Source organism: Salvelinus namaycush, chromosome 20, assembly GCF_016432855.1.
Source record: "Salvelinus namaycush isolate Seneca chromosome 20, SaNama_1.0, whole genome shotgun sequence".
Classification (NCBI taxonomy): domain Eukaryota; kingdom Metazoa; phylum Chordata; class Actinopteri; order Salmoniformes; family Salmonidae; genus Salvelinus; species Salvelinus namaycush.
Genome location: NC_052326.1, coordinates 6,107,252 through 6,179,340, shown reverse-complemented (window position 1 = coordinate 6,179,340; position 72,089 = coordinate 6,107,252). Strand labels below are relative to the sequence as shown.

The following is a 72,089-nucleotide window of genomic DNA, read 5'->3' as shown; positions in this document are numbered from 1 at the left end:
AAGGCTTGTTATGTAAACATACAAGTGTTCTTAAGTTTCTTTTGCACGGATGCCAAATGCTGTTCTTCACAGACCATCACAAACTCTGCTCTGAGCATCATGGCCAGCAGCTGCAATTTGGTTAATGTGAAATTGACCTAAATCCATTCCAGAACCGGCAGTAAATTTAAAAGCCCAATTAAGTTGCCTTTGACTTTTTTTCTCTCGAGGCTTTCAAAATCAAAATAAATCTGTGCATGCCTTTGTCCTGGCGAATGTGTGCATGTTTCTGTGTGCTCTCGTGTGTGTGTGTGTGTGTGTGTGTGTGTGTTTCAGGGAAATAATATATGCAGTAGTTAAAAGAAAAGACGATTTGAACATTAAAGACCTTACTAATAGGTTTACTCCAGGGGCATATTTTGTTAGCTCTCAAGAGTCAACCTGCTCTGCCTTTTCTATTAAATCTGCAATATGTAACTTTTTGGGCAACCTAACCAAATTCACATAGAAGTGTGACTTATCAATCTTTCATTCTCATTGAACGCTATTCAAGGAGGCATTAGATACGTTCTATGTGCTTCCTGTTCTAAAATTTAGTTTTTGCATTTTTTACTTTCAGTTTTGTACACCACCTTCAAACAGCTGAAAATACAATATTTTTGGTTATGGAAAATATATTTCACAGAGGTTTAGATGGTACAATGATTCTCTACACTATACTCCCTTGTTTTGTCACATCATCTGAATTTACGAACTATTAGAATTTTAGCAATCTGGAGCAATTTCTGCATAGTGCATCTTTAAGGATAGCTTATATGCAATTGTTTGAGCTCGAAGACCATTGCTCTCTGGGCTGGATTATTTTCTTCCACAAAAAATGTGCTTCTTGGAAAGCTAATGATTCATTTAGAAGAATGACAATTAGCTCTACTATAGCCTGGAAATATAGACAATCGCAAAACATAATCCTTGATAATTGTCAGATTAATTGAGGGGATCAAATGAAGAAATAGTTTTGAAATATGTTCCATCAATTCCCTGCTGGTTTCTCTGTTTTTGAACAATCAATGTAGGATGGAGTGTTGATTTCATGTTGTTTGTTTCTTGGCGTGTTTATGTAGGCCTTGTAGGCCTAACTTGTGAGCTATGGAAAGAATTTACTCTTGAAGGACCAATCAACATAACCAATCAATCCCCAGGTTGTTGCTGTAAATGAGAACGTGTTCTCAGTCAACTTACCTGGTAAAATAAAGGTTAAAAATAACAACAACAACAAAAAACAATCAACAAATCAGTTAATAAAGACATGTAATGAAAGTTAGAGCTGCATAGAACTGTCTTTATCTACCATTAACCCAACTATTGCCCAACTCTTGCAGTATAAATTCCATCATTTATAACTTAAATATGAGATGGTTCCTTACTCTGAAAGTAGTCTATTCGCCAGGAGAAACCGTAAACCATGGTTTAGATTTCTTTAAACAAATACTACAAACTTCACCTAACTTTAGCTACTGCTAGCTAAAAAGCAATGGGGGTAACTGTGCAGATTTGAACATGTCAAATCAACTGAAATCAAGTCTACAACTGGCTTTGACATTACCTACAGTATAGGAACGTGATTTGGTCAAACAGTTTGAACATTGCACATTTGCACCATCAGTCCCATTGATTTGTAGTTAACATTGGCTAAAGCTGAATTTTGTATCTTAGTGGCCGTTTAACAAACCATGGATTAAAGTTTATCCTGGCTCATAGATTACTTTCAGGGTAAGAAACCATCTATCTGCAAAATACCAAACTTACCCTTTAAGTCTTGCATTTACAGAATTTCATTGAAACGTAGACACATATTGCATAAAGTGTGTATTATTTCAGTGAGCCTTTTCTTAATTTATCAAATATAAGCTCCATATATTATTCAGTTGTCTAATGGTACTGTTAACATCTTAACATTGATGGTGTCATTAATGACATGGTGGTGTTGACACACTATAATTCACTATATGGCAGTCCGCAGTGACAATCAGTCGTCTAACAAACTAAAGGTCGTCTCACAGTCAAATGATTTCCTCATGACACTTCCACCTCTGTGCTTTGATGATGATCCTCAGATAAGATAGAAATATTGCCATGTGACAGCAAAGCTGGTTCCAGTTTTCTATATAATGATCCACAGCTTAAAGAAATTCTATAGAGCACATGGAACTTTATATATGTGTTTTTTGAAAGACACCACCACATTTTGCCAGATAGTTCACTTGTCCGAACGCATACTAGCAGTTCAGGTTGAAATATAAATGTGTTCTCTCAAGGGATTGCAAATATCTGCTGCCTTAAATTAACTGACATAAAACTTTCATACAACATGTTGCATATGTTTCCATTTTAAGGAAATAGGTGATGGCCATTATGCAGTTTTGTAGATAAAGGGAGGAAAAATGCAGTCCAAAGTTTTGGAAATATTGATTTCAAACCTACTTCAGAGATACTGTAAGCAAGAAAGATTATATTCATCGCAATGGATCGTTCCTTTCAATGTTACGCCTATGTGCTTCTATTGCTTATTTGTTTCTTTTGCGTATTTGTCCTTGACAAATAGAACACAGTACACAAAAGAATAAAGCTTGTTTACTGGTATGCATCAATCATTGGAGCAAACGAGAGTTGGTTATCTTGGTTCAAGGACATTCCCATGGACATCCATGTCCTACTTTGAGACAAGGCACAAACAATTCAAAGTCTGTATGCCGATGCACTTCATGTCTGTGTACCGTAAGTAGAAACAGATGAGCAGCTTGACAGCTCACTGTGGTCTACAGACAAGTTGACGGAAGTATTGTCACTTGAAGCGCGTCACATAGTAGGAATGGTAGATATGGCTACATTTGGCTGTGTCTACACAGGCAGCCCAATTCTGAGCTGTTTTTATGATAGAACATGTTTATGGATGCATCTAGATGAAGGTCAATGTAGCAGAATCTCGAGTGGCACAGCGGTCAAAGGCACTACATCTCAGTGCTAGAGGCGTCACTACAGACACCCTGGTTTGAATCCAGGCTGTATCACAACCGGCTGTGATTGGGAGTCCCATAGGGCGGCGCACAATCGGGCCAGCGTCGTCAGGGTTTGGCCGGTGTAGGCCTTCATTGTAAATAAGAATTTGTTTTTAACTGACTTGCCTAGTTAAATAAAGGTTAAATAAATAAGAAAAATATCAAACTATGTTTCTCCAATGTGCAAGCCAATTTTATAACATAGAGAACATGTCTGATACCATGGAAGTTATTGCATTTCCTTTTAGTACTTATTCACTATGTACTAATAGTATCTCTGGGAAGCTTTAACCTTTTACTGCAGTGGGCTAAATCACGGTCACACAGTGATTCTTGGTAGTCTTAAACAAATCTACTTTGGAACAACAGTATACATCTCACACACGTGGTTATGGGCTTTTTAAAAAAGAAGACAACTGTACCATATCAGATATAGAGTTGAAATGTATTCAATTTTGAGTTTGCATCCCAATATAACACTTTATATACAGTACCAGTCAAAAGTTTGGACATACCTACTCATTTAAGGTTTTTCTTTATTTTTATTATTTTCTACATTGTAGAATAATAGCAAAGACATCAAAACTATGAAATAACACATATGGAATCATGTTGTAACCAAAAAAAGTGTTAAACAAATCAAAATGTATTTTAGATGTTAGATTCTTCAAAGTAGATAATCTGGCCACAAACCTTTGCCTTGAAGACAGCTTTGCACAATCTTGGCATTCTCTCAACCAGTTTCATGAGGAATGCTTTTCCAACAGTCTTGAAGGAGTTCCCATATATGCTGAGCAGTTGTTGGCTGCTTTTCCTACACTCTGCGGTCCAACTCATCCCAAACCATCTCAATTGGGTTGAGGTCGGGTGATGGTGGCCAGGTTATCTGAAGCAGCACTCCATCTCTCTCCTTATCACGACTCAAGATATGACCAAGATACAGACACAGGAGGCGGATAGTAAGCAGAAAATGTATTATACAAAGGGGCAAGCAAAGGTTCGTAATCATAGGCAGGTTCAAACATGGGCAGAACGGCAGGCAGGCTCAGGGTCAGGACAGGCAGAAAGGTCAAATCCGGGAGACTAGAAAAACAAACTCGAGAGCAGGAGAAACACGCTGGTAAGACCTGATAAGACAAGACGAACTGGCAACAGACAAACAGAAAACGCAGGTATAAATATACAGGGGATAATGGGGAAGAATAGGAGACACCTGGTGGGGGGTGGAGACAAGCACAAGACAGGTGAAACAGATCAGGGTGTGACAGTACCCCCCCTCTAGGAGCGCCACCTGGCGTCCTATCCAGGCACATACCTGGTTGACCGGGGTGTCTGCGCCGGAACTCTGCGATGAGGGCTGGGTCCAGGATGTTCCTAGCAGGGACCCAGCACCTCTACTCTGGGCCATAACCCTCCCAGTCAACCAGGTACTGAAATCCCCAAACACTCAGGAGGCGCTTTACCGTGTACGCCGGATGGCTGTCGATAAGACGGGGGAGAGGTGTGGGCCTGGAAACAGGAGACAAAGGGCTGTGAGACAGAGGTTTAATCCTAGACACATGGAAAGTGGGATGTATACAGAGGGTCCGGGGCAACAGAAGACAAACAGCAGTGGGGCTAAGGACTTCAGAGATGGGGAAAGGGCTGATAAAGTGGGGGGAAAGTTTATAGGACTCCACCCAGAGGGGCAGATCCCGAGTGGTGAGCAAGACCCTCTGCCCGAGACGATAGCGGGGAGCCAGGGTCCGGTGGCAGTCCGCTTGTCGATGATACCTGGAGGTGGTCTTAAGAAGAGCGGACCGGGCTCTCTTCCAGATACGCGGATGAACATCTGGGTCGAGGGTAGGTTGGCCTCTTCCTCTTGCTCTGGGAAGAGCGGGGGCTAATAAACCACAGAGCACTCGAAGGGCGAGAGACCAGTGGCCGAGCAGGGAAGGGTTTTCCGGGCATACTCCACCTACACGAGTTGCTGGCTCCCGATGGTGGGGTTGGCCGAGACGAGGCAATGAAGAGTCGTCTCCAGGTCCTGATTGGATTGCTCCGACTGGCCATTAGATTGAGGATGAAACCCGGAGGAAAGGCTGGCCAACGACCCAATGAGGGTGGAGAACACCTTCCAGAATCGAGATGAGAACTGAGGACCACGATCAAAGACCGTGTCGACTGGAAGTCCATGCATTCAGAAGACGTTCTGTACCATGAGTTGGGCCATATCCTTGGCTTAGGATAACTTGGGAAGGCGGGTAAAATGGGCGGCTTTGGAAAACCGGTCCACCACCATAAGTATGGTGGTGTTGCCATCAGACGGAGGGAGACCAGTGACAAAGTCCAGGGATATATGGGACCAGGGGTGATGAGGAACAGGGAGTGGTTGTAAGAGGCCGGCCGGAGCTTGCCTCGGAGTCTTATTCTGAGCACACTCCGTGCATGCGGCGACGAATGTGGAGACATCAGAAACCATAGTGGACCACCAAAAACATTGTCGGAGGAAGGCCAGGGTCCGGCAGGAGTCGGGAGGGCAGGTTATATTAGAGGAATGAGCTCATTCCAGGACCGTGGACCAGGCAGAATCCGGGACAAACAACCCGTTAGCCGCTTCCCCCGGTGTCCAGTTGGGAATGTTGCGCCTTGCGGACCAGGCTCTCGATACCCCACGAGTGTCGCTGCAAGACAGGAGATAGGATGGATGGTCTCTGAGTCAGATGGAGTAGCAACAGAGCTAGGTAAGCGAGAGAGGGCGTCAGGCTTCACATTCTATAACCCAGAGCGGTAGGAGATGGTGAAATTGAAACGAGTGAACAACAGAGCCCAACAAGCCTGCCTTGAGTTGAGGTGCTTGGCGGTGCGGGATTTGCTAATTTCTACCACCACTACCGCCACGGAGATATTACAGATTCTTATGGCCTGTCCACACTAGGAATGGATGTTCTGCCCCTTTTAGACAGTGTCTCCATTCCTCCAGCTCCATCTTGACCGCAAGAAGTTCCCAGTTACCAACGTAATAGTTCTTCTCCACGGGATTAAGATGATGGGATAGGAAAGCGCAGGGATGCAGCTTTTGGTCCTGGGCAGAATGCTGGGACAGGACGGCCCCCACTCCAACGTCCGAGGCATCGACCTCCACCACGAACTGAAGGGACGGGTCCAGATGGATTAAGATGGGCGCTGTAGTGAACCGATGCTTGAGATCCGAAAACGCCTGGTCAGCAGCTGGGACCACGTGAACGGAGGGGAGTGCAGAGAGGGGGGAAGCCAGCGTGCTGTAGCCACGGATGAAGTGGCGGTAGAAATGAGCAAATCCCAGGAAACTTTGCAGCCGCAGTCTGGATGTGGGTTGGTGCCACTCAACCTTCGCTCTTACCTTGTCCGGATCCAACTGAATGTTCCCGGCAGTGATGATATATCCCAGAAAGGATACAAACAACTGGTTCTCCAGGAGGCATGGAGGACATGGAGAACATACTCCTGAACCGAATGGGAAAAGACAAGGATGTTGTCGAGGTAGACAAACATGAACCGGTTCAACATGTCACGGAGCACATTACTGACCAGAGCCTGGAATACTGCCGGAGCGTTGGTCAGTCCGAATGGCATAACCAGATACTCATACTGCCCACTAGCTGTGTTAAAGGCTGTCTTCCATTCGTCTACTTCCCGTATCCAAACCAGATGGTAGGCGTTCCGAATACGGTCGCCCCCTGGAGAGGCTCAAAAGCCAAGGAGAGGAGTGGTAGTGGGTAACGCTTTTTTACCGTGATGTCATTAAGGTCCCGGTAGTCGATACACGGGAGGAGAAGGGAGGAGATTAATGGCGCAGTTATACGGTCGATGAGGAGGAAGAGATGTGGCGTAGGCCTTGTTGAAAACACCCGGGAGTCCTGATACTCCGCTGGAACGTCGGAGAGATCCGACGCTTTAACCAAGCCCGCAGGAGGATGTCCAGAGGGTGGGCTGCGCCACCTGATGCAATGCGCATGACAGAACGAGCTTTAACCCAGGATGGAACTCGCAGTCCAGTCGATCAGGGGGTTGTGCCTCTGGAGCTACGAAAATCCCAAAACCACAGGTGCATGAGGAGATTCAATGAGTAGGAACCGCATGAACTCACTGTGATTCCCTGACACTCGCAGGTTAATATGAATCATACATGAGTGACCCTACCAAGAGAGTGTCCGTCCAATGCTCTGGGAACGGAGAGGAGTTGTGTGGAGATACCCAGCTCCGACACTAGGGTAGTGTCAATAAAGCTGTTGTCAGTCCCAGAGTCCACAAGCACCTAGAGAGTTTTAGACCGGTCACCCCACAACAGGATAGCATGGAGAGAAGCACAAGTAATGCGAACTGGGAGACTCCCTGTATGGCCCACCAGCGTACTCATACCTACTGATGAGCCTGGGCTTTTTATTGGACAGGGGATATGTAATGTCCTGAAGTTCCACAATACAGACAGCTTTTAGAGCTCAGTCTGCGTAAAACGGTCCTCAGGGGATAATCTAGCCCTGCCCAGTTGCATGGGCGCCGGAGGAGGCGAGTTGACAGTCCTCTATGATTTCTGAGGGAACTTGGGTGACATTGGATTCTCTCAGGAATGCAGGCGTCGCAGATTTCCGGGGTTCTTCGGAGGCAAGAGGAAAACCGTGGATGGGCGTGTGTGCCCGGGATCAGACCTCCTCTCCCTACTGCTTTCCCGTAGTCGCCCATCGATATTTATGGTCAAGGCTACGAGAGAGTCGACGTCCAAGGGAAACACCGGTCTCAACATCAACAGTGAAGAGTTGGCTCCGGGATGCCTTCGAGGCAGAGTTCCTCTGTCCAGTGTCTGTGTTATTTTGACCATCTTAATCTTTTCTTTTCATTGGCCAGTCTGAGATGTATTTTTCTTTGCAACTCTGCCTAGAAGGCCAGCATCCCGGAGTCGCCTCTTCACTGTTGACGTTGAGACTGGTGTTTTGCGGGTGCTATTTAATGAAGCTGCCAATTGAGGACTTGTGAGGTGTCTGTTTCTCAAACTAGACACTTTGATGTACTTGTCCTCTTGCTTAGTTGTGCACCGGCACCCCACTCCTCTTCTATTCTGGTTAAAGCCAGTCTGCGCTGTTCAGTGAAGGGAGTAGTACACAGCGTTGTACGAGATCTTCAGTTTCTTGGCAATTTCTCGCATGCAATAGCCTTCATTTCTCAGAACAAGATTAGACTGACGAGTTTCAGAAGAAAGCTCTTTGTTTCTGGCCATTTTGAGCCTGTAATCAAACCCACAAATTCTGATGCTCCAGATACACAACTAGTCTAAAGAAGGCCAGTTTTATTGCTTCTTTAATCAGGGCAACAGTTTTCAGCTGTGCTAACATAATTGCAAAAGGGCTTTCTAATGATCAATTAGCCTTTTAAAATTATAAACTCGGATTAGCTAACACAACGTGCCATTGGAACACAGGAGTGATGGTTGCTGATAATGGGCCTCTGTACGCCTATGTAGATATTCCATAAAACATCTGCAGTTTCCAGCTACAATAGTCATTTACAACATGAACAATGTCTACACTGTATTTCTGATCAATTTTATGTTATTTTAATGGACAAAATGTTTTCCTTTTCTTTCAAAAACAAGGACATTTCTAAGTGACCTCTAACTTTTGAACGGTAGTGTATATACACAAACAAATCTCAAAATCTCACTCAGTTTTGTTTTGAATACATTCATATTCACATGTATTCATATACATACAGTATATATACAGTACGCAGATTGTTATCTGAAGCATTTTGACAATGCCTTCATACATGTTCTGTAAGAATGTTGAAAGATTCATCAAACATTTTCAACTGAATTCAATAAAGATAGTGGCTTACCAAAAAGTGGCTTACCAAATGAAATGGAGATACGTGAGAATTGCAACACTGCTTTTGTGAAAGATGTTGAGGAAACTGCAATGACTACTGCAAAGTCGAATAAACAACTGAGGACGGGTGGAAAAGGAAGTTTCACAGACTTACTTTAGAACTACAGTATGTGTCTGAGAATGTGTAGTCCCCCAGCTATTTTGAGCAAGATTAATGACTGAACAGGGCCATTGAGCAGCGCAATGATAAACACAGAAATCTTCTTGATGAGCATGCATATATTACAACTGTTTTCTTTTAGATTCAGCCTTACACTTGATAATTTGACAAAAGGATTATAGATATTCTATAAGGCACAGCATTTGATGTTAAAAAGGGGCATGGAAGACAATATATGACATCCCTACAGGGATGTACATTTTTTAAATAAAAATCCCCTTAGTCTCGGATTTGCACATTTTGTTTCCAGATATAATTATTGCTTTCAGTCTCCTGGTGCCCAAAATCAAGCAAGTGCACGAGGTCCCATGACGATATGCTTTGATGCTCTGTCAGACTATTCAGTGAATACAGGCCCAAAATAAGGACAACAATGTGGCACTTATGAGCAAAATATTGTTATTTTAAGACCTTGTATAGTCATTGTGGGAAAGTTTCAAATTAAATGTATTTGTTTTCATGGTTGACAACAGGATAAACTGGCTTTATATCATAATGGCAGATCGCTTTCAGTCTCCTGACGCCCAAAATCAAGCAAGACCACGAAGTCCCATGATGATGTGCTTTGTTCCTATGTGAGACTTTAATACATGTCCAAAATAAGAACATCAATGTTCCACCTTCCCGGATGTTGTTGACCTGAATGTTGAGTTGTGTACACTGGACTATAATAGGTTGCCGGAGCACAAAAAACTACATTTCCCACTAGACCTTTCCCCTACACGTGGGCATGGAATAAATAATCTTTGCGCATGCGCACACATTACTGCTCGGTAGCTGATGCAAGAAACCCGAAACTGACCAGTGGTTTGGGTGATTAAAACATATACTGCAACGGATTTTCATCGTTATCTGACACAACATAGTCTGGAAACATGTCGGGAGACGACGAGGTAACTAATCCAATTTTACCATTGTAAATCGTGTTTATGAGAAACATAATTATGGCCTACACACGTGTGAGAATGAGGCAGCTAGCTATGGTCTAACGTTAGCCACCCCATGTTATTGCTGGTTAGATAGCTGCTTCATCTCCTTAAAATTGTCAGTAAAACCCTAGATATGTACTGTAGCTAACTATTTGTCATTGTGCGAACGTGTCCGATTCAATTTAGATATTGTGCTGACTGTTTGGTGGTTGTCAATGCAGTACCTATTTAACGTTCGCTATCTAACGATAGTTTTTGATTGTGTGTTCTGTTAGGTTAGTGCTTCGTCCCTGGTAGCTACGTTGCCCAGCTAGTTTGCTTTTTCCCGCAACGAGCCATTTTACAGATGTTTATGCGGAAGTTTCGCAGCCCGGCGTCCTTGATCATCCAAACCTAAACTAACGTTATTCAGTTTCGTCAAAATAACGTTTCCCGTCAACAGAGCCTGAGGCATATCCATTATCTCTAGGAACAATAGTTACAATTCGTTGGGTTGAATGAATGTGTCCTTTGATATCAAATAAGCGTTTGAAACACGTTTTTATCCAGGGTCTCCCATTTGTTCCCGCCTGTGGGTTGCCATTGTAGTCCATTCTAGACCTCACGGTCCAAGAGAGTAAACTACCATGTAAACTCCAACTTCTACAGGCGGAAAATGGGAGACCCTGGATAAATGTTTTAAACGCTTATTTGATAGCGAAGGCCACATTAGAGCCCTACCCATGCCCCCCGACGTTAAGGCCCTATATCAGGCCCGATTTGATTCTGTCAAATTTAAGGCCCGGCCCTACCCGAAATCAGGAATAACTTCCTGCGTTAGTAAATCCATTAGCTGTTCTTTTCTTTTGGTCATTGCTCCCTGCACACAGCTCGCTCTGCTCATGGCAGCTATGAGTATCTTAAACAACGGCTTAGCTGGGGCTGCTCTGCGCAGTGAGTAGACATGAGAGAGCTGTTAGCTACTTTTCATCACTCTAAACTAAAGGAACATTATTTTTATGTAAAAAAAATCCCTCCTGTCTTATATTTGGGCTCCCGAGTGGTGGTCTAAGGCACTGCATCTCAGTCCAAGAGGTGTCACTACAGTCCCTGGTTCGAATCCAGGCTGTATCACATCCGGCCGTGATTGGGAGGCCCATAGGGCTGCGCACAATTGGCCCAGTGTCGTCTTCATTGTGTTGCCATCATTGTAAATAAGAATTTATTCTTCATTGACTTGCCTTGTTAAGTAAAAAAAAAAAAAAGTTGCCGCATTTCTGACACATGTTATGATCTTAGTCAGTTATGTTACTGCAGAGCATGAGCAAATGGCTCAGCTTCAAGATGTTAGTGATGCCCTGCCCATTCGCCCGTTCGATAAAATACGGAACGGTTCTGTATTTCACTGAAAGAATAAACGTTTTGTTTTCGAAATGATAGTTTCCGGATTTGACCATATTAATGACCAAAGGCTCGTATTTCTGTGTTTTTATTATAATTATGATTTGATATTTGATAGAGCAGTCTGACTGAGCGGTGGTAGGCAGCAGCAGGCTCGTGAGCATTAATTCAAACAGCACTTTACTGTGTTTGCCAGCAGCTCTTAGCAATGCTTGAGCACAGTGCTGTTTATGACTTCAAGCCTATCAACTCCCGAGATTAGGCTGGCAATACTAGTGCCTATAAGAACATCCAATGGTCAAAGGTATATGAATTACAAATGGTCTAGAGAGATAGTCGACACGTCATAATTCTTATAACTACAACCTAAAACTTCTTAACTGGGAATATTGAAAAGTCATGTTAAAAGGAACCACCGGCTTTCATATGTTCTGAGCAAGGAACTTAAACGTTAGCTTTTTTACATGGCACATATTGCACTTTTACTTTCTTCTCCAATACTGTTTTTGCATTATTTAAACCAAATTGAACATGTGTCATTGAGACTAAATAGATTTTATTGATGTATTATATTAGGTTAAAATAAGTGTTCATTGTTCATTCAGTATTGTTCAAATTGTCATTATTACAAATATATATATAAAAAAATATTGGCCGATTTTAATCGGTATCGTCTTTCTTTAGTCCTCCAATAATCGGTATGGCAGTTGAAAAATCCTAATCGTTAGACCTCTACATTCAACCCAACGAATGATAAGTGTTGTTCCTAGAGATATTGGGGTATGCCTCTGTTGACTGGAAACATTATTTTGGCGTAACCAAATAGATTAGGTTTAGTAAGCAATCGCTCGTTGCGGGACGAAGCAAGTTAGCTATATTTTCAAGATGAATGCTGACACCGTCATAGGGGTCAGCCATTCGTAACACGTTCCATTTGTGCCTTGCAGATGATATTTGATCCCAACATGTCCAAGAAGAAGAAAAAGAAGAAGAAGCCTTTCATGCTAGATGAAGAAGGAGGGGACGGTGCCAGTGAGGATGCTCCACAGCCAGAAGCAAAGGAGGTGGAGGTGGATGGAGGAGAGGACAGAGAGGTGGACTTTGACGAGGATGATGGAAGGAGGAAAGGTGAGGAAGTAGCAGGGCCCTCGGGTGCCTTAACATAAAATAAAATAAAAAAAGGTGGATTTGCATGTGTCTGACTTATAAGACCTTTTGTAAGTAAGACTTTTTGATCTTGGTATGTTTGCCAGAAATCTCTGACGACCTGGATGACTTAAACTTCTTCAACCAGAAGAAGAAGAAAAAGAAAAAGCCAAAGACATTTGACAATGATGTAGAGGAGGGAATAAAGGTACGTTTTGGGTTCAGTGCCCAGATAGCTGGCCAGTGGGCCTTAGCGTGTATGTTGACTTTATTTGAGCATGTTTTCATAAGTGTCTATTCAATTATGGAAATGTTTGACTTATCTACAAAATGGATTCCTGTCAACCTTGTAGTTGGTGGATATGTCTCATAGATGGGGATAAGATGGATCCTTGCATTTGTAGCGGTTTTAATTATACACGGAGTGTACAAAACATTAGGATATAGACTGACATGGGGAGTCCAGGTAAAAGCCATGATCCTTTATTGATGTCACTTGTTATTAAGTCAATCCACTTCAATCAGTGTTGATGAAGGGGACGAGACAGGTAATAGAAGGGGAAGACGGGTTAGGAAAGATTTTAAGCCTTGAGACAATTGAGACATGGAATGTATGCGTGTGCCGTTAGGGGTGAATGGTCAAGACAAAATATAAGGAGCACCGGTTTGTGTCAAGAACTGAAACGCTGATGGGGTTTTCACACTCAGTTTCCCGTGTGTATCAAGAATGGTCCACCACTGGGCTTGGGCGTAAATAGCCACGGAGTGGTTTTTCAATACCGTTTAAACTATTTCTTTTAAGTTTTTCAATACATATTTGTAGATGTTTTTTAAGTAAATACCTGCATGCAACTTGTGTAATGCATTAGGGGATGAAGCACATTGCGTTCTTATTTCACCTGTCATGTTATTTTACATTGTGAAGCTTACTTAGTTCCCCAGCACAGTTGAGCCAGTTACATGTTTGTTTGTCAATAAGACAACGAGAGAAAGCGGGAGCAGGTGAGTCCAGCTGCGTATTGACAAGGGTGACTTTTTATATTGAAAGCAAGTGTTTTTGCTTCAATAGAGTGATCAGGGAGGTGCAACTATAGTTTTCCTTCACAGAACGTACATCACTGCAACACATTTGCATAAAATATCTTAATTTTCATCAGATGACAACAGAAGTGCAACGCTATTTGGCTTATCTATGTTTACAAAACGCAGCAAGATATTTTAACTTTTTTCCTGTGAAAAACGTAGAATTACGCGTTAACACAACCCCTCGTTTAACTTGCTATCTAAGTGTCTGAATTAATAAGGTGACAGGGTATCATATTGTGTTAGCACTCTACTGTGTTTGAGAAGTCAAAGACCTTTGGAGTAGTTATCTGTACAGCTACCACTGCTATCTTGGGGCGGCAGGTCGACGAGTGGTTAGAGTGTTGGGCTAGTAAGCGAAAGGTTGCTAGATCAAGTCCCCGAGCTGACAAGGTAAAAATCTGTCGTTCTGCCCCTGAACAAGGCAGTTAACCCACTGTTCCTAGGCCGTCATTGTAAATAAGAATTTGTTCTTAAAACTTCTTATGGCTGCAATCCCGTTAACGGGATCGATATGACAACAGCCAGTGAAAGTGCAGGGCGCCAAATTCAAACATTCTCATAATTAAAATTCCTCAAACATACATGTATCTTACACCATTTTAAAGGTAATCTTGTTGTTAATCCCACCAAAGTGTCTGATTTCAAATAGGCTTTTCAGCGAAAGCACCACAAACGATTGTTAGGTCACCACCAACTCAAAGAAAAATTCTGCCATTTTTCCAGCCAAAGAGAGGAGTCACAAAAAGCACAAATAGAGATAAAATTAATCACTAACCTTTGATCTTCATCAGATGACACTCATAGGACTTCATGTTACACAATACATATGTCTTGTTCGATTAAGTTCATATTTATATCCAAAAACCTCCATTTACATTGGCGCCACGTTCAGAAATGCCTCAAAAATATCCGGAGAAATTGCAGAGAGCCACGTCAAATAACAGAAACTCATCATAAACTTTGATGAAAGATACATGTTTTACATAGAATTAAAGATACACTTGTTCTTAATGCAACCGCTGTGTCAGATTTCAAAAAGCTTTACGGCAAAACACAATATTCAATAATCTGAAAACAGCGTTCAGTCACAAAAGCAAGCCATACAGTTACCCGCCCAAATTGGGCAGTCAACAAAACTCAAAAAGCATTATAAATCTTCACTTACCTTTGCTGATCTTCGTCGGAATGCACTCCCAGGACTCCCACTTCCACAAGAAATGTTTTGTTTTTTTCGGTAATGTCCGTCATTTATGTCCAAATAGCTATTTTTGTCGCATGTTTGGTATACAAATCCCACGTCAGGGAAGCGCGTTCACTAAAACCTGACGAAATGTCCAAAAGTTCCGTAACAGTCAGTAGAAACATGTCAAACGATGTATTGAATCAATCTTTAGAATGTTTTTAACATAAATCTTGAATAACGTTCCAACCGGAGAATTACATTGACTTCAGATGAGCGATGGAACAGAGCTCACTCTCATGTGAACACGCATGGTCAAAGAATGGTCACCTCATGGCAGACGTGACTAATTCTCCTCTCATTCGGCCCCCCTTTACAGTAGAGGCATCAGACAAGGTTCTACAGACTGTTGACATCTAGTGGAAGCCGTAGGAAGTGCAAACTCATCCATATCGTTGTGATTTTAATGGGAGCTTGGTTGAAAATGGACCAGCCTCAGAATTTCCACTTCCTGTTTGGAATTTTTCTCGGGTTTTTGCCCGCCATATGAGTTCTGTTATACTCACAGCCATAATTCAAACCGTTTTAGAAACTTCAGAGTGTTTTCTATCCAATACTACTAATAATATGCATATATTAGCAACTATGACTCAGGAGCAGGCCGTTTACTCTGGGCACCTTTCATCCAAGCTACTCAATACTGCCCCTGCAGCCATAAATTAACTAACTCGCCTAGTTAAATAAATAAAATCTCAATTTCCTTGCGTTTTCTCCCCCCCCTCTTCGTTCTGGCCCATCTGCTCCTCTTCTCCGAGCAGAGCAGGCAGGCCTGTTGCTCTAGCGACTCCAGACTCCACACAGACACAGATGGGGTTAGTTCTAAAAATATATTTGGTGTAGGTATATATGCTGTTGGAGAGCCAGTACTGCATGCGTCAACTTTGTTCATATCTCGTTCACATTCACTTGTAAATGTCCAAATTTAACAAATGACATTAGGTAGTTCCTACATATATGCATAACTTTATGAGCAGGATTGCCTGTCTTTGCAATTCGTTTATTTTCTTTAGCGTTAGCACTCGTTAGAATATTTAGCTTGCAGCCTCCATTTAAAATTCGCTGTTTTGCATTTTGCTAATGGACACCCTTGTGGTTTTGCGTTTTTGGCACCCCCTTTTGAACTAAACTGGTAATACCGTATCCCGTGGTGAGCGGACAGTATGACGATATGAAAATCTGGATACCGCCCAACCCTATCTATTACCCAACGGACATCCAGCCAACTTGACCCAACTGTGGGAAGCATTGGAGTCAACATGGGCCAACATCCCTGTTCAACACTTCTGACACCTTGTAGTGTCCAATTGAGGCTGTTCTGAGGGCAAAAGGGGGTGCACCTCAATATTAGGAAGGTGTTCCTAAAGTTTTTGTACACTCAGTGTACAGTGAATGACTTTCTGTGTTGTGGCTTGACATGTTAAATTTCTCCTGCGACGGATTTCAGTCATAGGGTTTCTGGAGAGGTCGTTTTTGAGATCAGTGTAGATCCGCACTAAAATACACTGCTCAAAAAAATAAAGGGAACACGTAAACAACACAATGTAACTCCAAGTCAATCACACTTCTGTGAAATCAAACTGTCCACTTAGGAAGCAACACTGAATGACAAAAAATTTCACATGCTGTTGTGCAAATGGAATAGACAAAATGTGGAAATTATAGGCAATTAGCAAGACACCCCCAATAAAGGAATGGTTCTGCAGGTGGTGACCACAGACCACTTCTCAGTTCCTATGCTTCCTGGCTGATGTTTTGGTCACTTTTGAATGCTGGCGGTGCTTTCACTCTAGTGGTAGCATGAGACGGAGTCTACAACCCACACAAGTGGCTCAGGTAGTGCAGTTCATCCAGGATGGCACATCAATGCGAGCTGTGGCAAAAAGGTTTGCTGTGTCTGTCAGTGTAGTGTCCAGAGCATGGAGGCGCTACCAGGAGACAGGCCAGTACATCAGGAGACGTGGAGGAGGCCGTAGGAGGGCAACAACCCAGCAGCAGGACCGCTACCTCCGCCTTTGTGCAAGGAGGTGCACTGCCAGAGCCCTGCAAAATGACCTCCAGCAGGCCACAAATGTGCAGGTGTCTGCTCAAACGGTCAGAAACAGACTCCATGAGGGTGGTATGAGGGCCCAACGTCCACAGGTGGGGGTTGTGCTTACAGCCCAACACCGTGCAGGACGTTTGGCATTTGCCAGAGAACACCAAGATTGGCAAATTCGCCACTGGCGCCCTGTGCTCTCCACAGATGAAAGCAGGTTCACACTGAGCACATGAGCACATGTGACAGACGTGACAGAGTCTGGAGACGCCGTGGAGAACGTTCTGCTGCCTGCAACATCCTCCAGCATGACCGGTTTGGCGGTGGGTCAGTCATGGTGTGGGGTGGCATTTCTTTGTGGGGCCGCACAGCCCTCCATGTGCTCGCCAGAGGAAGCCTGACTGCCATTAGATACCGAGATGAGATCCTCAGACCTCTTGTGAGACCATATGCTGACACATGCACATTTGTGGCCTGCTGGAGGTCATTTTGCAGGGCTCTGGCAGTGCACGTCCTTGCACAAAGGCGGAGGTAGCGGTCCTGCTACTGGGTTGTTGCCCTCCTACGGCCTCCTCCACGTCTCCTGATGTACTGGCCTGTCTCCTGGTAGCGCCTCCATGCTCTGGACACTACGCTGACAGACACAGCAAGCCTTTTTGCCACAGCTCGCATTGATGTGCCATCCTGGATGAACTGCACTACCTGAGCCACTTGTGTGGGTTGTAGACTCCGTCTCATGCTACCACTAGAGTGAAAGCACCGCCAGCATTCAAAAGTGACCAAAACATCAGCCAGGAAGCATAGGAACTGAGAAGTGGTCTGTGGTCACCACCTGCAGAATCACTCCTTTATTGGGGGTGTCTTGCTAATTGCCTATAATTTCCACCTTTTGTCTATTCCATTTGCACAACAGGATGTGAAATTTATTGTCAATCAGTGTTGCTTCCTAAGTGGACAGTTTGATTTCACAGAAGTGTGATTGACTTGGAGGTACATTGTGTTGTTTAAGTGTTCCCTTTATTTTTTTGAGCAGTGTATCTCTGGGGGTTTGGACATGACAGCCTAATGCAGACCGAATCGGTTCTACAAAACATATTCTCAAATGTTATTTTCGCTGGTTACGCTGTGTGCACTGAACTGACATGCATGATTTTTGATCACACACCAGTGTTCAGATGAAGGGAATACTTTTTTTATCATGCGCACATCAGCAGCACTCAACTCACAGCGGTGTGTAGCCTACTGTAGCTTCTGGCAAAGTCATTCAAAGCCAGTACTTCTATCACTCAGGATGCATCTTTCCATTATTTTTGCCATGTAATGTTATTAAAACAAAATCAGACAACCCCATGGTAGAATAGTTTACCTATTTACATAGTTGGCTTGTGTGTTCTATGCCAGAAATCTTTTTCTCAATGCACGTTGAAGATCTGAGAGCAGTAGGAGGGAAACATGTATTCTGACAAGCAGTCAATGCACAACAATTCTAATGCAATCGTGGGAAAAAATGTTTGAATGCAGTTTTGAGCTTTGCAAAAATAAAAAAAGAGGGCGATCCCTGTTTTACATTGCTACCACATTCATGTCTGTACTCATTCAATTGTGCGTGGAATCTTTTTTTTTTACAAATGCAGTTTTACAACCAGAGTTTCAAGCATTGTTTAGGCACAGCTGAGCAACAGAGCTCTTAAAGGTGCAATGCCATTTTTGTAATAGAGACAAATGATTCAACCAAATTATATATATTTTTTTATAAGACAATAATTATTCATACTAACAATCAGAATGTTGTCCAAAGGGGTAGATGGACAAACCCCAATGCTTCAGTCATGTACATTTTATAGCCACTATGCTTCATCAGTTGGGCTACAGGTGATAATGCTAATAGCACATCTGATAATATGCACCATGCATAGGCTATACAGTGCATTCCACATTTTGCTACATTACAGCCTTATTCTAAAATTGTTTTTTTTTTATCCCCTCAATCTACACATAATACCCCATAATGACATAGCAAAAACATGTTTTTTGGGGGGAATGTATTCAAAATAAACAAATGTGCGTACAGTGGCAAAAGTATGTGAACCCTTTAGAAATACCTGGATTTCTGCATAAATTGGTTATGACATTTGATCTGATCTTCATCTAGTTCACAACAAGACAAACGGTCTGCTTAAACTAATAACGCGAACAATTATATGTTTTCATGAACACACCGTGTAAACATTCACAGTGCAGGGTGAAAAAAAGTATGTGAACCCTTGGATTTAAAAACTGGTTGACCCTCCTTTGGCAACAATAACCTCAACCAAACGTTTTCTGTAGGATCAGATCAGTCATGCCACAGAATCTCAATCGGGTTGAGGTCAGGACTCTGACTGGGCCACTCCAGAAGGAATATTTTCTTCCGGTGATTATTTACTAATGTGTTTTGGGTCGTTGTCCTTTTGCATCACCCAACTTCTGTTGAGCTGCAATTGGCAGACAGCCTAACATTCTCCTGCAAAATGTCTTGATTAACTTGGGAATTCATTTTGTGCTGTGATTTCTTTTCTCCCTCCACACATTGTGTTGTGTGTTCCTTCCAAACAACTCAACTGTAGTTTCATCTGCCCACAGAATATTTTGACAGTAGCGCTTGGGAACATCCAGTTGCACTTTTGCTAACTTCAGACATGCAGCAATGTTTTTTGGACAGAATTGGCTTCTTCTGTGGTGTCCTCCCATGAACACCATTCTTGTTTAGTGTTTTACGTATCGTAGACTCGTCAGAGATGGTAGCATGTTCCAGATATTTCTGTAAGTCTTTAGCTGACACTAGGATTCTTCTTAACCTCATTGAGCATTCTGCACTGTGCTCTTGCAGTCATCTTTGCAGGACAGCCACTCCCAGGGAGAGTAGCAACAGTGCTGAACTTTCTCCATTTATTAAACAATTTGTATTACCGTGGACTGATGAACATCAAGGCTTTTAGATACTTTTGTAACCCTTTCCAGATTTATGCAAGTTAACAATTCTTAGATCTTCTGAGATCTCTTGTTTGATGCATGGTTCACATCAGGCAATGCTTCTTGTGAATAGCAAACTCAAATTTTGTGAGTGTTTCTTATAGGACAATGCAGCTCTAACCAACATCTCTAATCTCTTCTCATTGATTGGACTCCAGGTTAGCTGACTCCTGACTCCAATTAGCTTTTGGATAAGTCATTAGCCTAGGGGTTCACATACGTTTTCCAACCTACACTGTTTAAATGATGTATTCAATATAGGCAAGAAATACAATGATTTGTGTTATTAGTTTAAGCACACTGTCTATTGTTATGACTTAGATGAAGATCATATCAAATTTGATGACCAATTTATCCAGGTAATTCCAAAGGGTTCACATACCTTTTCTTTCCACTAAGTATTCACACCTTTTACTCAGTACTTTGTTGAAGCACTTTTGGCAGTGATTACAGCCTTAAGTCTTCTTGGGTATGATGCTACAAGCTTGGCTCACCTGTATTTGGGGAGTTTCTCCCATTCTCTGTACATCCTCTCAAGCTCTGTCAGGTTGGATGGGGGGGGGGGGGTGTCTGTCGCTGCTCATCTATTTTCATGTCTGTCCAGAGATGTCTGAGTCTTTAGGTGCCTTTTGGGGAACCCCAAGTGGGATGTCATGTGCCTTTTACTGAGGAGTGGCTTCCGTCTGGCCACTCTACCATAAAGGCCATATTGGTGGGAGTGCTGCAGAAATGGTTGTCCTTCTGGAAGGTTCTCCCATCTCCACAGAGGAACTCTAGAGCTCTGTCAGTAACCATTGGGTTCTTGGTCACCTTCCTGACCATGGCCCTTCTCCCCCAATTGCTCAGATTGGCTGGGCGGCCAGCTCTAGGAGGAGTCCAAACTTCTTCCATTTAACAATGATGGAGGCCACTGTGTCCCTGGAATTTCATTGCTCCAAACTTTGTTTTTAGTCCCCTTACCCAGATCTGTGCCTCAACACAATCCTGTCTCGGAGGTCTACAGACAATTCCTTCAACCTCATGGCTTGTTTTTTGTTCTCTGACATGCACTGTCAACTGTGGGACCTTTTTATACACGGGTGTGTGCCTTTCCAAATCATGTCCAATCATTTGAATTTACCACAGGTGGACTCCAATCAAGTTGTAGAAACATCTCAAGGATGATCAATGAAAAAAGGATGCACCTTAGCTCAATTTTGAGTCTCATAGCAAAGGGTCTGAATGTAATTTAAGATCTAATTTGCTAACATTTCTAAAAACCTGCTTTCACTTTGTCATTATGGGGCGTTCTGTGTAGATTGAGGAAATGGTTGTATTTAATTCATTTTAGAATAAGGCTGTAAAGTAAGAATGTGGACGAAGTCATGGGGTTTGAATATTTTCTGAATACACTGAATGCATGGACCAATATGTTAAAATAATAACACAATTTTCAAAAGTATGTTATTGGGCCCATTTCTGGAGGTGGAAATTATATTTTAGATTGTGTCAGCATAATTTTGTCATTCATTTTAGGGTAAATGTCCCTTTAAAAAGTCACCAGAACTGAGCTCAGTCCTATATAAAAATGTTTCTGGAAGGACCCCCTAAGCAAGGAGAATGGAGTTGGTCAAACTCTGTTTAATACATGTACAAAATGATCCTCTATCCCTGAAAGTACGATGGTCATGACTTTCTTTACATGAATGTGGGGGTTAACTTGGCCCCTTACAATCGATCTGAGATGGACTTGAGTTTCGGTCATGGGATTATTATTAAAAAAATTAACCCCTGTGTTTAGTATGTATCCAATTGACTTTATTCTATAACTGTCCATACACAGGAGCTGAAAATTGAGACCGAGCCCTCTGAAACCAACGGAGAGGGCGACTTGATGTTAGAACTAGGAAAAAAGAAAAGGAAGCCCAAGGCTGTGAATTTTGACATGGATGACGACATGGAAATCAAAGATGACGGTGAGTGTACTGAATTCACAGGCTGGATAAATGTTGCAAGCCATAATACGTTAAATTAATGCAAACTGACATTTGGCCTTTCTCATACCTTGTGGTTTAAAGCCCAGGAAGACGACGATGGAAAGAACACTGACGACATCACGTTCAGCAGCACACAGTTGGGCCCTACGTGGGCGGGCTCAGAGAGAGACTACACATATGACGAGGTACAATCTGAGTCTGTGGGTCAAGAGACTTCCCTTAAAGCTGCAATATGTAACTTTTTGGGCGACCTGACCAAATTAACATAGAAATGCGAGTTATAGATCTGTCACTCACTGAAAGCAAGTCTAAGAAGCTGTAGATCTGGTCTGTGTGCTAATTCTATGCTTACCGTTCTTAAGTGTAGTTTTTCAGGTCTAACTTTCGGTTTTGTACAACAGCTTCAAACAGTTGAAAATACATCTGGGTTATTGAAAATATATTTCACAGCGGTTTAGATGGTACAATTATTCTCTACACTGTTACATTACTTGTTTTGTGACATAAATCAAAATTTGGCAAACTATTAGAATTTTAGCAACCAGGAAATGGCGGCGTGATTTCTGCATATTGTAATAAAAAAATAGATTTTAGAGGAATATTACACCAGAGTATATTACACTAGGCATTTTCATCAGAGACCTAAGATGTTCGACAAGATGTCAGGTCATCATGACCTTAAATAAAGAAATGTTTAGTCACATCTTCATTTGAAAATTATTGGTCTAATCTTATTGAAGCTAATGTCTTTCAGTGGTGTTTCCCAAGTATTTCATTCTACAATCCAGGCTGATTCATCTCCCTCCCTTGTAGCTGCTGAATCGTGTCTTTCAAATCATGCGGGAGAAGAATCCTGACATGGTGGCTGGGGAGAAGCGGAAGTTTGTCATGAAGCCTCCCCAGGTGGTCCGAGTGGGCACCAAGAAGTCATCCTTCGTCAACTTCACCGACATCTGCAAACTGTGAGAATACCATGAGATGCGCTGTTGGCGTTTTTAGAGATGTTGAGGTTTAATGACTTAGTCTCCCTTGTTGAGTCACATTATTTTGCGTCATTAGTCCTTTTACTGTAATTTTTCTTGACAGGTTGCATCGGCAGCCAAAACATCTCCTGGCCTTCTTGTTGGCTGAGCTTGGAACAAGGTAAGATTTTGGTCAGCAAGTGAAGAAAAGCATTTATCTGCTATGTTTAAAAAAATAAAAATAAATATTTTTTTGAACATGAATGTGTATGGAGGATATGAATTTATGGCTGAAACTATTTTTATTGCAACAGTGGCTCTATAGACGGAACTAATCAGCTCATCATCAAAGGAAGATTCCAGCAGAAACAGATAGAGAATGTCTTACGGAGATATATTAGTAAGTGCTCGTGTTGACAATTGTCCTACCTTTGTACGCATCTCTGAACTCGTGATTTTAATTCTGATTTCAGTTAATCAGTGCAAATGAGAGGTTGACGATAATCTACTGTACTTAACATTTTTTGTTTAAAATGATAGGGGTCCGACTTTGCAATTTGCTAGACCTGCTTGGTTGTGAGCTGTTCCTCTAGGATTTTTTGCAAAATATACAATTCTGTACATACTGTTCGAGGGTTTGCAAATTTGACCAATTACCGCGCTATTTCCACAACAGTTAAATCAGTGCAATATTATCGCATAAAACGGACTTATCACCGCAGTACAAAAAGCCGGTTAGCAATTTCAACCAATCAATCACCTGACCTTCACAGCATATGGTTAATTCAAACCAGATGCCAACACTTCCCAATCTCATCCAAGTTTTTCTATCCCCTTTTTAGAGGAGTATGTGACGTGCCATACATGTCGCTCCCCTGACACCATCCTCCAGAAGGACACACGACTCTACTTCCTACAGTGCGAGACCTGCCACTCCCGTTGTTCCGTCGCCAGCATCAAGGCAGGTTTCCAGGCAGTCACAGGCAAGAGGGCTCAGCTCCGTGCCAAAGCCAATTAAAACCACCACCGCTGCCCCCTCTCCCCCATCTGTGCTCTCTTTCTCTCTCAGAAGCGGAATGGACAGGATGGGGCAGGCTGGACGCTTTTATGGACCGTCTGTGGATTTGTTACCTATTGTAAAGAAATGAATAAATCGTATACCATCTGGGTGATCAGACGCAGTCTATATTTCCTAATTCCATCATCCATCACTATGGTGGACCAGGGTAATGGAGGCTCAATTTAATATACAAGTGTTGTTTATTTGATACTACTCGATAAATCCATTATTTTGTTCAGACCATCCCTGTTTGTGCACCAGGTTCTTAGCTTCCAAAAGTATGATTTCAGTATTATGAATGCCAAATGTTAAGAGCCCATATTAGGGTATGTTCAAACAGACACACTGATGTGTAAAAAACGCAGGAACTCAGTGGGATAATTTGCTTTGGGGGAGGGGTTAGGGTTGTTACACTGTCAGAAAAGTTGCTAATACAGTTGAAGTCGGAAGTTTACATACACCTTAGCCAAATACATTTAAACTCCGTTTTTCACAACTCCGGACATTTAATCCTAGTAAAAATTCCCTGTCTTAGGTGAGTTAGGATCACAACTTTATTTTAAGAATGTGAAATGTCAGAATAGAAGAGAGAATTATTTATTTTGGCTTTTATTTCACATTCCCAGTGGGTCAGAAGTTTACATACACAATTAGTATTTGGTAGCATTGCCTTAAACAATTTAAACTTGGGTCAAATGTTTCGGATAGCCTTCCACAAGCTTCCCACAATAAGTTAGGTGAATTTTGGCCCATTCCTCCTGACAGAGCTGGTGTAACTGAGTCAGGTTTGTGGGCGTCCTTGCTCACAGACGCTTTTTCAGTTCTGCCTGCAAATTTTCTATAGGATTGAGGTCAGGGCTTTCTGATGGCCACTCAATACCATGACTTTGTTGTCCATAAGCCATTTTGCCACAACTTTGGAAGTATGCTTGGGGTCATTGTCCATTTGGAAGACCCATTTGCGACCAAGCTTTAACTTCCTGACTGATGTCTTGCTTCAATATATCCACATAATTTTCCATCCTCACGATGCCATCTATTTTGTGAAGTGCACCAGTCCCTCCTGCAGCAGAGCACCCCCACAACATGATGCTGCCATCCCCTTGCTTCACGGTTGGGATGGTGTTCTTCGGCTTGCAAGCTTTCCCCTTTTTCCTCCAAACATAACAATGGTCATTATGGCCAAACAGTTCTATTTTTGTTTCATCAGACCAGAAGACGTTTCTCCAAAAAGTACAATTTTTGTCCCCATGTGCAGTTGCAAACCGTAGTTTAGTTTTTCTATGGCGGTGTTGGAGCAGTGGCTTCTTCCTTGCTGAGTGGACTTTCAGATTGTCGATATATAGGACCCGTTTTTACTGTGGATATAGATACTTTTGTACCCGTTTCCTCCAGCATCTTCACAAGGCCCTCTGCTGCTGTTCTGGGATTGATTTGCACTTTTCGCACCAAAGTACGTTCATCTCTAGGAGACAGAATGCGTCTCCTTCCTGAGCGGTATGACTGCTGCGTGGTCCCATGGTGTTTATACTTGCGTACTATTGTTTGTACAGATGAACATGGTACCTTCAGGCATTTGGAAATTGCTTCCAAGGATGAACCAGACTTGTGGAGCTCTACAATTTTTTTCCTGAGGTCTTGGCTGAATTATTTTGATTTTCCCATGATGTCAAGCAAAGAGACACTGAGTTTGAAGGTAGGCTAATTGACATTTGAAGGCCTATCAGAAGCTTCTAAAGCCATAATCATTTTCTGGAATTTTCCAACCTGTTTAAAAAGGCACAGTCAACTTAGTGTATGTAAACTTCTGACCCACTGGAATTTTGATAGTGAAATAATCTATAAACAATTGTTGGAAAAAATACTTGTCTTTCAGAAAGTCGACGTCCTAACTGACTATAGTTTGAAAGAGTGTTTGAAAAACGAGTTTTAATGACTCCAACCTAAGAGTATGTTAACTTCTGACTTCAACTGTATGTATCTATCAAACAATTGGGGATTTTTTTTTTTATCTCACCACCACACAGCTGCGTAGGACATGTGTTTATGGTTTAAATGCACCATTAAACGTTGTGCAGCAAACCTTTTTTAGGGCTCCTTTTCATAGGTATCCATATCCTCGGCAGGCCTTGAAGTCGAAGAGGAAAAAAATAAGTATTTTTGCTGAAGATGTGAATTCTGGCCCCAGCATGCTTTTCTCAGCGGTATGCATTTGTTATAAATATGACAACACTAAATATTTTTCTCTCAGGTTGACTTTAGATAAGTTGAAAAAGCGAGGATGAGAGATGGTGTATGTTGTACAACATACGCAATTCCCTCAGTCTGACTTATTTTTGTGAAGTCAGTTGGCAGTCAGATTTCAGTTAAATATTAAAAGTCTGAAAAAACCTTCCATATGTCAATATAAAGTAATTCTAAAGATGTCTCCATTATGTTTTCAGTACTGCCATTTTCAACCAAAATGTCTGTTTTACCCATAAAGAATGATAGCTGCCTCTAGTGGCCAAAAGGCCATGAGCAGCGCCATTGAGGGTGCTGTTTTAATGTCCATTTTAATGTCAACTGGGTGGGTGGGAATTCCAACTTCATTGGCTGATCCCTCTTGGAGACCCTGTTGGAGTCATGTCCAACCGGATCATCAGGAGGGATCATAGAGGCTATATTGGCACAGATACAAAGATGAGTCCTCTTTATGGTTTAAAAAAAACCATTTTAACTTTCACAAATAAATGTAATAAACATTAGTAGCATCCTCTTTAATAAAAGAGAAAATATGGAGGCAAGGAACGCTAACAAGGTGTGCTATTGTCTTACGCTCCCTCTAATCGACTCCATCTCACATTAAAAGGGGGTGTGTTCACTGGCAGCTGTTGTGACAGGATTCATGAATAGCTTTGTTTTTCTCATTAAAATGGTTTCATGCACACTAAGGATGTGCTTAATACAATGATTAAAGGCCCAGTGCTGCTCTCACACAGCCTCCGCAGCAGCATGTGCTCCAGTGTGGCCGCTCCTGGTATTATGAAACCAAGATCAATGATAGAAAGAATGATGGTAAAAAAAACTTGAGTACATTAATTTATGGGTAGAAAGACACATTCAACTCCATCTTTCATCAAATCAGATGGCTTATTCATCACGAAACCATTTGATGCTACCAATTATTTTAATGATTATTTCATTGGCAAACTTAAGCAGGAAATGCCAACAACAAACAGTGAGCAATTATATTAACGTATAAAAAAAACTAAATGAAAGAAAAGCATTGCAAATTTGAATTTTGTAAAGTTAGTGAGGGAGAGGTGGAAAATAATTGTTATTGATCAATAATGACAAACCTGGCATTGACAACTTAGATGGAAAGCTACTGAGGATGATAGCTGACTGTATAGCCACTCCTATCTGTCATATTTTTAATCTGAGCCTAGAGGAAAGTCTTTGTCCTCAGGCCAGGAGGGAAGACAAAGTCATTCCGCTACCCAAGAGTAGTAAAGCGGCCTTTACTGGTTCTAACAGCAGTCCTATAAGCTTGCTGCCAGCTCTTAGCAAACTGTTTTGACCAAATAAAATGCTGTTTCTCTGTGAACAAATTGTGGGAGCTGTACTGTTAGTTTTCAATGCAGTCTTTGATATTATTGACCATAACTTGTTGTTGAAAAAAACTTGTGTTATGGCTTTTCAACCTCTGCCGTATTGTGGATTCAGAGCTATCTATCTAATAGAACTCAAAGGATTTACTTTAAATGGAAGCTTGTCTAATGTCACATGTAAAGTGTGGTGTACCGCAGGGCAGCTCTCTAGGCCCTCTACTCTTTTCTATTTTTACCAATGACCTGCCACTGGTAGTAAACAAAGCATGTGTGTCCATGTATTCCGGTGATTCAACCAGATTCGCATCAGCAACCACAGCTAATGAAGTCACTGAAACCCTTAACAAAGAGTTGCAGTCTGTTTTAGAATGGGTGGCCAGTAATAAACTGGTCCTGAACATCAATAAAACTAAGAGCATTGTATTTGGTACAAATCATTCCTTAAGTTCTATACCTCAGCTGAATCTGGTAATGAATGGTGTGGCTGTTGAACAAGTTGAGGCGACTAAATTACTTGGCGTTACTTTACATTGTAAGCTGTCATGGTCAAAATATAGATTCAATGGTTGTAAAGATGGGGAGAGGTATGGCCGTAATAAAGAGATGCTCCGCTTTTTTGACACCACACTCCAAAAAGCAAGTGGTCCAGTGCTGCAAGGAAAGACCTAGTTAAGCTGCAGCTGGCCCAGAACAGAGCGGCAAGTTTTTATCTTAATTGTAATCGGAGGGCTGATATAAATACTATGCATGCCAGTCTCTTGGCTAAGAGTTGAGGAGGGACTGACTGCATCATTTCTTTGTATAAGAAACATTTTGTTGAAAATCCCAAATTGTTTGCATAGTCAACTTACACACAGCTCTGACACACTTATCCCACCAGACATGCCACCAGGGGTCTTTTCACCATCCCCAAATACAGAACAAATTCAAGAAAGCGTACAGTATTATATAGAGCCCTAATTGCATGGAATTTCCATCTCATATTGCTCAAATAAACAGCGAACCTGGTTTCAAAACACAGAGAAAGCAACACCTCGCGGCACAATGCCTCCCCCCTATTTGACCTAGATAGTTTGTGTATACATTGATATGTAGGCTACGTTTGCCTTTTAATTATATATATTTGTATTTCTGTCTGAGCTGTTCTTGTCTATTGATGTTCTGTATTGTCATTCTGTATTGTTTTGTGTGGACCCCAGAAGAGTAGCTGCTGCTTTTGCAACAGCCAATGGGGATCCTAATAAAATACCAAATACCTGGTTAACATCACCTCACACTCCGAAACGAGGTGAGGCATTCATGAGTAATGAGTGTGTTTTCTGACCTTGCCAAGGCAGAACAGGACACTCCTTAAAACTACCACATATTTCCACATAGTCAGGGGATGGAAATTCTTGGAAGGTGAGGTCCAAATCCTGAAAAGACTTAAATGTTGGAGAGTTAAAGGTTCACTCATCCAAGTCATCTGTACCTTGAAAGAACATTGAAGTATTATTACAAATCAATAATGATAAAATGATATAGCTAGTTGCACAAGACATACTCCCTTTAGTTTGTCTCCGCCAAACATTTAGGCAACCCTTAGCTCTGATGTATGCCCAATTAAAACATGTCTTGTTAGTGTCACAAGCCTTGGCTGAGAAGTAACAGAGCTAAAAGTAGTTAGCGATAGCCCCCAGAGCACTGCAGTGTTCATGATGTGATGGATTACTCTGAACAAGAGTTCAGTCCTGGGTGCCTTTCCACATGCATTCCTAGATGTGTTTAACTAGAGAGAGTGAAATAGGCATGATCGTGTAGCCAGCATGAACTTCCATAAATGTCCCAGGCTGATCCTGTGATGGCATCATACCGTAAGCCTATGGGTAATTGGGCTCCTTAAATGAAAAATGAGCGTTTTAATGCATAATGTCAGAGAAATTGCGCTGCTATTAACCAAGTATAAAGTATGCCATTACTCAATAGGGCTATACTTTCTGACTACAGTTGGAAGAGACTTCTTTGCCCAGGGGAGTTGGTAGGAGGGAATTGGTTAAGCTGTATTGTGCATGTGTACAGTTCAAATGTTGATATTTTTTCATAAGTAGTACTTACATAATTAAGATAGTGGTTGTGTAGGAAGTCACACTATGCTTTACTTATATCAATGGATATATATCAATATCAATGGATACAGAACTAAAATAAAACATTACTTATTGAACATGCCTAAATAGAGCTTTATAAATAAAATAGCAGGCCTGGCTAGTGTTTACTTACTAACTTGCTGTCAAACTGGCATTCCATCTGTTCTTTATGCGGGCCAGCCTGTTCCCCATCTTCCCAAATACTTTTTGTTCTGCCAATCCTGTTCAGGCAAGGTGAGGTGAGGTTGAACATGGCCTTGATCAGGTGGAAAAGCTAGAACTTCCACTTTGATATTAAACAGATCCAGGACACCTGGATATTCCCCAAAGCATGATTATTAATGACTTGAGTAAACATGTTCAATCAATCCCATATTCTCCAATAGTCTAAGCAAGTTAATCTTGAAACTGGGTTAATCCCAGCAGGCAAAACTGGTAGCAACCAGAAAAATACATATTTTTTTAGTTGCAATCTGGTTATATGTCCAAGATAACCAAATGTCGTCTTGCCATGAAAAATATTTACCTGGTTGTAACAGAGAGCAGTTGGTTGTAAGCTTTACATTTAATAACCATTTCTGATTGAGCTGACATTTGCAGGGTTTACTGTGAATGGAGTCTCCACTAACGTGGGAACATTGCCTTTTAATGTCAATCACGCTGTAACGCTCAACTTCCATGATAAGAATAAGGCCTTTTGTCTTCTTAATCAGAAAATGACATAAGATGTGTTCCACATTTTGCCTGCTGGGATATATTACTGACCTGTTAACTCTAACCCAGTGGTAAACAGACCAGGAACGTTGTTAATATTTCTCTTTAATGTAAGTTAGCTTGCTCCTTCACCCTGCTTCATGAAAACCCTGCCAGGTTCTGCAGAGAGATTTGAAAGGATATGTGCAGTGAAAGCACAAGGCCAAGTAAACAGCTTATTTATATGTGTAAAGATCTCTTTCAGAGGAATAGGCAGTCATTAAAAATAACAGTTGAACCGATCAGTATCTAAATAAAAACAAGACTGAAGAGGAGGTAATGGGAAGGATGGACAACAAGTGATGGTCAATTGGAGGGATCTGTAGCATACAGTAGAAAAACATCAGTCTTTTCTTTCGCTAGTAGCGTTCCTCAGTTTGAAATGTTCTGCTTGTTTTGGACGAGTGGGAACCCCATGGTTATAGACATTTTTTACGTCTTTAATTCCTGTATTCATTGTCTGGTGGTGTCAGCCAGAGGTGTAGTGGTTTTTTGAGATCTCAGTTTGAAGGGAGCGCCTCCCTCTCTGCTTGACAGTGCTGTCAGTCATCTGTGGCCGGTGTTGTGGGTTTTGACGGCACCCTATGGTTTTGAGTGTCTTCCTGTGGAGTCTGTGGTACTAACACAGTTTCCAGTCAACAGTCTTTTCCAGCTCCCCGCTGACTGGACAAGAAAACGAAGAGCAGTATTAAGATGTGTATGAACATGGAGAGCATCAGAGCATACTGACCAAAAAAAGAAAAACCTCTTGGCTGGATTACTGTCAATCCTCACATGTGTTTTTATTTTTCCTCAGTTGCTTTTTAAAGCCGAATAGCTAACATAAAATATTTTCCCCTTGACTTCAGAGACAAACAAAAGGAGGGAAAATTCCAGGCTACAGCCAAGCAAGAAAATAGAGAGAACCTGGCTCTGGTACCAAAAACAGTGTTACAAATTAATTGATTTTTTACGGGTGAAAATACATTTAGAGTGCATCTTCATACTAAGACACAGCACCTGTTTATGGAGCTGAATGGAGGGACAGACTGCTGTAATCGTTAAGGTATGGTCTTGGAATTTATGGCTCTTTGGGGGCATGCCCATTACAGGCCAGCCACTGCTGAGTCTGGGGCCTCTAGGGTTAATTGGTAACAAAGTCATACTTTATGTGTCTAATACTCAAAACTGAGGCAAAAGGAAAATGGCTGCTCTTGCAGAACGCACATGAGAAGACAAGTTGTTCAACACAGTATGAACATTACCGTCAATACAGTTGGACATTTTCAGATAGGCTCCATTCATACATTACTTTGAGTTTTGAATAATAAGTAATTGATTGAATTTATATAGCTCTTTCCGAGGTGCCCACAGTGCTTTACATTGCATGGGGGGGAACTCACTTCACCCACCACCATAGTGTACTGTAGCATTCACCCGTGCAACACACACAGGACTATTATATAAGGCAATAATATACACAGGTTTAAAACAAGATTATTAGCCTTTCCTGTAAGAGTACAGACAGAACTTTGGGAAAAGCTACCAACAGGGCACTCCAGGGGTACTGGTCCGCAGTATCAGTATTTCCCCTACCATTATGTAGATATAGTGGCCAGCCCTGCTCGGTTGCCCCACGCCTCAAAGAGTTTGGTTTCTACACTGGACAAAAATATAAACATAACAATTTCAAATATTGTACTGAGTTACAGTTCATATAAGGAAAATCAGTCAATTGAAATAAATAAATGAGGCCCTAATCTCTGGATTTCACATGACTGGGAATACAGATATGCATCTGTTGGTCACAGATACCTTAAAAAAAAAAGTAGGGGCGTGGATCAGAAAACCAGTCAGTATCTAGTGTGACCATCATTTGCCTCATACAGTGTGACACCTCCTTTGCATAGAGTTGAAGTTGCTGGATATTGTTGGGAACTGGAACCCGCTGTCGTACACGTCGATCCAGAGCATCCCAAACGTGCTCAATGGGTGACATGTCTGGTGAGCATGCAGGCCATGGAAGAACTGGGACATTTTCAGCTTCCAGGAATTGTTAACAGATCCTTGCGACAGTGGGCCTTGCATTATCATGACGAAACCTGAGGTGATGGCGGAGGATGAATGGCACGACAATGGGCCTCAGGATCGTCACACTCGCTCACAACGCCATACATGTTGTCTGCCATCCAGCGTGCCAGTGGTCAAGACGATGAGCTTCCCTGAGACTGTTTCTGACAGTTTGTGCAGAGATTCTTTGGTTGTGCAAAGCTGTTTAATCAGTGTATGGATTATCTTGGCAAATTAGAAATGCACACTAACAGGGATGTAAAGAAAATTGTGCTCACACACGTTGCGTTCATATTTTTGTTCAGTATATTTGTTTCAGGTCATTCACTCAGTCCCTGATTAAAGGGGAAGGATGAAAACCAGCAGTGCTCTGGCTCACATCACGATGTACAGGTAACTGCCAAAATAATGGAAATTCAAACATAAAGTGTCTTAATAAGGCATTGGGACACCACGAGCCGCCAGAACAGCTTCAATGCACCTTGGCATAGATTCCGTGTTCTAAGTGTCTGGGAACTCTATTGGAAGGATCCGACAACATTCTTCTACAAGAAATTCCATGATTTGGTGTTTTGTTGGTGGTGGAAAACACTGACAGGCGCAGCTACAGAATCAATTGGGTCGAGATCTGGCGACAGACACACCCGCCCCATTTAAACCCCCTATGCTCCTTGTCACTGAGATATCTTCTTCTAGCCATGGTAGCCAAACTAATGGGCAACTGGGCATTTTTATACATGACCCTAAGCATGATGGGATGTTAACTGCTTCATGAATTCAGGAATCGCAACTGTGTGGAAACACATGCATTCAATATACTTTGTATCCCTCGTTTACTCAAGTGTTTCCTTTATTTTAGTTATCTGTATGTTCAAATGTTATTGCTATAAAGGCTCAGATGTGAATTTCCCCATTCTACTGTATGAAAACAATCCTCCTAAAGGGTCTGATTCAGTGTGGGAGCCGTATGGTCCAATACAAACACTCTCTGTGAGCGTCAACGTGTAAATAAACGCATGTGTCCGTCGGGGAGGCAGCCTGACGAACTGGGGAAATTGGTGTCCTGCTCTGTGTTCATTTGGCTTGGGTCTCCTGGGCCACACTGGGTGTTTGCTCAGAGGAGAAATGGGGAAATGTGATTGGCTGGGAACCGCTGCCACACCAAGGAGCCACACAAACACTGCAGAGCTCCATAAACAGTATACAGTGAAATCAGAAACTAATTACTGATGCTGTGGCGTGTTTGTCTTCTGAAAGCCTTGCAATATCGCAGTGGCTGAGGTGGTTGAAACGCAAGAAAAGTTTAGCCTTTTCACCTTGAATACCAGATTAGAGAAAACAATCATTATAATTTCCCTGATTTTGATAATTTTTCCACCTGGGTCAAGATTAATGCGGACAATTTCCCATTAAATATCTGTAACTGACACTAGCTGAGAGCCAAGACAAATGTTGTTTTTAACTTTACTATAGTAAATGGGGGATTTGATACATTTTATCTTGAATCTTTGCTGGTACTGTTGGATAGCAGGTTTTCAAGTAAGTATTTTTGAGTTCTGGTGGATTTCTATGTATGTATTCATACATTATCTACAGAACTCTCAGACAAACAAAACTGATTCATCTTCAATTCAAATGAAATCTGCAAGCATAGTATATTTTATTCAATATAACTTCAGGTACAGTAGTGCTATTCCAAGAATAGTCCCTGTATCTACTTGATATATTCTTGTGTTGATAAATAAATGGCGGCTGGTTCTCCATGTTTTTCCAAGTATTATTGCTCACCCGCCTAATTAAAAAAGACCTACATTGCAAGCTACCCAGACGTTATCCATGTGAGTGCTATAGCATTTATCCATGTTTCCAAACAAGTGAATAAAGCTATACCAGCTATACTCTTTCTTGATGGGATTTATATGATTGACTAGGTAACGCCATGATGTTTGGATCAGGCTGTCTAAATAGCACACTGTGAATGTAGATCAGAGTAGTTCTGTTCTGACATATTTACCAATGCCCGGTGGCCATGCACATTTCCTGACAATCCAAACGGACACAGGTTTCTTTACGTCACTTGAGTATTTCGACATTCAGAACAACTTGCCTTTTATTGCAGGATGGAGTCCATTTCTGAAAGGTGCTCGTTTTCCTAGGAAAAGACGTGAGGAGAAATGTAAGTGCCCACTGAGAGAATTGAATGTAATATCATGCGATATAACATATGGTTGGAGCAAACATTCATTCAGACAAGGAGGGGCGTTAGTACAATACTGTGCTGCAGCCAAAACACACGTCATCTGTGACCTCAAACACCCAAACACACTCCAACACCTCCGTCCACATCCATACTCCCTTCAGGATAATGCAGAGTTGCTGACTTGAAATTCCGAGTTGGATGACCGTTCAAAACTATTTTCCCCCAGTCGCAGCACGTTTTTTTCCCCCGAGATCCAGGTTGTCTTGATCGTCTGTAACCCCACCCAGTCACCTTTCACTACAGCGGAGTGTTGTTTTAGGTTAACATTAGCCTAGTAGCTAGCATTTGGAACAACGTATTTGGAGTAAACTTGAGTTGATCGTAAGCCTAAGCATGTATCAATTGAAGTCACCTGAAGCTTGAGAGGAATGAATGGGAGACAGCTCGGCTACTCACGATGATGTGTTGCTTATTTTTGCTTTTGATGTGCTTTGAGAATGTTATGAAAGCACTATAGAAATTAAATGTCATAGTATTACTATTATACCAAAGATGGTTTATTTAGTTTAGTAGAGCAAAAAGCTCAGAAGAAGGCCAAGAGGCAAACACCTAAGCTTCAGTAAAAAACTGATACTAGTGAGCAGTGTGCAGGTTTCTTTTTTCTTTCAACTTATCTAGTTGTTACCGTGCACCTGGAACAAGATAGGTCAGATGTGTGAGTGCATTTTGTTATGTTGAAATGGGGAAGGAAAACACACCAACAGTAGATTTACCAATATCAAATAAATATATATATATATATTTTACATACAAAAAAAAAAACTTTTCAATGAGAACAGCATTCCACTTTGGGTTTAAACAAAGGACTTCACCAAAAACAGTACAAAATACATACCTAATAGCTATAAATAAAATACATACAAAATGCATAAAACTACTTAAATCATGGCCTCTAAAATGGCCATAATGCATGCCTCCCTGGCATTCACCTTCTCCAACTTCCACATCTGGACCCTTCTGGAAGGGAGAGCAGTCCACAGCTGCACCTAGAGAGGATGAGGAGATGATAACCGGTGTGTTGATGGAGTGGCAGCCCCCCAGCAACTCATCAATCACCGCATACCACTCCCAGGATGTGGCTGTGGCCTCCCTTCCCTTCGTGCAGACTCCGGTGGGGGGAGCTTTTAACTCCTAAAAAATATGGAAAAGAATAGCTTTCAGTATCAAACATACTACATGTAAATACCTGTAAAAGGTATTATGCCAAATGCAGTAAATTTCTCTGGAACACGTGCACCTCTCTAACATGTATATCTTCACACTTACATGAATGTGCCGGTGAAGCATGGGAAAGTGTTGTTGCTCTCAAAGAAAAGGGGAACTTTATTAGCCAAGTACAGCACAGCAATAAATGTCAAGATAACATACAGTAGCATACAGTGTATGTTTGGTTCTCCCACTTCTTATTCACCCATGCAGGTCACCAGGGAGATCATTCAAGATTGACGTCGAAATTGGAAGTCTATTCATGTCCCAAAGACATCAGGAAATGCCTTCAAAACCGGCCACTAGGGGCAACCAAGAGCACTTTTATCATCAAGTAGGCTTGGGTTTTGTTAGAGTGTTGTGGTGGTGGATGGGCATATTGAACATATACATATTCCAGTCATGGACATTGGTTAGAATTTTTTGCTTTAACCCTATCGCAAACCCTAACCCTTACCCATTCGGAATGGGTGTCTAAACTTAAATCTTAACTTTGAAATTTGACGTTTGGAGTAACAGAACAATACAGAGCAGTAGGAGCAACAAAAACACTTAGAAATGTGACATTTGGAGAACGTGGATAAACGTCTAATTCTGCAGTGAGACTGAACGCTTGTTGAGGTGACAGCTAGCTGCCCCTCCAGCTCACACTCTTTCACGTAGATCCTGAAAAAGACATAAGATGAAGCACAACATTAACCAAAATATGAGTAAAGTACAATTGTGTGATCTTTCTGTAGATAGCTAGGACTGCCACATACTTCATCGAATTGGAGTGCGAAGGTGAAACATTAATGAGTGCAGCTTACCATTACTTTCACCATAACAGGTTATGTGCAATAAAACTAGCTAGACCCATTCATGCTGTAACCGTTCAGGTAGAAACTAATATTGCATAGCATGGACATTACAATCAGCTCAACACAAATAAAATCGACGAGACAAATCAGAACTATATGGAAGAAAAGAAGTGGTGGGACCAGCACCGCCGTGGAAAATAGGAATGTAGGCTACCGCGTTACTAACGTTAGGTACAGCTAGTGGCAGTGCATTGTGCAGTGGCAAGAAAGCTAACTATGGCCACATGACTTACTCAAAACCGTTTTATTTTGAAGCATTTATCCTGTCGTGTTCGCCACTGAATTCAATACCTGGTATTGTCATCAGCCCCTGCAATAGTTTGAACACAAGCCCTGGTATTTACAACAAGTAGCTAGCTAGCTAGCTAGCTAGGCTAATGTTTAAAAAAAGTTGTGGCTCAACAGCAAGCAAGAAACCCTGTAGCTAACATTACTGTTTGAACAGTTATAACTTCAATTTCTACTAAAGTGCGTAGCTAGGTAAAGGCACGGCAACAGCAAGCTCCTGATCTGTAAAAAAAATTAAATTAAAATCACATTAGGATGAAATAATCATGATCATTTTAAAGAGAACAGAAATGATATACACCACCGTAGAAGCTTCACTAATCCCCATCTTCCAACTTGTTTTGTTGTTTGCTTGAAGAGATCTAGCTAATCAAAACTCGCAGCCCCCCCCTTCAATGCATTGTGGCTGTGAAATTCCCGAAAAGTGAATATAAAGTGTGCTATAAAAGGTTCTATTTTTGCGTATTGAGAATGCGCTCTTCATTGATTTCGGTAGTGCATCCCCATATCTAATTGATCAGCTGTTGTCAAGCTGACATGAGTATGACATCCAGGCATTTAAAGTATACTAGATTTTCGAAATGTCACATTCTATAAAACTGTATTTTTTCACATACTCAAACGGCCTACTATTTAAGATGCAAGTATGGGTATTCGGACACGGCCACACACAAGTTCCTTCACACACACACAAACATATTTATTCATACTAACGCAAGCACACAAACAAATGGTTGCACCACCAACCATACAGGCTTCACGCACACATTCTCGTGCACGCACCCACACACAGACTGACCATGTCGTCATCTTCACACTCGTCCGGTGTGCCGTCCTCCACATCACTGTTATGGGTTTCGTCTACCAGCTCCTCTGTGACCGAGCATGACTCGTCTTGAGACACCTCGCTACTGCTCTCCTCTGCCTTCCGTAGCTCTACACACACACACACACACACACACACACACACACACACACACACACACACACACACACACACACACACACACAACACACACCACACACCACACACCACACACAAGCAGGTATGGCAGTTACAGCAACAATATTATGCTACTGTGAGGTACAGTAGTTAGGCCTCATGTAGGCTGTGAGGCTACACTTGGCTAACAAAACCCTCCAAAAACATGATAAGGTCTCTCTAAAGGAAATATGGAGCGATATTGACAGTAATAGCAAATATGAAACAGATGTTCAAGGTGCAAAAGTGACTTGTGATACATCTGTAAAAATAAGTGACTACTGTTTCGAAACCACCCAGCCTGCCTATGAATATACATGCTCTTGTTATGTCTATGTATGCCCCTAAGGACTCAACTACCAAAATGTTCTACCATACCTCCCCTCAAAAAGAAAACAAATGCAGCTGTAGTCACCGCTATCTTTCCTAACTGTTATACTTTTTTATTACATTTTTTATAAAGCCTCCTAGGCTGAAAAGAAAAGTATCTACATTATAGACACTAAAGCTGTAGCTATGAAGCTTAGCTAAAGAAACGTAGGGTTACTTGCGTAACCCCGGTTCTATGAGAATATGAGTGAGATGTCTCACTATGGGATTCGTTTAGCGGATCACTGACAGCTCGAAGAACCAATCACACATCGTCTGTTGTAGACAGACCGGTCGAGGAGCGAATGAGGTGAGCCCCTCTCCTCCTTATAAGGCGTCACTCAAGCATGCCTCTTCCTTGCTCTTGCGAGCAGGGAATTGCGGTGAGACATCTTACTCATATTCTGATAAAACCAGGGTTACTCAAGTAACCCTACATTCTATTTCAAATACTTGTTTCAATGTCTCACTAGGGTATATGGCCATTACCTAGGAGAATCCCAGGGCAAACTGTAGGCACGGATGACAGGGCGTGCAGCCCACTTACTCGCTTTGCAGGCATAAGGGCAGACGGTACAGCATTGTGTTGTGTTTGAGACAAAGTCAAGACCGAGACCAGAAGAATGCAAGTCCAATTCAAGACCATGAGTGTAATTTGGTCAAATCACCACCATAATAAAGTTCAAAATGTCCAGTATTTCTGTGTTCATATTTCAGAACATATGGATTCTTCAGACACTCGAATAGTGAAAAAATGCATGCTGAGGGAAAATAGAGGCACTCTACAAATTATTACTAACCCAAAACACAACGCCTTCAAAGAAGGGCTAACTATTTATAAAATAATGACTATAATAATGCTAATTATTTTTTTCAATAATGCGATTTAATCTCTTCAGTTTTTGTTGGAAAGGAAAGGGTTAACACTGAAGAGAAAAAAGATCCAATCAGGATTTGGCTAGGAGATAAATCTAGCTAGCCATTGGCAAGGCCATCAGAAGCTAGATAAAGGGCATCTGCCATTCAACTGTATTAGGGCAAAATGTTGGAGTGACAGTGTAATCAACCAATTACATTGACTTATTGAGTGGGACCGTTTTTACAAAAATGTATGGAAACTTCTGCCTTCTTGAAGGCAAACAGGTCAATGCGCAATAGTGAGCAGTAGTTTTCCCACTGTCCAAGTTATTTTAAAAGAGATGGGTAACAACAGCAAGCGTGCTGCAGTAAAAAACACAGTTCCACTCACCAGATGATGATGATCATTTGAACGTAACTTCCTGTTGAAAGTTACTCTTGAAAAGGGAGAATATAACAAATTAGCAACAACATCCTCTTTGATAAAACCTGCTGCAGCCGCTGCAAATTACCCGACAACAACAGCATGCTAGCTGGACAGAACTTGTGTGTGAAACATTGCTGTGAGTTTCACTTGAAATGCAACATGAAATCTTATTACAATCTGTTCATAAACAGTGCATTCGGAAAGTATTCAGACCACTTCCCTTTTTCCACAATTTGTTTTGTTACAGCCTTATTCTAAATGGATTAAATTAAATGTTTTCCTCGTCAAGTTGACAATTTGCCATAATGACAAAGCAAAACAGATTTTTAATATCACACTTAAAAAAAAAAATTCTGAAAAGCGACCACTTAGATATGGTAATTTTCACATTTTCATAAATTCTTAGAATGTTTGGTAATTACGTATACTAAGGTATTTGCATTTGGACAATTAATAGACACTGCAGTGAATACAACTGAATAAAAACATATGTTTTGCCCAGGACAGACTGATGCACTATAGCGAATCAGAGCTAAAATACACCTTTATACAAATAAGCCATTTGCCACACGGACCTGCCATCATTCACTTTGAACTGGACTGTGTGTTTACAGGCAGTTGCAACATCACAACTTCAGATCATTGGAACGCCAAAATCCATGTAAAACACCACGGGAGTCCTCTTACATGTGGGAACTTTACAATCCTATTGATCAAACAACCATGAAAAAAGGTAGGCTCTCTCTCCCTCAGTTATGCACATCAACAACAAGATCAACAACTAATGCTAGCCAGAGCAAGATGAGCTAAAATCGAACGAAGGAACATTAGAAAAATCCTGCCAAACTTTTTCAGCTAGTAGGCCGTCAAAATTGCACTGATAACGATTGTGAATTGTAATCTCCTCTTCCTTCTGCAGCTCGCCTGCCAATGCATGCTTGTCCCAACCAAGCACCCCAGCTAGCTAGCTAAGGTTGGCTAGCTTGCTAGCTAGCTACTTCCAGACACAAATGAGAGAACAACTCACTCTGACCATTTTACTCACCGTAGGTAGCAGAGCTGGTTAGGCTGTTTACAGTACATGTTATGTAGAGCGTTCTTGACTAACTATCGCTTTATCATTTACTGACACCAGTCATATTCAGCAGGTGTTGCACGTTCGTCAATTCATCAGTTCTGCGTTCTGCACTCTGGCACACTCAGACGAGAGTGTTCTGAAATCGGAGTAGATAGGCAGAGTGAATTTGCCATCACAAGAGATTTGCTAACTGTATAACAGTCGTTGAAGTTATCGCCTGCTAACCAAATGACACCTGCACCTCTAGCTGTGTATAACCCCCGAAAAACGATGAGTGGAAAAAGTCAGTCACTCACCCACTGTAATGGCATGACATGACATCCTCCTAGCAGCTACCTATTTAGCTAACTTTAGACTCCGTGTTTTTATCTTGCTACATAAATAGATATGCTAGCCTATTAGCCATGCTATGACTGACTTGTGATCAATGCCCTTGCTAGTTTGATTGTATTGACATTCCCAGCCTTAGTTATATTGATCAATTTTTATCCAAAATATTGAGTCATTGAAACGGAAATGTTGGCATCAAACAATGTACCAAGCCAGCTGTGATTTACAACCTGATAGCAATACTTTTTGGACTACCAAGAAATGTATTGGTGAATTATATTAATCATGCATTGAACAGCATCCATCAATGCCTTAGCGTACCTCATGGAACGTTGAGTCAAATATATATTATTTTTAATACCTTTTACAGACAATCACGGATTACAAAAAGAACCGTCCCCGGACATCGACATCTTGCTTCCAGACAAATTAAACAACTTATTTTCGCGCTTTGTGGACTCTCCTTCTCCGTGGCCGAGGTGAGTAAAACATTTAAACGTGTTAACGCTCGCAGGGCTGCCGGCCCAGACGGCATCCCTAGCCGCGTCCTCAGAGCATGCGCAGACCAGCTGGCTGGTGTGTTTACGGACATATTCAATCTCTCCCTATCCCAGTCTGCTGTCCCCACATGCTTCAAGATGGCCACCATTGTTCCTGTTCCCAAGAAAGCTAAGGTAACTGAACTAAATGACTAGACATTTCTGTCATCATGAAGTGCTTTGAGAAACTAGTCAAGGATCATACCACCTCCATCCTACCTGTCACCCTAGACCCACTTCAATTTGCTTACCGCCCCAATAGGTCCACAGGTGATTTAAAAAATATATATTTTTATTTTTTATTTTTTTTACCTTTATTTAACTTGGCAAGTCAGTTAATAAGAACAAATTCTTATTTTAGCAACCGCCATTGCACTGCACACTGCTTTATCCCATCTGGATGAGGAATACCAATGTAAGAATGCTGTTCATTGACTACTGCTCAGCATTCAACACCATAGTACCCTCCAAACTCATCATTTAAAAAAATATATATATTTCACCTTTATTTAACCAGGTAATCTAGTTGAGAACAAGTTCTCATTTACAACTGCGACCTGGCCAAGATAAAGCAAAGCAGTGCGACACAAACAACAACAGAGTTATACATGGAATAAACAAGAGTACAGTCAATAACACAACAGAAAAAAAAGAAAGTCTATATACAGTGTGTGCAAATGGCGTGAGGAGGTAAGGCAATAAATAGGCCATAGTAGCGAAGTAGTTGAGCAAATTAACACTGGAGTGATAGATGAGCAGATGATGATGGTGCAAGTAGAAATACTGGTGTGCAAAAGAGCAGAAAGTAAATAAAAATAATATGGGGATGAGGTAGGTAGATTGGCTGGGATATTTACAGATGGGCTATGTACAGCTGCAGCGATCGGTTAGCTGCTCAGATAGCTGATGTTTAAAGTTAGTGAGAGAAATATAAGTCTCATCATTAAGCTTGAGACCCTGGGTCTCAACCCTGCCCTGTGCAACTGGGTCCTGGACTTCCTGATGAGCCGTCCCCAGGTGGTGAAGGTAGGAAACAACATCTCCACTCTGCTGATCCTCAACACTGGGGCCCCACAAGGGTGCGTTCTCAACCCCCTCCTGTACTCCCTGTTCACCCATGACTGCGTGTCCATGCACGCCTCCAACTCAATCATCAAGTTTGCAGACGACACACTAGTGGTAGGCTTGATTACCAACAACGACAGACCCTCGGAGTGTGGTGTCAGGAAAGTAACCTCTCACTCAATGTCAGCAAAACAAAAGAGATGATCGTGGACTTCAGGAAACAGCAGAGGGAGCACCCCCCATCCACATCGACGGGACAGCAGTGGAGAAGGTGGAAAGTTTTAAGTTCCTCGGTGTACATATCACCGACAAACTGAAATGGTGCATGCACACACAGTGCAGTGAAGAAGGCGCAACAGCGCCTCTTCAACCTCAGGAGGCTGAAGAAATTGGGCTTGTCACCAAAAAACCCTCACTAACTTTTACAGGTGCACAATTGAGAGCATCCTGTTGGGCTGTATCACCGCCTGGTATGGAAACTGCACCGCTCACAACCGTAGGGCTCTCCAAAGCGTGGTGCAACGCATCACCGGGGGCAAACTACCTGCCCTGCAGGACACCTACAACACCTGATGTCACAGGAAGGCAAAAAAGATCAAGGACAATAACCACCCGAGCCACTGTCTGTTCACCCCGCTTCCATCCAGAAGGCGAGGTCAGTACAGGTGCATCAAAGCTGGGACAGAGAGATTGAAACACAGCTTCTATCTCAAGGCCATCAGATTGTTAAAACTTCTTATGGATTGGTGTCCCGTCTATGGGACAGTTGTTGCTCAATATGCATAATGTGACTACAACGTCGTTTTAAACATACATATAAGTGTCTTATATGGGCAGAAAGCTTAAATTCGTGTTAATCTAACTACATTGTCAAATTTACAGTAGCTATTATAGCGAGAAAATACCAAGCTATTGTTTGAGGAGGGTGCACAATAACAAAACACATCACAGCGACAGGTTTGATACATTCACATCTGTAAGTAAATCATTTACTTACATTCTGAAATCTTGCTCCGATTTGTCATCCTAAGGGTCCCAGAGATAAAATGTAGTTTGGTTTTTCATATTCTAAAAAGGTCCATATAGTATGCACTATCAATTTTGTATTTCCACTCGTTAAACTTGCAAAGAAAGAAATCTGTGAAAATCGAACGCTAAACGTTGTTTCAGCCAGCAAAGTTATGTTCGTATTTATTTCCTGACACTCTAAAAAGTAACCAGCCTTTGCTATATCATTCTGCATTCAGTATATCCACTGTTAAGCCAATTTTAGCCAGGAAGGCACGACATCATTGCGCGCCGATGACACGGGCGGTGTTCACTTGATTGACTGTATCTTTGTCCAATGACCACCTATCGTTTTGAAACCTAGCTAGCTAGATAGCCAATGAGCTGTGCTTTACGTGAGTAAGTGGAACACCTTTGTGTGAAGAAAAATCTTTCAGCTAACCTCGCGCAAATAAGTGGCCGTTGGCCATTTATGCAGGAGCATGTCGAAGCGCGTTATGCCAATCTGTGAGATATGGATACTAATACTGGAAAAGCTAAATCAAAGTCCAGGTATACAGATTTTGGATGATATTCTAGCAGAAATCTACCGGGAAAGTGTCATGGACTCAGTTAGTTAATATAGTTTAGACAACAGCTAAAGGAGAGGATGCGACCTTAGACTGGTAAGTGAAATACCAGTATTTATATTTATATTCTTTATATCGTAAATCCGAGCTAATGCAGTTGTTTCAATGGTTGCATAGTATTCATTTGAGAGATTATTAAAATATTTTCTTTGATTGCTATTATATATATATATATATATATATATATATATATATATATACACACACACACACACACACAGTGGGGAGATCAAGTATTTGATACACTGCCGATTTTGCAGGTTTTCCTACTTACAAAGCATGTAGAGGTCTGTAATTTTTATCATATGTACACTTCAACTGTGAGAGACGGAATCTAAAACAAAAATCCAGAAAATCACATTGTATGATTTTTAAGTAATTAATTTGCATTTTATTGCATGACATAAGTATTTGATACATCAGAAAAGCAGAACTTAATATTTGGTACAGATACCTTTATTTGCAATTACAGAGATCATACGTTTCCTGTAGTTCTTGACCAGGTTTGCACACACTGCAGCAGGGATTTTGGCCCACTCCTCCATACAGACCTTCTCCAGATCCTTCAGGTTTCGGGGCTGTCGCTGGGCAATACGGACTTTCAGCTCCCTCCAAAGATTTTCTATTGGGTTCAGGTCTGGAGACTGGCTAGGCCACTCCAGGACCTTGAGATGCTTCTTACGGAGCCACTCCTTAGTTGCCCTGGCTATGTGTTTCGGGTCGTTGTCATGCTGGAAGACCCAGCCACGACCCATCTTCAATGCTCTTACTGAGGGAAGGAGGTTGTTGGCCAAGATCTCGCGATACATGGCCCCATCCATCCTCCCCTCAACACGGTGCAGTCGTCCTGTCCCCTTTGCAGAAAAGCATCCCCAAAGAATGATGTTTCCACCTCCATGCTTCACGGTTGGGATGGTGTTCTTGGGGTTGTACTCATCCTTCTTCTTCCTCCAAACACGGCGAGTGGAGTTTAGACCAAAAAGCTCTATTTTCGTCTCATCAGACCACATGACCTTCTCCCATTCCTCCTCTGGATCATCCAGATGGTCATTGGCAAACTTCAGACGGGCCTGGACATGCACTGGCTTGAGCAGGGGGACCTTGCGTGCGCTGCAGGATTTTAATCTATGACGGCGTAGTGTGTTACTAATGGTTTTCTTTGAGGCTGTGGTCCCAGCTCTCTTCAGGTCGTTGACCAGGTCCTGCCGTGTAGTTCTGGGCTGATCCCTCACCTTCCTCATGATCATTGATGCCCCACGAGGTGAGATCTTGCATGGAGCCCCAGACCGAGGGTGATTGACCGTCATCTTGAACTTCTTCCATTTTCTAATAATTGCGCCAACAGTTGTTGCCTTCTCACCAAGCTGCTTGCCTACTGTCCTGTAGCCCATCCCATCCTTGTGCAGGTCTACAATTTTATCCCTGATGTCCTTACACAGCTCTCTGGTCTTGGCCATTGTGGAGAGGTTGGAGTCTGTTTGATTGAGTGTGTGGACAGGTGTCTTTTATACAGGTAACGAGTTCAAACAGGTGCAGTTAATACAGGTAATGAGTGGAGAACAGGAGGGCTTCTTAAAGAAAAACTAACAGGTCTGTGAGAGCCGGAATTCTTACTGGTTGGTAGGTGATCAAATACTTATGTCATGCAATAAAATGCAAATTAATTACTTAAAAATCATGTGATTTTCTGGATTTTTGTTTTAGATTCCGTCTCTTACAGTTGAAGTGTACCTATGATAAAAATTACAGACCTCTACATGCTTTGTAAGTAGGAAAACCTGCAAAATCGGCAGTGTATCAAATACTTGTTCTCCCCACTGTATGTATGTATATATATATATAAAAAATCCCTAATGAAATATGTGTATGAATAGCAAACAAGGCACTCGAAAGCCACAACATGTCAAAGTCAACATACAATACACATTGGGCTCCCGACTGGCGCAATGGTCTAACACACTGCAGTACCTTGTTCGAATCTAGACTGTATCACATCCGGCTGTGATTGGGAGTCCCATAGGGCGGCACACAGTTGGCCCAGCGTTGTCCGGGTTTGTCCGGGGTAGGCGTCATTGTAAATAAGAATTTGTACTGACTTGCCTAGTTAAAGGTTAATAAAAAAATTAAATTGGGACACACTTCACCACGGTGTTCATCCTACTCTATATAATATGTTTATAGATGTGTTGTTTATTTGATGTTTTGCTAAAATAAAAGGTTCAATATAATAAGTAATAAACTTGAGTTCTTAGACAGTTTTTCTTTTATCTTCAATAGTGGTAGACTGACTTCAAAGAGACCACATTCAAGTCCTCCATCCCCCACTTAGTCTGACTGCTGCTCTCTCTTACTCCACAACAAACCCCTGCCCGGCCATCTAGAGGTATGAATGAGTGCTTTACAGCAGAAAGAGACTTGGGACTTGGGACCAGCAGCACAATCTTGTGTAGAGGGTGTTCTAAATACTGTAATTGTGAAGTGTGTGTACAGTTTTCTTTTTTTAAAACTTTGTGTGTGGTTTGTGGTGTGTTCACTTATGGCATTAGATCAGTGTTGGCTGCTAACTTGGTCCTTATCTTAAATATTTCACTTCTGTATTTGGAGACATTGGATCAGCATTCTTGTCACGTCTCCTGTTAGTACATTTTATGTAGGGAAGCTAATGATCCATCATGTATGACATTCCTGGGAGTGTGTAAACTTGTATTTTTTACTAGCATAGCATTTTTGTATGTTTTCTATAGTTATGTTCTTGAAAATTTATAAATTTACCAATTCGGCCACTTGGGTACATTTGTGAAAATCGTGAGGGACACCTGGGTGACTTCATACTAAATGTCATGTAGCTTGCTCATTCTTGAAGTTATCAGACAAACTTTGCACATACACTGTTGCCCTCTTGTGGACACCATCTAAATTACATCCAGCTTCCTAGCTGAATGTGTGGCTTTTCTTTTTCATGTTAAAGATGATGCAACAAAAATAGAAAACTTGTGGTTTTTTAATTTTAAAACTTATTTTACTAGGCAAGTCAGTTAAGAACAAATTCTTATTTTCAATGATGGCCTAGGAACAGTGGGTTAACTGCCTTGTTCAGTGGCAGAACGACAGAATTCTACCTTGTCAGTTTGGGGATTTGATCTTGCAACCTTTCGGTTACTAGTCCAACGCTCTAACCACTAGGCTACCTGCCGCCCCTCTAACCACTAGGCTACCTATATTTTACCAGATCTATTGGGTTATGTTCTCCTACATTAATTTTGTGTTTCCATTCAAATGATATCAATAATATGCATATCCTTGCTTCAGGTCCTGAGCTACAGGCAGTTAGATTTGGGTATGTCATTTGAGGCGGAAATTGAAAAGGGCCTGATCCTTAAGAGATTTTTAAACAGCCACCACTAGCACAGAGGGGCAGCTGCCTACCTACAGACTTGATATCATTGGTCACTTTAATTAATGGAACACTAGTCACTTTAATAATGCCACTTTAAGAATGTTTACATATCTCGCATTACTCATCTCATATGTATATACTGTATCCTTTACTATCTATTGCATCTTAGCCGCTCTGTCACTGCTCAACCATTATATTTTATACTTATATATTCTTATCCCATTCCTCTACTAGATTGTGTGTATTAGGTTTGTTGTGGAATTGTTAGATACTGCTGCACTGTCGGATCTAGAAGCATAAGCATTTCGCTACACTCACAATCACATCTGCTAAACATGTGTATGTGACCAATAAAATTTGACGTTGGTTTGGTAGCATAAACTGATATGAGTCTGTTTGTTTGATATCTGAAAAATAGTTAAAATGCTGTCAGTTCCACTTTAAACTTTAGGTCACCGGTTACTTTGTGTGCTAAACAATGGTGGCGTGCTCGGTCCTCCTTTTCCTGTAGTCCACAATCGTCTTCTTAGTCTTGGTTACGTTGAGGGATAGGTTGTTTTTCTGGCACCACATGGCCAGGTCTCTGACCTCCTCCCTGTAGGCTGCCTCGTCGTTGTCGGTGATCAGGCCTACCACTGTTGTGTCGTCTGCAAACTTAATGATGGTGTTGGAGTCGTGCCTGGCCATGCAGTCGTGGGTGAACAGGGAGTACAGGAGGGGACTGACTGAGCACGCACCCCTGTGGAGCTCCAGTGTTGAGGATCAGCGTGGAAGATGTGTTGCTACCTACTCTCACCACCTGGGGGCGGCCTGTCAGGAAGTCCAGGATCCAGTTGCAGAGGGAGGTGTTTAGTCCCAGATCCTTAGCTTAGTGATGAGCTTTGAGCGTACTATGGTGTTGAAAGCTGAGCTGTAGTCAATGAATAGCATTCTCACATAAGTCTTCCTTTTGTTCAGGTGGGAAAGGGCAGTGTGGAGTGCAATAGAGATTGCATCATCTGTGGATCTGTTTGGGCAGTATGCAAATTGGAGTGGGTCTAGGGTTTCTGGGATAATGGTGTTGATGTTAGCCATTACCAACCTTTCAAAGCACTTCATGGCTACAAATGTGAGTGCTACGGGTCAGTAGTCATTTAGGCAGGTTGCCTTTGTGTTCTTGGGCACAGGGACTATGGTGGTCTGCTTGAAACATGTTGGTATTACAGACTCAATCAGGGACATGTTGAAAATGCCAGTGAAGACACTTGCCAGTTGGTCAGCACATGCCCGGAGCACACATCCTGGTAATCCGTCTGGCCACGCAGCCTTGTGTATATTGACCTGTTTAAAGGTCTTACTCACGTCGGCTACAGAGAGCGTGATCACACAGTCGTCCGGAACAGCTGATGCTCTCATGCATGCCTCAGTGTTGCTTGCCTCGAAGCAAGCATAGAAGTGATTTAGCTCGTCTGGTAGGCTCGTGTCACTGGGCAGCTCGCAGCTGTGCTTCCCTTTGTAGTCTGTAATAGTTTGCAAGCCCTGCCACATCCGACGAGCGCCGGAGCCGGTGTAGTATGATTCAAACTTAGCCCTGTATTGACGCTTTGCCTGTTTGATGGTTCGTCGCAGGGCATAGCGTGATTTCTTGTAAGCTTCGGGTCAGAGTCCCGCACCTTGAAAGCGGCAGCTCTACCCTTTAGCTCAGTGCGAATGTTGCCTGTAATCCATGGCTTCTGGTTGGGGTATGTACGTACAGTCACTGTGGGGACGACGTCCTCGATGCACTTATTGATAAAGCCAGTGACTGATGTGGTGTACTCCTCAATGCCATCGGAAGAATCCCGGAACATGTTCCAGTCTGTGATAGCAAAGCAGTCTTGTAGTTTAGCATCTGCTTCATCTGAACACTTTTTTATAGACCGAGTCACTGGTGCTTCTTGCTTTAATTTTTGCTTATAAGCAGGAATCAGGAGGATAGAGTTGTGGTCGGATTTACCAAATGGAGGGCGAGGGAGAGCTTTGTACGCGTCTGTTTGCTTATTTCTTTATACAGCTGACTGAGTGCTGTCTTAGTGCCAGAATCGGTCTGTGGTGGTAAATAAACAGCCACGAAAAGTATAGCTGAGAACTCTCTAGGCAAGTAGTGTGGCCTGCAATTTATCACAATATACTCTACTTCAGGCGAGCAAAATCTAGAGACTTCCTTAGATTTCGTGGACCAGCTGTTGTTTACAAATATGCACAGACCGCCTCCCCCCCTCGTCTTGCCGGAGTGTGCTGTTCTATCTTGCCGGTGCAGCGTATATCCCGCTAGCTGAATATCCATGTCATCATTCAGCCACGATTCCGTGAAACATAGGATATTACAGTTTTTGATGTCCCGTTGGTAGGATATTCGTGATCGTACGTCGTCTAGTTTATTGTCCAATGATTGCATGTTGGCGAGTAGTATTGACGGTAACGGCAGCTTTCCCAGTCACCTTCTCCGGGTCCTGACCAGGCATCCGGCTCTTTGTCCTCTGTACCTGCGTCGCTTCCTCCTGCAAATAACGGGGATGTCGGTCCTGTGGTGTGTTTGGAGAATGTCTTGTGCGTCGTATTTGTTGAAGAAAAAATATTTGTCTAATCCGAGGTGAGTGATTGCTGTCTTGATATCCAGAACTCTTTTTTGCCGTAAGATACGGTTGCAGAAACTTATATACAAAATAACTTACAAATAACGCAAAAACCCCCACATAATAGCACAATTGGTTGGGCGCCCGTAAAACTGCTGCCATTTCTTCCGGCACCATTTTACCTACCAAACCCTCAGGTGTGATGTTCCCAATGTACCGATCCTGTGCAGGTGTTGTTACACGTGGTCTGCCACTGCGAGGACAATCAGCGCTCCGTCCTGTCTCCCTGTAGTGCTGTCTTAGGCGTCTCACAGTACGGACATTGCAATTTATTGCCTTGGCCACATCTGCAGTCCTTACTGAAGAGCTCAGTGACTTTCAATGTGGCACCGTCATAGAATGCCACCTTTCCAACAAGTCAGTTCAACAAATTTCTGCCCTGATAGAGCTTCCCTGGTTAACTGTAAGTGTTGTTATTGTGAAGTGGAAACATCTAGGAGCAACAAAGGCTCAGCTGTGAAGTGGTGGGATTCACCAGCTCACAGAACGGGACCGCCGAGTGCTGAAGCACATAGCGCGTAAAAATCGTCTGTCCTTGGTTGCAACACTCACTATAGAGTTCCAAACTGTCTCTGGAAGCAACGTCAGCACAATAGCTGTTTGTTGGGAGCTTAATGAAATGGGTTTCCATGGTCGAGCAGCCGCACCCAAGCCTAAGATCATCATGCGCAATGCCAAGTGTCGGCTGGAGTGGTGTAAATCTCGCCGCCATTGGACTATGGAGCAGTGGAAACGCGTTCTCTGAAGTGTTGAATCACACTTCACCATCTGGCAGTCTGACGGACGAATCTGGGTTTGGCGGATGCCAGGAAAATACTACTTGCCCCAATACATAGTGCCAACTGTAAAGTATGGTGTAGGAGGAATAATGGCTGTGGCTGTTTTTCATGGTTCGGGAAATATTAACGCTACAGCATACAATGACATTTTAGATGATTCTGTGCTTCCAACTTTGTGGCAAGAGTTTGGGGAAGGCCCTTTCCCCTGTGCACAAAGGGGGGTCCTTACAGAAATGGTTTGTCAAGATCGGTTTGGAAGAACTTGACTGCCCTGCACAGAGCCCTGATTTCAACCCAATCGAACACCTTTGGAATGAATTGGAATGCCGACAGCGAGCCAGGCCTAATCGGCCAAAATCAGTGCCCGACCTCACTAATGCTTTTGTGGCTGAATGGAAGCAAGTCCCCACAGCAATGTTCCAACATCAAGTGGAAAGCCTTCCCAGAAGAGTGGAGGCTGTTATAGCAGCAAAGGGGGGACCAACTCCATATTAATGCCCATTATTTTGGAATGAGATGTTTGATGAGCAGCTGTCCACATACTTTTGGTCATGTGGGGTAGTTAGCTACCACATCATGTTCTTGTCAAACTGTCAACAGAGTAGCTAGCAAGCAACAACACATGCCAAATAAAAGTATAGAAAACCACTTGAGTGCAAATAAATCAGATTTGACCGTTCAGAGACAAGTCGCATGTCCAGGAATCAGATTTGTAACTTATTTCAAACAAATACAAATATCCAAATTTCCATGTGCTTTTTGGCTGTTCCTACTGCAGGAAAAGAACAGATTCGAATCAGATAATGCAAAAAAAAATGTATTTCAGTCACTTCAAACTGCCAAGACTTTAGTCACTATTTCAGGACCAGGGTGTTCTCTGCGTTTCCCTTTTTGTCTGTCCTAGTTAACAGGTTGTTAGACTTGGCCTTACCTGGTGAAACCAGGAAGGAAACGCACATACTTACTTTTTCTCTGAGAATCTTTGTTTACAGGATCTTTGTTCACCTGGCTCTACATCTCTGAAACAACACACTCGCAATGCTATTGTGTATTTTTATGCATTTAGATTCTCCACTCTATTAAACTTTTGAACTGATGATTTTGTTTGATTTGTTTTGCATGATCTAGATCCATCAAACTCAACTCTGAACCTTGAAGCCAGTTCCACTGCATTTTTTCATTGTTTCCTACTAACCAGGGACGGACTTATACCTGGAAAATATACCAGTGAAATTGTCACTCTGTTTATTCTCAAATTAAAACACTGTATACATGGGGCTACAACATCATTAGGATGCAGCCATAACAGGTGATGAATAAATTGTGTGTGATTTGTTTTGTGGAAATGTTATAGCACATATCATATTGGTGTAGGAATTCATACCCAGTCTCTCTTATACATATTTGTCTTTCACCTGAGTCAGTGTAATAACACTTCAATGACAGGTAATATAGCCTACAGTGGTGCTTCCAAACCCTCTCAGGGACCACCAGGGATGTCACATTTTTTGCATCTGTAAACTGGCACACCTGATTCAATTAGTCAACTATCACCAAGCCCTTCCTTGACTAATTGAATCAGGTGTGTCAGTTGTGTCAGTGCTTCAACAAATATGTGAAAGGTCTGATGGTACCAAAGGAGAGGGTTGGAAAGCAATGCCCTATAGTGTAATCTATATGTCCTTTCATAGTAGTGTTATTGTAAGTCTTTAAAACCAGTTGTGGTAATTTTTTTTCATGTCTTATTTTTTCACCCAATAGGTTTCTATTTTTTATGCAAAAAACACCCCTAACAAAACTGAAATATCACACTTACATAAGTATTCAGACCCTTTACTCAGTACTTTGTTGAAGCACATTTGGCAGCAATTACAGCCTTGAATCTTCTTGGGTATGACGCTACAAGCTTGGCACACCTGTATTTGGGGAGTTTATCCCATTCTTCTCTGCAGATCCTCTCAAGCTCTGTCAGGTTGGATGGGGAGCGTCGTGGAACAGCTATTTTCAGGTCTCTCCAGAGATGTTCGATCGGGTTCAAGTCCGGACTCTGGCTGGGCCACTCAAAGACATTCAGAGACTTGTCCCAAAGCCACTCCTGCGTTGTCTTGGCTGTGTGCTTAGGGTCATTGTCTTGTTGGAAGGTGAACCTTCGCCACAGTTTGAGGTCCTGAGGGCTCTGGAGCAGGTTTTCATCAAGGATCTCTCTGTACTTTGCTGCGGTCATCTTTCCCTCCATCCTGACTCGTCTCCCAGTCCCTGCCGCTGAAAAACATCCCCACCGCATGATGCAGCCACCACAATTTGTGGTGGCAGCATCATGTGGTGGTCATTGTAAATAATACTTTTTTTCTTAACTGGCTTGCCTAGTTAAATAAAGGTAAAAAAAATAATATATATATCATAATAATAATATAAAAAAATGGAGCAGACATTTTTTGGTACCCTTCCCCCTCGACACAATCCCGTCTCGGAGCTCTACGGACAATTCCTTCAACCTCATGGCTTGGTTTTTGCTCTGACATGCACTGTCAACGGTGGGACCTTATAGACAGGTGTGTGACTTTCCAAATCAAGTCCAATCAATTGAATTTCCCACAAGTGGACTCAAATCAAGTTGTAGAAACGTCAGGGACGATCAATGGAAACAGGATGCACCTGAGCTCAATTTCAAGTCTCATAGCAAAGGGTCTGAATTTACTTATGTAAATATGGTATGTTTTATTTTTTGAATACATTTACAAAAATTTCAAAAACTTTTCGCTTTGTAATTATAGGGTATTGTGTGTAGATTTAGGAGGAAAACAATTAATTTAATACATTTTACAATAAGGCTGTAACGTAACAAAATGTGGAAAAAGTCAAGGGGTCTGAATACTAGTACAGCAGATGAGTCGCAGATTGAATTCCATTGAAATGAATGGACTTCCACCAGAACACAAAGTTTGATAAAAGCTGTGCGCATGCTGTGTTAGCCTTCTGTCTTACGCATGTCACACTTCTGCCGCACGCATGTCACACTTCTGCCGCAAGGCGGCGACTTTTAGCGAGTGGTCGTTGGCTATTGATAATACAACCAGGTAGAAAATGGGTGATTTCATAGCAAACTGAAGTGTGTATCCCCTTGTAATAGTAGACAGCACTTAGGCAGTAACTGTGAAAGCGTGTTAATTCTCTGCTTTGAGAAAAAGCTGGTGATTTGCGCTCACCTGAGGTTGTGTGGTGGCACCCTCTGGTGGCGTCAGAGAGCCACTTTTATCGAATTAACATGGCCCTGTGTCCCTAGTTTCAAGGGGACAAAGAGTAATATATACTGAACAAAAATATAAATGTAACATGTAAAGTGTTGGTTTCATGAGCTGAAATAAAAGATGCCAGAATTCTATACGCGCAAAAAGCTTCTCAAATCTTGTGCACAAATTTGTTTACATCCCAGTTAGTGAGCATTTCTCCTTTGCCAAGATAATCCATCCACCTGACAAGTGTGGCATATCAAGAAGCTGATTAAACAGCATGCTCATTACACAGGTGCACCTTGTGCTGGGGACAATAAAAGGCCACTAAAATGTGCAGTTGTCACACAATACAATGCCACAGATGTCTCAAGTTTCGAGAGAGCGTGCAATTGGCATGCTGACTGCAGGAATATCCTTTAGAGCTGTTGCCAGAGAATTTAATGTTAATTTCTCTACCATAGCAGCACGTCCAACCGGCCTCACAACCGCGAGCGGTTTGGATAGCTTAAGTGAGCATAGTGTATGAACGCTATAGCCGTGAGGCTAGTGTAGGCATTAGCTAGTTAGCAAGCACCTCGTTAGGCTAGGGTAAGCTATAGCTAGCACAGTGCTAGGCGAAGGGTGCGTTGTTCGACTTCGGTTTAAAGTCTCCCACGACCGTAATGCCGTGAGGCTAAACTGGTCAGTCAAATCAAACGCATGAATGTAGGTTGAACTAAATGAGAGAATGGAGCTTGCCATACTACTGTCTGGGCAGGTAGGCAACTTGTTTCTGAGTTATCTATCCTTTCTTATGCAACTGTATGTGCAGGTAGGAATGCTAGTGTGGTTAGCAACACTATCGACAGGAGCAGAGGTCCTACATTTGGCAATGTTAACCTCACGGTTCCCCTGAGAACAGTTCAGTAGGAAGACAGCCATTTAGTTTTGTTGAGGAGAGCTTCAGGAGAGTAGTGATCTCTTCCACAAGGAAGAGGTGAGAATGACCAGAGGAGGGGGTAGTGGCGCCTTATAAGGAGGCGAGAAGCTCACCTCATTTGCTCACTCAACCGGTCTGCCTCCAACAGATGATGTGCGATTGGTTCTTCGAGCCGTCAGTGATATGCTGAGCAAATCCCAATGGTGAGACATTGATTTGTGTATTTGAATTAGTACGCCTGAGAAAGTAAAGCCATTCTAGAAAACCAGAAAACATTCTCACTTCCCACATGCGCCTTAACCTCTGGGGCTACTTTTGTAGGTTGTACATTAAACATTTCATGTGCTAAAGTCAAGAAACCAGTGAGTCAAGTGAACAAAAATCTGTTTCTGGTATATTTTCTCCACTGTTTCGCAATGTGATTTAATGGGTCCCAAAAAAAGCTTGAGGTATTGCATCTGCTCTCAATAGAACACTTCAACTAGGTACTATTTGTACAGACACATCATTGACAAGTCTACTTGAAAACCAAAAGTCTGTTACACACAGCAGATTAATAACTGACAAACATACATATGATTAGTTAGGACTCAGAGCTGCTCCGTGAAGTAAACCCCTAAACAACTGATCCAAGGTTAGTTGTGTTTCACATCGATATGGTTTGGCTTCAAAATTTAGGAAGGGAATACTGATCCTAAATCTCTGGTTAGAGATTTATGACCTGTGTGTGTGTGTGTGTGTGTTTGAGAGAGAAAGAGAGGAGTACAGCTGGCCCAGCCTACAGGGTCATAAACCCAGTGCGAATGACAGTTCATATAACAGGCCTTCATCCCAAATGGCACCCTATTTCCAATGGGCTCTGGTCAAAAGTAGTGCCTTATATGGTGCCATTTGGGATGCAGGCCAGGACCTCACTGACTCAGCTCCTTTACAGTGTTTGACCCTCACTGTTAACAGTATATGATCTGTGGTCAATTTATTTAGAAAAAGGGCTTATAAAGGTGTCTCTCATTATATGAAAAATAATGTGGGGGCTGTTGGTGCAATAAAGTAGTCTGTGACCAGGATACAGGAGAGAGAAAATAGATTTTCTTCTTTGGTCACACCAAGGAGATAATCAATGGCTGATTGTGTCATTCTGCCACCTACTGGACAGTGGCCATTAGGGGAGGGTGGGAAACTATACAATCTGCATACCAGAGGCAGCCTTGTAATAATAACACAAATTAATTAATATTACACTAATTAAGGTTATTGACTCAGTCTGATTTTCTTGGCTGCTTCTGTAAGAGTTTATATTGGGCCTATCTTGGCCCTTTTTGGGATTGATTATGCTGTATTAAACTGGCCTCAACTCACACTTCAAGTTCTATTTGGCTGCAAGGACCTACCATTATTCACAGTGTTTGGGGCTTCAATTGAGTTCTCTACCCTACTTCCTCTATCCTCCTGTAAAGGTGTTTTCACATATAATTGTTTTACCTTTTGTTGACTCCACCCTGATAAAGAGTGCTCTCTGTAAGGTTGTAGTCTGTAGAGTTATATTTTTCTTGTGGCCTGATGGAGATGGAACTCACCCGCGGCAAAGTGTTTGTCTTCTGTGATTTGTTCCACTCGGCCGAGCAGCGCATCAATGTTGAACTTGATCCGAGTCAGCTCTGATTTGATTACCTGTAGCTCGTTGGATTTTACCGCTGAGCTCAACAGACAACACCAGAATAGAGATATAAAGAGAGAGAGAGGGGGGGGGGGCAGCAAAGAAGAGTCATTTAAGTTTGAGATCCACCCAGACATTCATTGCAGCATGGATCCGAATCAAGAGAAGATTGCTGTATATGGTAACAACACTGCAAAGCGCGATTGCTCAAAACAATGACATGTACTCGTCCCAACAAATGATATCCAATCATCTTAGAATGTACTGTTTAAAAGCAAATATACAATTGTAGATGAAAAGAGATTGCTATGGATTCGTTCAAGTTCAACCGAGCCATTTTAGTTCAGAGCTTTGCTTGAAGACGTCTTATTGGGTAAATTGTTGATATAAAGCGCCTGCAGGAACTTACACTTCTGCTTGGTGCTGCTAGGGAGGAGTGATGAGCGTGCCAACAGCTTGGCGGGCAAATACTTGACCTGACGCACCAGGGGCATGGCCACGTGAGGCCACTTAACTGGCACTATGCGAGGCACTGGCGACACTCTGCTCCTGTACTCAAACAGCCTACAGAGGGAAAGAGAGAGGGTACACAGCCTTTGGTGGATGGATATTGATCATGTACATTTCTGTATTGCGTTATGACAGTACAGAGGTAACAGTCCTTAATTCTTTAAAATTCATGCCGTTGGGGCGGGGGGTTCTAAACTGACATTGAATTGTTTTTAGATGGTTATACTATAGACTTAGAATTCCTTTAGGTATCCCAAAAATATTTTACAATTATTTTATAAAATATTGAATTTGGCCTTTACTACAGACCAGAGAAACACATTGAATAACACATTCATAAATGGCAAAAAAGACAGTCAAGAAATGAAAAACAAGATTTTGAAGTGTTTGTCCTATATCTACGAGATATAAGAAAGCTCAGGAAATATAAATCTAGATTTTTTTTTGTACGTATTTAATCCCTTTTTTTGGGTAGGCACAAAACTACCTTCATACTTCCATACATTTTTTAAAACCGGTACCGGTTACCTTCAGACGGGTTCCGTGACACTTGTGACGGTCATAAAGCCAAACCGAGAACACCTTCGTGTTTTGAGAAACTTCCCTTTCCACATCGGGGTCACATAAGTTTAGCTCAAATAGTTTGGACGCTACAAACAGAAGTTGGCACGTTGACGGTACCGACTTCAGACAAGTCCCCTGACACTTGTGAAGTTTGTTAAGCAAAACGGAGACCACCGTGGTGTTCGTGAGAGTCTCCCCTTTCCATAATAGTTTTTTAGGTCAAACTGTTCCGACGCTACAGGCGTTTTCATGAGAAAGACCGATTTTCGGCGGAAGTGCAACATTGGCGGATAAAGTGGATTGAACGCAAAAAAATATCTCTAGCTTGAACTGACGGATTTTGATGGGGATTTTTTTTATTATGTTACCTAGATTAATGCACCAGTGCACCAATCGACTCTAGGGTGTTAAAAAGGTATTGACATGCCTGAAACATTGAAAGGGCCAACTGAGGTAAAGCACTACCTTCTTACACGTATCTACAGTACCATGGACTGGGGGTGTTGAATACATCTTATGGAGTTTGAGATTATTATATTGCCTTTAAGGGGTATGTGTGTCCATTGTTCAGTAGAAAAATAAACCTACCTCTGAAAAGGATTTAGAGGAAACTATTCCGCGATGAGCTTTCTCTGGTGTGTTGTGAATGAAATACAGTAAGAGGCTGAGGCTATTGCCTCGGCTTCAAAGCGATATCTGCCGTCCAGACAGAGAGCAAGTTTGTTGGTTGCGTCAGCGGCTCCATGAAGACTAGGGGTTTTGAAGATCACTTGAAAGCAGAAGGGCGATTAAATTATTGGGTGTATCTCTCTGTAATATATTGATCCCAGTCAAAGGCAGCCTCTGACAGCCGTAACTCAGATTTGGACATCACAGAGAGGGTATAAATAAACTCCTCTGGATGGCTGAAATATGTTCCTCATCTGGATATTATGTTCAGACATCTGCGAACACAGGCATCCAGCGGAGAGCATCAGCGGGGCTTCTATAGCCACTGTAATGGGGACGGCCAAGAGAGGAGGCGGACACTGCCAAAGTTTGCTCGGCACAGGCCGTGTTGTGAAACAAAAGCTTGACTTAACAGCTGGGTGAGCGTTACTTATGGGAACAAGTTTTGACATCTTTCAGTAATGATGAGTTGAGAATAAAAGGCAACAACATCTTCCACTGCTCAGAAAAAAAGTCCCATGAAAGTAAATATATAGTTTATAGTCTTTGATCAATGACATTAATGGTTTGCACCCTCACAAAATAAATTAATTGTGTCTGTATGACTGCATTATAATGCCATCACTGACTGTTTTTTTAGAGATTGCAAAACGATTAATGTCACTGATGAAAGAATATGATCTCTTTATTTACTTTACTGTGAATGTTTGCCATTGCACAATTATTCTTTCTTTCTCATTGCTGGATGATGTGCAATGTAGAGTTACACCAAAAGCGTATTTACAGGTGTAATCGACTCACCTGTCATAGAATTCATCTCTGTAGTAGTCATTATCAAAGTCATAGCCACTGAAAGAAACAAAAACATATCTAGACAACATTATAATGTTCTGGAATGACAATGAGCATCAATAGTCTCCTTAGTTCCCAAATTCCTCTCCTTCATGTGCACTGACCTCAGATAAAAAGACAGGTCAAAGCAGTACGGCAAAAATCCCACTATCAAGTTCTATCAGATCGGTGTAGAAGAAGGATAGGAAATGAGTAAAGGAATTATCAGCAACTATTGAGACTTGAGATTGACCCCTTATTCCTGCCCCCTCCTTTCCATGAAGCCTTAATAGTCCAAATGTGTGTGCATACGTACAGCAGTGTTCTAGAATATTGAACTGTTGGCTTTCATACTTTTCAAATTCTCAGCGCAGCTCAAGCAATTTCTCCAACTGTCAACACATTCAAATTAATAGAGCTGGTTGGGAATTGTGGGGAGGTACGCAGAGCCACATAGCTATGTCACAACAGAATGGCGGACTATTGCGGCTCTGCGTCTGTGCACATGATTTACGCTTTACACCTTATAGAGTACACTCAGAAAAAAAGGTGCAATCTAGAACCTAAAAGGGTTCTTCAACTGTCCCAATAGGAGAACCCTTTGAAGAACACTTGTTGGTTCCGTTTTGGGTTCATGTAGAACACTTTCCACAGAGGGTTCTACATGGAACCCAAAATGGTTCTACATGGAACCAAAAAGTTTTTTTACCTAGAACCAAAAAGGGTTCTCCTATGTACCTGTAGAGACCAGCGGCAGACCTCTTCAGTCCTTTGGGTCTGTTGGGCTTGGGCTCACCCGCCATGTTGATCTCTGAGGAAGAACAAAGAATGTTACAGAGAAATTTAGAGAAATTGAGTAAAAAGGGGAAAGTGTCACAAGTCTCATCTATATCAACCTTGCCGTCTGGGTCTGTTGGGCATGGGTTCCCCCGCCATGTTGATATCTGAGGAGGAGTGGAGAAAGGGGGTGTTACAGAGAAATAGAGAGATTCATTTTGTATCAATCTCTCAATTATCTAACGCTCCCTTCACTTAAAATATACAGTGCATTTGGAAAGTATTCAGACCTCTTGAATTTTGTTACGTTACAGCTTTATTCTAAAAAGTGATTAAATAATGACATAATGACAAAGCAAAAACAGATTAACTAATTTTAGCACATTTATAAAAAAGACTGAAATATTACATTTACGTAAATATTCAGACAGGGCAAGGAAACCCATATTTAGTTCACCGAAATTGCAAAATTATCTCTTTAATAACAGATGATGAGGGTGATGGTATACATCAAATATGGGTTTCCTTACCCTGTAAGCAGTCTATGGACAACATAAGACAAAGCAGTGGTTTTGTTTACCTGGACACGGTCTCCAAATGCTTATTTTTTTGCGTTCGTGGAACAAATCCAATACAAGCCCTGATATTAGCTTTTGGAGACAGTTGTCAGATAAACAAACTCAAAGCATGGATTGCTGTCATACCTTGTCCATAGACTACTTACAGAAACCAATATGTCATTTTGTAATTTTGGGTGAACTTTAATATTACAATACTTAATATTACATCAAACATAGACAATATGAGAAGGATATGAGGTTTATGTTACAGGTGTTAGTGCTGCAGTATTATGTCTGACATTTTGGGGGTCAGGTAAAGGTGAATCAACATGAAGGGCCCAATGGAAACACACTACATAACACGAATATCTGGACCACACCCTTTGATCGCTGCATTGAACTGAGCCATAACACAAAAGGGAGGCCATAAGGGAAGGGAAGCTGATTCTAGATCTGTCCAGTGCCTCGCCACAACAGGGGAAAATGAAAGCCTGACAACAACCCTAATGTTTGTGCAGACCTACCTACCATCTCCACCAGAGGGAGGTGTTAAACCATGATACACCTCTCTCTGCCTACTGAAAGTATTCTCTTTATCCACATGTTGTTATGTTACGGTCTGAATTTAAAATACGTTAACATTTAGATGTGTCACTGGCTTACACATAATACCCCATAATGTCAAAGTGGAATACTCTTTGTAGACATATGTAGACTTATTTTTACAAATTAATTAAAAATGAAAAGCTGAAATGTCATAAAGTCAAAAAGTATTCAACCCCTTTGTTATGGCAAGCCTAAATAAGTTCAGGAGTAAACATTTGCTTAACAAGCCACATAAGTTGCATGGACTCTGTGTGCAATAGTGTTTTAACATGATTTTTTTAATGACCACCTCAGCTCTGTTCCCAACATATACAATTATCTGTCAGTCAAGCAATGAATTTCACACGCAGATTCAACCACAAAGACCAGGGAGGTTTTCCAATGCCTCGCAAAGGGCACCTACTGGTGGATGGGTAAAAATGAACTATCCCTTTGAGCACAGTGAAGTTATTAATTACACTTTGGACGGTGTATCCGTACACCCAGTCACTTCAAATATAGTGTATTCGGAAAGTATTCAGACCTCTTGAATTTTGTGACGTTACAGCCTTATTCTAAAAAGTGATTAAATACCCCATAATGACAAAGCAAAAACAGGTTAAGAAATTTTAGCACATTTATAAAAAATACTGAAATATTACATTTACATAAGTATTCAGACTCTTTACTCAGTACTTTGAAGAAGCACTTTGGCAGCGATTACAGCCTTGAGTCTTCTTTGATATGACGCTACAAGCTTGGCACACCTGTATTTGGGGAATTTCTCCCATTCTCCTCTGCAGATCCTCTCAAGCTCTATAAGGTTGTGTAACCGATGTGAAATTGCTAGCTAGTTAGCGGGGTGCGCACTAATAGCGTTTGAATCGGTGACGTCACTCGCTCTGAGACCTTGAAGTAGTTGTTCCCCTTGCTCTGCAAGGGCCGCGGCTTTTGTGGAGCGATGGGTAATGATGCTTCTTGGGAGTCAGTTGTTGATGTGTGCAGAGGGTCCCTGGTTCGAGCCCAGGTAGGGGCGAGGAGAGGGATGGAAGCTATATGGTTACATTGATGCTGTTGACCCGGATCACTGGTTGCTGTGGAAAAGGAGGAGGTCAAAAGGGGGGTGAGTGTAACAAATGTGAAATGCCTAGCTAATTAGCGGGGTGCGTGCTAATAGCATTTCAATCGGTGATGTCACTCGCTCTGAGACCTTGAAGTAGTTGTTCCCCTTGCTCTGCAAGGGCCGCGGCTTTTGTGGAGCGATGGGTAACGATGCTTTGTGGGAGTCAGTTGCTGATGTGTGCAGAGGGTCCCTGGTTTGAGCCCAGGTAGAGGCGAGGAGAAGGACGGAAGCTACACTGTTACAGTTGGATGGGGAGCGTTGCTGCACAGCCATTTTTAGGTCTCTGCAGAGATGTTGGATCGGGTTGTAGTCTGTGCTCTGGCTGGGCCACTCAAGGACAGTCAGAGACCTGTCCCGAAGCCACTTCTGCTTTGTCTAGGCTGTGTGCTTAGGGTCGTTGTCCTGTTGGAAGGTGAACCTTCAGCACAATCTGAGGTCCTGAGCGCTCTGGAACAGGTTTATCATTAATGATCTCTCTGTATTTCGCTCCGTTCATCTTTTCCTCAATCGTGATTAGTCTCCCAGTCCCTGCTGCTGAAAAACTCCCCACAGCATGATGCTGCCACCGCCATGTTTCACCGTTGGGATGCTGCCAGGTTTCCTCAAGACATGACGCTTGGCATTCAGGCCAAAGAGTTCAATCTTGGTTTCATCAGACCAGAGAATTTTGATTCTCATGGTCTGAGAGTCTTTAGGTCCCTTTTGGCAAACTCCAAGCAGGCTGTCTTATGCCTTTTACTGAGGAGTGGCTTTTGTCTGACCACTCTACCATAAAGGCCTAATTGGTGGAGTGCTGCAGAGATGGTTGTCTTTCTGGAAGGTTCTCCCATCTCTACAGAGGAACAGTGGAGCTCTGTCAGAGTGACCGTCGGGTTCTTGGTCACGTCACGTTCTTGGTCACCAAGGCCCTTCTCCCCTGATTGCTCAGTTTGGCCGGGCGGTCAGCTCTAGGAAGAGTCTTGGTGGTTCCAAACTTCTTCCATTTAAGAATGATGGAGGCCACTGTGTTCTTGGGGACCTTCAATGCTGCAGAAATGTTTTGGTGCCGTTCCCCAGATCTGTTTTGGTGCCCTTTCACACAATTCCTTCAACCTCATGGCTGGGTTTTTTCTCTGACATGCACTGTCAACTGTGGGACCTTATATAGAGAGGTGTGCCTTTCCAAATCATGTCCAATGAATTGAATTTACAACAGGTGGACTCCAATCAACTTGTAGAAACATCTCAAGGATGATGAATGGAAACAGGATGCACCTGAGCTCAATTTCGAGTCTCATAGCACAGGGTCTGAATACCTATGTAAATAAGGTATCTGTTTTTAATACATTTGCAAATATTTCTAAAACCTGTTTTTGCTTTGTCATTATTGGGTATTGTGTGTAGATTGATGAGGAAAAAATATAATTTAACCAATTCTAGAATAAGGCTGTAACATAACAAAATGTGGAAAAAGTCAAGGGGTCTGAATACTTTCCGAATGCACTGTACAGGCATCCTTCCTAACTCAGTTGCCGGAGATGAAGGAAACTGCTCAGGGATTTCACCATGAGACCAATGGTGACTTTAAAACAGTTTAATGGGATGGATCAACAAAATTGTAGTACTCACAATACTAACCCAAATGACAGTGAAAAAAAGGAAGCTTGTAGAGGATAAAAATATAAAAAATTATATCCTGTTCGCAATAAGACACTAAAGTAAAACTGCCAAAAAGATTGCAAAGAATTTTACTTTACGTCCTGAATACAAAGTGTTATGTTCGGGGCAAAGCCAACACAACACATCACCTAGTACCACTCTTCCTATTTCAAATCTAACACATCACCTACTGTAGTACCACTGTTCATATTTTGAAGCATGTTTGTGGCTGCATCATGTTATGGGTATGCTTGTTATCGGCAAGGACTACAGAGTTTATTTGGATTTTTAAAAAATGGAATAGAGCTAACCACAGGCAAAATCCTAGGGGAAAACCTGGTTCAGTCTGCTTTCCACCACTGGGAGACACATTCACCTTTCAGCAGGACAATAACCTAAAACACATAGCCAAAAATACACTGGAGTTGCTTACCAAGATGACATTGAATGTTCCTGAGTGGACTAGTTACAGTTTGAATTTAAATTGTCTTAAACATCTATGGCAAGACTTGGCTTTCTAGCAATGATCAACAACCAACTTGACAGAGCTTGAATAATATTTTTCATAATAATGTGTAAACATTGTTCAATCCCGGTATGCAAAGCTCTTAGAGAGACTTACCCAGAAGGACTCACAGCTGTAATTGTTGTTTAAAGGTGATTAACATGTGTACATATGTTAATAATTATTCATGTAAATGAGCCATTTCTGCATTTAATTTTCAATAAATGTGCAAACATTTTTCACAACGTGTTCACTTTGTCATTATGGGGTATTGTGTGTAGATCATGGGTGAGAAACAAAATATACTTAATCCATTTTAAATTCAGGCTGTAACAACAAAATTTGGAATAAGTCAGCGATATGAATACTTTCTGAAGGCACTGTAGCTAATGCTAGCATCAGTGCTCTAAGTCTTAGCTGTCACTGTCTCTAGAGCCTATGGACACTGAGCACCAGGCCTCCTGATTGTGTTCTCTGGGCACGCCCACTGTGGGGGCTTAGGGCTGAGGCAGTGAGGAGTACGCTAGGGCATCGCTCCACACTGAAAGCCTGTTAACTTGACCGTGACGTGAAAGAGCTGTGTGTATTTTTCCCCCCCGTTTAAATAAAGGTGTGTGTTTATGTGTGAGTGTGTGTTTATGAGTAGGTGTGTGCGTAGCCTATAAAAGTCATGTCAGTAAGTGTATATGTTTTACATTTAGTCATTTAGCAGATGCTTTTATCCAGAGCAACTTACAGTAGTGAGTGCATACATTTCTCTCAGTGGTCTCCTGTGGGAATTGAACCGACAACCCTGGCATTGCAAACACCATGCTCTACTAACTGAGCCACACAGGACCCCTGAAGATTTTTAAACTGCTTTTTAAAGCCTTTAAAATTAATTGAGTAATATAATCTCTATTGTTCTCTGTAAAATGTTCAACGTTGATTGTATGAATCTGAAACTTGTTGATTTGAATTACTTATGCATCTAATTAATTATGTTGTTAGATGTTAAAATGATCACATTACCTATATTTAGGCAAAATAACAGCCGTTTCATTGTCAAGTGTCAATCAGAGATAAATGGAGGACTCTTTTTTTCTAGTATACACATTGCCATTGAGGACTTCCACCATTTAAAAGTATTCTACTGGGTGGGGATTCCTATGGGTTGTGAGTGATCAGCCAATGATCAGTCATTGTCTTCTTCAAAATTGGGTTGCCTATGGTTTGTAAACCAAATACTAAAGTAATATCCAGGAGCCAAGACCAATATTTATACAAGGACATTGGTCCCAAGATCCCGACCCAGTGAGATGAGACCATAGAGATGGATAGAGGACTCAACCTCTATGTAACCCATTTTAGCATGGACATTGCCATTGAAGGCTTCCACCATTCTAAAGTAGTCAGCTGGGTCAAGATTCCTATGGGTTGGGAGTAATCAGCCAATGATCAGAGCATTGTCTTCAAATTGGATGCCATGGTTTGTAAATTACTTTTTTTTTGTAAATTGCCCCCCATCTAGTGGCCACAATAAATTTATGACAAAAATTGGTTCATGACTCCAGTACCGCAGGTGGCATTAAATCACCAAAATAAGAAAACTGACCACAGGCAGCGCCGTTGAGGCAGACGCCATAATGATGATCTCTCTAACTCTGTGGTTGAGACCATGACAAGTTAAAGACTGAATTTGTGGTCTTGAGGGGTCTCAAGACTAAGGCCACTTGATCAAGAGGCCATGGGCCCGTTCTTCAATTGTAAAAAACTCAAGTAGAGTAAACTCGAGCACAGTACAGTAGAGCACAGGACAGTGCAGTAGACAACAGTACAGTAAAGTACATTACAGTATAGCACATTATAGATCTCTATGTAGTGGCCAAATGGATGTAAATGTTTGGACTCTTGGAGGGTTGGAGCCCCCCTGCTGGCTATGCATCTCAATACTACACTTTTTCCTGAAGTGTGCACTTGTCCACTACCCACATGGTGGTCCTTTGTAGCTCAGTTGGTGGAGCTTGCAACTTTAAAATGGCGCTGCCTGTCCTGAAACAGACGCCATGATAGCCAGAAACAAAGATGAGACCTCATATATATTCGTGTCAATTGTTTTGGTTGTGATCGTTTCTGTTTGGACTTTAAAGAATCCCCATAGCTAACATATGGCTGGCTCTTTTTCATTTGGCCAGATGTACACACCAGCAAAACATATTTTAGTCCTAAAAGCATACTTTACATATTAGGTGTTTTGTAGTGACACTTCTTAAAAATACATGAAGATTTACCAACTTGCTACACACCATGCGGCAATGCTGGAGAGGGGTGCATTCCCATCACCTGGTGATATTTGTAGGGGTGTGGCTTAAGGCACATTCATTCTACAGTCTATTTTTTGTAATACATTTTTTTTTCCAATTTCATGATATTACAATCTTGCCTCATCAGTGCAACTCCCCAACGGGCTCGGGAGAAGTGAAGGTCGAGTCATGTGTCCTCCGAACCATGACCCGCCAAACCACGCTTCTTAACACCTGCTCGCTTAACCTGGAAGCCAGCCGGTCACATGTGTCAGAGGTAACACCATTCAACTGACAACCGAAATCAGCCTGCAGGCACCCGGCCCACCACAAGGAGTCGCTAGAGCACGATGAGCCAAGTAAAGCCCCCCAAACTCTCCCCTAACCCAGACAACGCTGGGCCAATTGCGCGACGCCCTATGGGACTCCCGGTCCCGGCCGGTTGTGATTACCTGTCCTGGCCAGGATCGAACCCTAGTCTATAGTGATGCTGTAACACTGCGAAGCAGTGCCTTAGACCGCTGCGCCACTCGGGAGGCCCATTCTACAGTCGTTTAGTGTGTGTTTCCGTGGGGTACATCAAAAGATGGTACAGCATTCTTTTGAATACGATGTTAAAAAATAAACAACTACTAATTAGATTAGTCTATTTCGATGTAATAATAGAAAAAGATGTTCTCTTGAAATAATATTGGTAAAAAATACAAAAATCATGAATTGCTTTATTTTCAAACAAAGTTTAGGAGTCAGGGTATAGGACAGCCACCTCAACAGAAATAGGTGTATAAACAATGACTGTGTACTATATTAATTGAATAATATGTTTGTTATTGCCTTGGATTGAATTAGAACATATCATTATGTAAATAAATGTCCTATGTTTGGAGTGTGTTTTGAGGATGGGACTGCAATTTGCACACTTCTGTAGAATCACCCATATAGCAAAATGCTCTTAGGGCTCTAGTTCCCTGACACTGACAGAGTCCAGTTGGGGCTCAGTGTAATGGGGGATGAAGCTGTACCAGACGACCAGTAGAAGGGTGTTGAATGATGCTCAGTGCAGTGCGGCCAGCGTTGTTATGAATACGAGTTTAAAGGAGGTTAATCTCTGAGTTTCATTGAGATTAATGCGTTGATAACAAGCACCACTCTTCAAAGGCCTGATGAGGACTACAGGGAGTGCTGTAAGAGTGGTTCAGATACACACTGCTCTTAGCAAAGGCCCAGCAGGTCTCTCTGCTCTCTCCCAGAGGCACACAGTGGTGGAAAAAGTACCCAATTTTCATACTTGAGTAAAAGTAAAAGATACCTTAATAGAAAATGACTCAATTAAAAGTGAAAGTCACCCAGTAAAATACTACTTCAGTAAAAGTCTAAAAGTATTTGGTTTTAAATATACTTAAAGTATCAAACGTAAATGTAATTTCTAAAATATACTTAATTATCAAAAGTAAAAGTATGAATCATTTAAAATTCCTAATATAAAGCAAACCAAATGGTATTATTATTTTTTAAATGGATAGCCTGGGGCATTGTCCAACATTCAGAAATCATTTAAAAACAAAGCATGTGTTTAGGGAGTTCACCAGATCAGAGGCAGTAGGGATGACCAGGATTGTTCTCTTGGTAAGTGTGTGAATTAGACAATTTTCCTGTCCTGCTAAGCATTCAAAATGTAATGAGTACTTTTGGGTGTAATGGAAAATGTATGGAGTAAAAAGTATATCATTTTCTTTAGGAATGTAGCGAAGTAAAAGTTTTCAAAAATATAAATAGTAAAGTACAGATACCCCCCAAAAAACAACTTAAGTAGTACTTTAAAGTATTTTTACACCACTGGAGGCACATTATGCAAGACCAAAATAAAACAGGGCCAACCCGTATAGCCATGGCTGATGGATTCTACATGGGGTACACGGTGGGATAAGGTCAAGAGTGTTTACTTGATTGATCTCCGCATGTGTGGTTCCTACCGTGAAGCATGGAGGAGGTGGTGTGATGGTGCTTTGCTGGTGACACTGTCGGCACACTTAACCAGCATGGCTACCACAGCATTCTGCAGCGATACGCCATCCCATCTGGTTTGCGCTTAGTGGGACTATCATTCGTTTTTCCAATAGGACAATGACCCAAAACACACCTCCAGGCTGTGTAAGGGCTTTTTGACCAAGGAGAGTGATGCATCAGATGCATCAACACCGCCAGATCAGACCTGCCTTCCACAATCACCCGACCCCAACACAATTGAGATGGTTTGGGATGAATTGGACCGCAGAGTGAAGGAAAAGCAGCCTACAGGTGCTCAGCATATGTGGGAACTCCTTCAAGACTGTTGGAAAAGCATTCCTCATGAAGCTGGTTGAGAGAATGCCAAGAGTGTGCAAAGCTGTGGATACTTTGAAGAATCTAAAATATATATATTTTTGTTTGACAAATCTAAATATTTTGGTTACATGATTCCTTGTCTTATTTCATAGTTTTGATGTCTTCACTATTATTCTACAAAAAAATTAAGGGAAACCCTTGAATGATTAGGTGTGTCCAAACTTTTGACTGGTACTGTATGTCAAAAGCTGAGTTCCACGGCATTTGTTGTGTATGTTAGATGGTGCCAATGTTTCCCATTCATGTGCAATTGAGACCTGCAGATTTCTAAATAACAGATGCCGTGAAATATGTTCTAATCGACTTCAGATCCCTTTTAAGGTCTGAAAACTTCTGACGAACTTTGATTTTAGGGTAAACTATTTTATTAATTATCCCTCGACAGTGTCGGTTGACATATGCTGATCTGTTATTATCATGACATTATCATCATCATTACACTGAAATGTAATGGTAACACTTGCTACATCTGAAACAAAAACATGGCCCTAGTATTCACTACTGAGATGAACGACAGAAGAACCCAAATAGGACTCACCCAGAGTCTGTCCCGCCAGCACTCGTCCATTCTCCCCTATAACAGACCCACGGGCATGCCTCTCGCTGGCGTACTGGACAAAGGCGTAGCCCTTATGCACAGAGCAGCCCAGCACGCGGCCATATTTCGAGAAAATACTCTCCACATCCGACTTCTTCACCGCGGCTGTGTTGAGGTTACCGATGAACACGCGTGAGTTGATGGACTTGGGGTCATTCTTGTTGGTGACATTGCTGGTGTGAACCTTCAGAGACATCTTGGTTACGAACCTCAAAATACAACCTCAAAATATCTGCGAGGAGGGGGGAAAAGCATGATAAACATACATTTTGTAAGTTCCTTTTCTTGGGATGATTACCCACTGGGCACACCATGTAATTTCAACGTGGACAATTGGGTAATATTTGGGTGATCAATGAGATTACAACCTACAGGTAACTGCCAAAATAAAGGAAACACTTTATTAAATGTAAACGAGGGCTACAAAATAGATTGAAAACAGGTGCTTCCACACAGGTGTGATTCCTTAGTTAATTAAACAATTAACATCCTATCATGCTTAGGGTCATGTAGAAAAATGCCCAGCTGCCCATTATTTTGGCTCCCATGGCTATTCCATAATTTGGGAAGAGATACCAGTTACTTTGAAAGAGGGGTCTCAAAGGACCATAGGGGGTTTAATATAAAGTGAGCTCCGAAAGTATTGGGTCAGTCTGTAACTTTCTCAGTCATCCTTATTCACGATTCAATTAGGATTATCCGTAATCATGGTAGCAAACACATGTAGAAGTGTTTAGAAGCATATTCTATATTCTTATTTACAATAAAAGTTACTCTAAAATAACACAATACATGATTTACCATTAATTTCTATTGAGCACAAAATAATCCGAAACACAACCAACAAATGTGTAGAGTCAGAAGCTTGATGTAGTCATTGCGTGATATGAATATCGGACCAAATACTTAACTTTTTACTACTTTAGTACACATATAAGTGAATTTGTCCCAACACTTTTGGTCCCCTAAAATTGGGGGACGATGTACAAAAAGTGTTGTAATTTCCAAGCGGTTCTCCCGATATCGACGAAAATACCCTCGAATTAAAGCTGACAGTCTGCACTTTAAACTCGTTGTCATTGTATAATTTCAAATCCAAAGTGCTAGAGTACAGAGTAAAAAAACTAACAATGTTACACGGTCCCAATACTTTTGGAGCTCACTGTATGTGTATGCGTGTGTGTGTGTGTGTCACAGACACCAGATCTCAACAAAATTGGACACTTATGGGAGATTCTTGAGTAGCGCCTGAGACAGCCTTTTTGACCACCTTAAAACAAAACACCAAATTATGGAATTTCTTGTGAAAGAATCCCTACAATAGAGTTCCAGACACTTGTAGAATCAATGTCAAGGCATTCTGACGGGTTGGTGGTGGCCCAACACCCTATTAAAGGTCCAATGCAGCCAGTTTTATCAGTATTAACAGTGAAGTACCTTACTGTGATTGTTTTCAATTAAAATGAAAAAAAAAAGCAAGCAATAATTTCGCTAGGACTGTCTGGGAGTGGTCTGAGTGGGGAAGGGAAAACCGAAAACTAGCTTTTATTGGCAGAGAGGTTTGGAACTCTTTCTTATTGGTCTATTAATTCTTCAAAGCCTAAGCCAATGGGGGGGGGGGGGGGGGTGTCATAGAGTCCTGTGACACTTGTGAGGTTTGTAGAGCAAAACGGACAAAACCATCGTGTTCATGAGAATCTCCCCTTTCCACAATGGGGTTTGTAGTTTGTAGCCCAAACGGTTGTGATGCTACAAACAGAAGTTGGCACATCTACGGTACGGACTTCAGACGAGTCCCCTGACACTTGTAGTGGTTGTAGACCTGAACAGAGACCACCACCGTGTTCATGAGAGTCACATTTTTCCATATTCGTTTCCGTGAGAAGACAGATTTTCGGGATGTCTCATGGTCTGACAAACACCGCTATAGCTCTGCCACCTTTCACCGCAGATGCGGATGTGCGACATCGGCGGATGTGGTGGACTGAGACGCATCCAATGCAAAACTGATATCTCTATCTTAAACTGTGTTAAAATATTTTATCAAGGTTTAAGATAAATGATTCAATAATTCTACCCGGA

General features: G+C 41.9%; 2 protein-coding genes across 2 annotated transcripts; one reads left to right on the top strand and one right to left on the bottom strand.

The window, feature by feature from the left end:
- The first annotated feature begins 9,851 nt into the window (after nt 1–9,851).
- Nucleotides 9,852–24,039, top strand: LOC120064989 (eukaryotic translation initiation factor 2 subunit 2-like). The gene is made up of 9 exons (XM_039015613.1): nt 9,852–9,988; nt 12,352–12,532; nt 12,658–12,758; nt 21,746–21,878; nt 21,981–22,084; nt 22,713–22,861; nt 22,986–23,042; nt 23,176–23,261; nt 23,704–24,039. The coding sequence occupies exons 1-9, from the start codon at nt 9,971–9,973 to the stop codon at nt 23,877–23,879; spliced, it is 1,005 nt and encodes a 334-aa protein (XP_038871541.1). The 5' UTR covers nt 9,852–9,970; the 3' UTR covers nt 23,880–24,039.
- A 9,477-nt stretch (nt 24,040–33,516) lies between these two features.
- Nucleotides 33,517–70,203, bottom strand: LOC120065562 (RNA-binding protein Raly-like). The gene is made up of 8 exons (XM_039016627.1): nt 69,948–70,203; nt 60,293–60,365; nt 59,525–59,572; nt 57,390–57,544; nt 56,901–57,017; nt 37,856–37,992; nt 35,538–35,833; nt 33,517–33,595 (listed from the first exon to the last, which is right to left on the bottom strand). The coding sequence occupies exons 1-8, from the start codon at nt 70,201–70,203 to the stop codon at nt 33,517–33,519; spliced, it is 1,161 nt and encodes a 386-aa protein (XP_038872555.1).
- Nucleotides 70,204–72,089: the final 1,886 nt, after the last annotated feature.

Bases quoted from the DNA above. Each gene is read 5' to 3' on its own strand.
- LOC120064989 (XM_039015613.1), top strand. The intron at 21,879-21,980 runs GTGAGTGTACTG...TGTGGTTTAAAG, and splicing joins CATGGAAATCAAAGATGACG to CCCAGGAAGACGACGATGGA. The intron at 23,262-23,703 runs GTAAGTGCTCGT...TCCCCTTTTTAG, and splicing joins TGTCTTACGGAGATATATTA to AGGAGTATGTGACGTGCCAT.
- LOC120065562 (XM_039016627.1), bottom strand. From the start codon at position 70,203: ATGTCTCTGAAGGTTCACACCAGCAATGTCACCAACAAGAATGACCCC. The intron at 60,366-69,947 runs GTGAGTCCTATT...GTTCTTCCTCAG, and splicing joins GCTGGCGGGACAGACTCTGG to AGATCAACATGGCGGGTGAG. The intron at 57,545-59,524 runs GTGAGTCGATTA...TTCCCTCTGTAG, and splicing joins AGAGATGAATTCTATGACAG to GCTGTTTGAGTACAGGAGCA.